Source organism: Amphiprion ocellaris, chromosome 4 (assembly GCF_022539595.1).
Source record: "Amphiprion ocellaris isolate individual 3 ecotype Okinawa chromosome 4, ASM2253959v1, whole genome shotgun sequence".
Classification (NCBI taxonomy): Eukaryota; Metazoa; Chordata; class Actinopteri; family Pomacentridae; genus Amphiprion; species Amphiprion ocellaris.
The window spans coordinates 8,475,263-8,535,290 of record NC_072769.1 but is presented as its reverse complement, the minus strand read 5'-3'; the positions used below and the strand labels follow the sequence as shown (position 1 = coordinate 8,535,290).

Here is a 60,028-nt window from a genome sequence, read left to right as displayed (position 1 = left end):
TCAGTCCTTCGTGTTTAATTCCAGTAAAAGAAATGATGAATAACTAACATTTTGCTCTATTGCATTTGAGGTAATTCAACATCTCATCCACAATAGCTTAGCATAACTGCCACTGTGTAATAAAACAAAAATGCAAATTTGTCACATCCTTGTAGGTTAAAACATAATAGTCCTTAAGCACAACAATAATGTGGACAAGTGCGATGGAGTGGGATGAGGGGTTTGTTTTTTTGATTTTTCACTTCAGGAGTGTGAATTAGTTGTGGATGGAGCTGGCAGAGGGTGGTGTGAAGCAGAAGGTCCTGAAATACAGCAAGTCTAAAGCAAAATATTGGATTGTTTTGCGCCCTCTTACAGAGGATGACAAAAATCAAAGTTTACTCTTGTTCGGTTTCTCTCACCTCCTACAAACTTCAGGCCAGAAATACACTTGTTTTAAATCACGACAGAAGCGGTGGCACGAAGAGGAGCACAATGTAAAAGCCAGTCGTGGGTGCTTTTAAAGGTTAAAAAACTCTGACGTGAGCTCCCATGTAAACCCTGGCAACTGCTGCGAGCTGAGATGCTCGGAAAGTCTGTGGTATTACAGCAGCGATCGAAGACTCATCCGAGGAGGCCACGACCTTTCAGATACACTGCCAGTGCAAGGTGATGCTACACTAGAATGAAAGTCTCGCATATGCGACATGTGGGCTCTTCCCCTGGCACTCCAATTCAGCATGATCATTGATATCAACAGCAAAATATAACACAGGTGTAAGAGCTGTGCAATGTGTGCCAGGCACCGACCTTGTCGCCGTCTGCTGTGCCCCGTGGCTGAATCTGAAGCCGCTGTGGATGAAGCTTTCTTCGCACCTTTGATTAATTTGGTGGTGACACTAAGGGATCACATACACAATAGGAAAGCTGGCCAACACAGATACATAAATTACAAACAACAACAAACAATAAATATGGCAGAGTAAAAATCACAGAATATCCCTTTAATGTTCTGCTCAACCATTTGGTAGAGCACATTTTGACTCACTGTATCTTATTGAAAAATGTTTTACTTAATTCCACCTGTTTCAGCCATCTCTACCACTCAGTTGAGGTACATTATACTAAAAAAACAGTCCAGTAGATGTCACTGTGTTTTGAAATAGCATGCAGAGCAAGTTAGTCTGCTCACAGGAAGTTAGCATGAGCTATATCACTCCTCACATGAGGCCTCTGTTTGCTGTGATTTTCAAAGGTAAAGTAATACTTTTGACATATTATGGTGCCTAAGGAGTTGCTGCACACAACTGTGTCATTTGAAATGTTAAAAAAAAAAGATTTAAAAGGGTAAAATAATTTTTCTCAACCGTTTGGTAGAGGTCAATATTTTAAAAACCGCTGGGTCTCTTCATAAAAAAAAAAAACAAAAAACATTGATCGTTGTTATTAGTGCCCCAAAGAGATAAGAAATATAAAGAAATAATTTTTTCATTGCCTTTTTCTTGGTGAGGATGTTAAAGGGATATGAGAACATACCAACATTTTTATCTTTCTGGTAAATACATGAATTACAATGTTTTTTATGCATCCAAAAATGTTTCCAAAAGATCTTTTCCAACTGGTGTATTTAAATAAAAGGAAACACAGGATAGATGTAATATATTTTCTGCGCATAACTTGACTAATAGTTCAACGTAACTATAATTCTACAGGTTATTTAGTTTAGTTATGTTTTGCTGTACTCTGGACTAAATGTAATTCATTCATATTTCCTTAAAAGTTCATCTTCTCTGTAGCTTTAACCATATAAACATGTCGGCTATCAGTAACTCAGCTCCACCTAGTGGTCATATCAAGTAGGATGGAAGATGGAAAAGTCATACAGCTTATGTTTAAACTTTTTATTTTTGTATGTTTTCTAATTACATAAAAAGAAACAAAAACATTTGAAAAGCAGACCTGAAACTAGGCGCAACATATGAGGAGTTTAATCCCAAACAATTTGTCCCCTAAGGAAATGAAAGACTAGAAACAACTTGGCCTTCTAGAAAAGAGCAACCTGACTTCTTGCTGTAGTTGTGTGAGTCATTTTTTCACCACTGAATCCAAATACGGAGGCTGTGTGGACTTTCAAAATGAATATCTGGTGTTTGGGAATTAAACAATCATATATTCAAATGACCTAAAGACAAGCAATTACACAGTACAGTAACAACCATAAAAAGGAACCACAACCTTTTGAACATTTTAAGCCATGAGGCTTTTATGACAGATAACATGTTAGCAATTTTTCAGAAGTACAAAGAGTATACATTACAGATACCTCAGAGTAAAAAGGAACTCTGATGAAGGTATTTTTCAAGAGTGGTAACAAAAACAAACATCTGGATCAGCTTAAGACTCCCCCAATCTCCTCAGAGCTTTCACTCTAACAATTGTCATCTAAGTCATATCAAAACACTGAACTGTACACAAGAGGATTTGCTTTCTGTTAAGATCCTGAATGTTTGTTGCCTCTGAGAGCATCTCTGGCACGTTTCATATCAGATGAAGGCTTATGAAAAACTCTAAATATCCTGTTAGAAAAATTCATCACAGTAACTCAAACTGGAAGTGCTGTCTTCAAGACCTTTTCAGATCAAATGAGTTTTTCAGTGTAAAGTAACTACACTTCACTTAGTTGTTAGGATCATGTGACAAACACTGAAGCCCCATGCTTGTAGTTTGTCAGCGAAACAAAATTATTTATATTTTACAAGCTTTAAATGACATAGAAAGTAAATGTCAGGGATTTTCTGCTGGGGTTTTCGGAGTGTTGTCTAAATAACATATCCCAACTTCAAAGATGCTCTGAGAAGCTTAGACTTGCTGCAGTGTTTAACAGAACTTTAAAAAAGGGTGGGAATTGAGTGAGATTTCTGTCTTTGGGCCTTGTGGAAGGCTACAGTGCACTGTCAAGGCGGCGGAGGAGGAAGAGGAGGAGGATGAAGAGCAGGAGAATGAAGAGCAGACTATTAACCATGGGTAGTGTCGTCCTCCACAAAGTCTTTAGCCTGCTCGGCTGTGATCACATCAATGTGACTCACCTAAAGACACACAAACACAGTTAATGACCAATCAATGCCTCCATTTTAGCTGCTCTGACTCAGCAATAACCACAACTGTTATGAAACCTCAGAAACTAGAAGACAAAATATTTGCTTTGCTTTTCACCAAGGCAGCTCAGCAGAAGACAAACCTATACGGGAGGGGAACTGCCAAGAGTGTCTGTTCGTGATCAACTGTACTTTACATTAAATAATGACTCTCCTGTAACATGCTGCTTTCTTTGACAGTAAATAGGGACAAGAGATCTGTGAAGGCATTAAAGGGACAGGAAAAGGCATATAAATTGTGAAACACTCGGTGGTCATGGTTGTGTTAATGCTGATCTGGGCTGTGTAATTTAAATCACATAGGAACATAGTAGAGAATATTTCAGCAAATGCAGCAGTATGATTCTAATTTCTGTGAAGTACACGTCTGGCTGTGGTTACACTTAGAAAACTAGAAACTTTTCTTAGAAATTGACTGAAATAGGTTGCCAGTGGGTTTGAAAGGTACGTTATTTTTTTAAATTCCCCAAATTACTCCATTTATCAAAGCCAGAAACTGTGAAAAAGTGTAAACTTTCAGATGATCATCCAACTTTCTCATACGTTGCTTTTTAGTGTAATTACCCAAATGTAAGCTTAAAATTGGGGTATTTCATCAAAATCACTTCATTGTGACTTGTTTCAAAAATAAATCAGCTGCGCTGACGAAATTTTGTAAAAATAAAAAACTAAAATTCTGTGCTCTTTGACACAACCATGAAGCCATTAGTGACTCAGCTGTGAACAACGTTCATGTAACAAAGTTTCAGGGAGTTTTAAGACCAACTGCAGGCTGTTTACACAGAGCAGACAGAAGTATGGAAACAAACTAAAGTTTAAAGCAGTAAAAATAGTAGTAAAGTATGTAAACACAGCACTTTTTTCAATTTTTGTAAAATAAATAGCCAAAGAAATTTACAAATCGATTTTTCTTTAATGAGTTATGGCAGGTTATACTGCACAAAATTCACTTTTGTATTCTCTCTCCTTCTAGGCATGTCTGTGCTGTTTCCATCAAGGTGCAGGACTTTATACTGCAGTGAAAAATGAGCCCACAGTCAGTAAAAACATGACAGGAAACACCCACAAACTGTTTGGGGTTTAAAAATAATCATAACAAGAAAAGATTTAACGCACCTATAAATGAAAAGAATGTCTTCCAGCAACATATTAAGAGCTCTTTGTATGAAGAATAAAAATCAGAGATTAACTGGAGAAATTTATTAACAAACTCTGCTGACCCAAAGGTAAAAGACTTTATATAGAGAATGCAAATATATATTTACATAATTTTTGACCAGCACTATTTTGGTCACTTGCCATTAAATGGTAGAGTTAAGAAAAGAGAATTTTCAATATGTTGAATTTGTCACTCAGCTGGATAGTTTGTGCTGCATATTTGTCTCAACTTATTTGGCCCATTAACTCAGCACAAGATGTGGAATAAAGCGAGACCGTTTGATTTTTTTAAGAATGTCACAGCAGCTCAACAGACGGCTGTGAGAAAACCTCGTCAGGGAAGATTACGCTTGTACGATCCCTGTGGATAATTCAGCAAATCCTGCCCCTCAGTAGAAATACAGAGATTTTAAGGGAAGGCCTCACCTTGTTTCTGAATTTGACACCGTAGAACTTGTCAGCGGACTCGAGCAGCTCAGGCCTGAAAGTGGTGGTGATGAACTGAGCATGACCTGCCAGTTCAACAATCATGTCTGCAACAAGACACAATGGAAAATCTTTTGATATTTATACAATATATATTTAATTTCTGTTGGGCGAGGAGGTGGGAAACAACACGAAATATATATAAAAGTATTTTGGGGACTACAGAGAGAAAAAAGTAACATCAGAACAAACAATACCTTAAAAAATCTGAATAACAACATCTCTGTGATACTGTCAATCAAACTAAGCTACACACATTTTTCTTGCTATTAGTTAATGTAGTAGATTCCTTAATTTTCTTTCAACTTAAACCAGTGCTTTACCTGAGACAGCCTTTCGGTGCTGAGCGTCCAGGGCCTGGTCGATCTCATCAAACAGGTAGAAAGGAGCGGGGTCACACTTCTGGATGGCGAATATCAGGGCCAGAGCCACCAAAGACTTCTGACCTCCAGACAGCTGCTGCATCTCTCTCATCTCACCCTGTTTCCCTGTGAACGACACCTACAGGACACATAGATGAAGTTAGATCGTCAAATTACACCCGAAGCAGAAACACAAAGACATTGATTTTCACTCAATGATTTCATTATTGTGAGACTCTGTTACTCAGAGGACAGATGAATCCTCTGCACCATTATGCCAGCTTTGATAACGATCAGAATAAATTTAGTGTGAAGACAATTGTGTCTTACTCAATGCATGACCAACTTCACCTTGGTCCTGCTTTGGATCTGATTTCCAATGACATTTTTTTTATAATTCAGAATGACACATTCACATGTGACCGGACAAAAACGCAAGGGAAGTCAGACAAACTATGGGCACTTAAGAAGCAGAATGTAATTCTAATGCTCCACCTAACGCACTGAATGTGTGAAAGGTTTAGTTTACTAGTTGCATTTTCTTAATATTTGCCAGTGTCGATACGAAAATAATTTCATGATGAATGCATAATTTATGATTCACAAATTACATTAAACCTTGTAAATAAAATGAATAACAGAAAAAGATGCTGACCCTGATGCCGACTCCAGTGAACTGGTCCACTGAGGGAACGCTGCTCTGTGATCCAGAGCCCCTCTCACTATCTGCACCACCTTCTCCCTCATCCTGTGACTGGCTTCCTTCAGCGTCACCCTTCTTCATCACCAGCGTAGCTTTGCCGCCTGGCACCAGTTTCTGGAAAACCTCACTGAAGTTCTTCGACACCTGAGAGGAGGAAAAACATGGCAAAACAGTCAGTGAATTTTAGTCACACCACTCTGTTTAATTGTGCATTCTAAAAGTAGAAATCGGATAATTTCAATGTACAAACAAGCACACAAAAAGAAAAGCATATCAATACAAAACAAATGTAATAAAATGTTGTATATTATGTAAGTAAACTATTCAGAGAAAAGGCCCTAAATTGGTACAATCTATTTCCATGAGTACCCGAACAGTTTCAGAAATAAAACTCATGCTGTCTTGTATTTTCATTGTTTTCAGGCCGCATACTCAGAATATCTGGTATCAGCCTAAAACAAACTTTCATGGCTTTTCTTTCCTGTTCAACCAGCAGCCTGCACTCACGGTCCTACAAAAGCAGGTTTGACTTATCTTGCCAAACGATGACTTTCATTATGGATGATAGCAACTGATGTCAAAACACGAGCACTGTACATCTGCCTGAAGGCTTTGATCAGAGTGTGAGGTTTACCTGTTTGAAGGTGAGTTGGATGGCCTCATATTTGCGCAGCTCCAGGACGTTCATGAGCTCCATGATGGATTTGTAGCCACGGTCCAGCTCATCCTGACGCTTGATCAGCTTTTCTTTCTGCTCAGAGAAGTTGACAAACTGGTCCAAAGCTTTCTTGTTGACATGACTGTACTTCTTCAGCTCCGTGTTGCACTGCTCCAGTTTTCTGAACAACTGTTGGAGACGGGACGAGAGGGAAGATTACATCATTAGCTGCAGGTGAGCTCAGACTGCCAGTCTGTCAGTGTCTTCAAAATGACTAAAAAAAATTTGTCTACAGAGCTTAGTCGATAATGCAGCTTTTACAGGCGTTAAGATTTATTCATTCCATGCTATTCCATATTAAGATGTTTTGTTTTTTTTGTTTTTTTTTAAAGTTACCAGTTACTACAGCTAATCTACAATACATTTTCTAACATGCAGGCCCGTCATAAATAATATAAAAAAACATAAGTAGAAAAAATTTATATTCAATTCTATTATCAGCAGCACTTAATTGACTGATGATTATTAACATCTCAATGTAAAACACACAGTGAGCATAAACAAAGACAGCCCCCATTCATGTTTATAGAGTGACAATTTTAATAAAGTTTTTCAAACAAGATGGCTGCTGTCAAAAAGAGAGCGAGGAAGTATTTAAAGCTGAAATTGCACTTGAAGGGGGGACACTAATTCAGATCCATTATACATTTCAGAAAACTGTTCTGCCTGATCCTATTCATATCTGAAGATGACATGGCCTGATTAGTTAAGAACCAGTTTGGTCCGGCTCAAAACACTCTTTCCAAAGTCTCAAACTATAAATTCATCCATTTGAATCACTAATGACCAAGGGAACATGAGCAAGTGCCATTATTACTTGGCCCACTCATCCACTTCTGCAATCAATGGCACCATCTTGCCCCCTAAGCAGTGTCCGTGGAGAAACATTAATTACATGAAGTGTATATGAGAAAGTGTGAGGCTATTTTCAGCATTGTCAAGGAAGGGGGCTGACACACACATACATAGACACACACCGCGCACACTCAGACGCTTATGAAAGGTGCAGCCAAGTCCACTCAACTCACAGTCTTTGCTCCCAGAGGCAGCTGGCTGAGAAAAAAAGAAGTCAGACAGAGCACTAACTAGTGTCTGAGTCACCGCTGAGTGGGTGGGATGTGATAGCCTCGGGCTCGATTCCTAAAGAGACCTGGGTCTAGCTGAATGTGTATGTGTGCATATCCCTAAATGTGACTCAGGTGGTACAACAGGATGCACAAAAAGAGTGCCCTCAGTGAACTTACTTAATTACTGGTAATGCTGCTGTTGTTTTGTCTTCAGTGTCAACACAGAATGCAAATCTAGTTCTACTGATCTGCTGACCGCATTGTCAGCCACAGAACATAGTCACTTTTAGTAAAAAGCCTCTCGGCCCAGCACCGGGCAACTGAATGACAAAGTTATTTGCTAGCAAGTGAACATAAAGGGGCATTTAGAAGCTAAACAGATATTTCCCTTAGGGTTTGGTGGACACAAGACCAGAGAACACCAACAAGTTTGGATCTAAATACATCAAGCAGAGATAATTTGGTGCATGTATGGATACGTAACTGCTTGCATCCATTCTCACATTCACCCTATCAAATTTATAAGGCAGTGATATGCAAGTGCTGTGTTTACAGTTAAAGACCTCGATTGGTTCAGTGAAGTAAAATAGTGACTTATTACTGCTTTAAAATTTTGCAAAACTACAGTAGGACAGATTTTAATTGAGATAAAAGACAATGTCTATTGTAATATACACACTCTCACTAAATGAGAACGCTGTTCATTTCATGTCTAAATGATGCTGCCTGTTGACCAGTAGAACAAGGACACTTAAAAGCCAGAAGCAGACATGTAACATCATTAAGTACTGTGTGTACCTGTTTAAGAGTGAGGGTCTGGTACTTCTCAAAGGCCTCCTGAGGCAGTGAACCGAGCTCTCTGATTTTCTTCATGCACTCCTCTTTCTTCTTAAGCAGCATGCCCTGTCTGTTGGTCATTTTCTCCAGCTCCTTTGTGTCATGGTTGATGGCGTCATTCTGCTCCTTCTCGATGTTCTTCCATCGCTCCATGCTCTTTATGTGGTCCTTGATCTCAGCCTCTGTCTTGTCAATCAGAGTATCCAGATCTGGGGAAGGTATTGGAGGAGGTGATAAGTGAGATATGATGAGTTTCAGTGCATCCTTGCATGCATATAATGGCTAAATAAATGGCCACAAAAAACATAAGGAATTGTATGGTTTTCAAAGCTATATAACTTGAACAAAACCAGACAGTAAAAACATCCATGACTTCATCTTTGTTGGACAGCTAGAGTTACTCTACTAGTCTTCACACCCTTCGTCAACAATTACTAATACAGAGACTGTATCTCCAACTTTGTTATGACAAAAAGACAAAAGAAAATCACATTTTTGCACTGAATCACAAATGGCAAACTGCCAATAGTTTAGAACAAGAGATTGAGTATAATGCCTACTAAAGAATAAAATCATGCTGTGATAATGTCTTTAATTAGTTTGTGACAGTGATGAAATATGAATCCATGCAGATGAATTCTATTAAGGAACAAGTGCTTTCTGATTACTGCATTCTATCAGCCTCATCTGAGTCACAGAACCACGAGAACATTCAGACAACTGTGCGACCAGGCCGTCTGTGCAACTACATATCCAACTATGAGTCAAATACATCACAGCAATTCTAACCATCTGTTAGTAGAACCAACGCCATGAGAGCACTCTGCAGTTTCTGCATTTATACTCTCAACTGGAAACAAATTGATCCCAATAGATAATGTATGAGCAAAGATCACAGATACCAGATTAGAAAGATAAGCTGTGTTATATTAAATGCCTGTAAGGTGTCTAACCCAACAATATGGTTCTTAAGTAGCAATAAGTACGACGTTAAAAGTTGCTATAAGTTTCAAAATCATTGCGTTTACAAAAACCCTTTGAATCTCTAGCAGTTTCTGAGTTTTATTGCTGCTCAGTTTCTTAGAATTTCTTTCCATTCAGCACAGCTCATCCAAAAATTCTCAGAATTTTTGTCACGTTGCTGTTGGTTACAGGTGAGTCACCAATGGCTTTACAGTTCTCCCAAGAAGTGCAGACATTATTGTGTTTTAACCTGGTTAGTGTAAAGTATTTTTTTTAGTGGTGGGATGCGATTTAAAAATGTAATTTAATTAATTACAGACGTTGTAATTAATTAATCGCAATAATTGCAGTTTTGTCAAATAGCAATATTTGACACAATAAGTGAAGTTTTTCAATTCAAATAAAATTGTGGTTGACAGTTGAATCAATGAATAGACATATACGTGTTTATAATTTAAAATTTATTTTAAAAAAAAAAGGAAAATGGGACATATAGAAAAAAGTGATTTTGATGACTTAAAGCCTGAATTTAGTTGTTTTTTCCACTGTATGGCAAATAAAATCAGCATAAGTAGTTCAAGGAGCTTCAGAAAGTTGAAAATCCAGAGATTCATTCTGTTTTCATCTTTTCTGGGTCTGATAAATGGTGTCATTTTGATGGTTCTTTTTATAGGAATATCAATTTTTATTTATGTAAATTTTTTATAAACAAAAATTTTATAATTAAGTTATTAAAATAGATATTTTTGTTGTTTAGTTTATTCCTCCTCCAAGGAGGCAGAGCCTCCACGGAGTAAAAACTTAAACCACAAAAATGTTTCATTTCTATTTATCTGCATTTTTCATCTGTCTGCTACATTCACAGATTATTGCAAATCTAAGTGCAATCATAGCGATTTTATTCAACATTTTAAGACTTTCTGTAAACTCAAGCACTGTCTAGAAAAGTGGTCTATTATGGGATGGCTACACCATTAGCCGTTAGGATGACTCGTAGCTAACGTTAGCTCTGGTGCTAACAGCAACATGTTTTACATTGAGGTGAAGCCGTCAGCTTGAAGTGCTGCAGTGATCAGAAAACTCTTTGTTGTACAATTTGCACACAACCAGGATTTATCCAAGCTGCCATCGGGAAGATTTTTAAAAGCAAACCTTCTGCCCAACAAGCTCAATCTCATCTTCCTTCACAGTTCACCAGTGCCTGACTTCACTCAGTGCTTCCTGTGCTTCTTCTTCATGGCTACAAACAGACTTTAGGTTCATTACCGCCACCTACTGGGCTGGAGTGTTCATCAGAGTTACCGGTGTGGAAGAAATGAGGGAACTGAGGAGGGTGCAATTAATCGCTCTATTATTTTTAACGCGTTATTTTCGCTGTTATTAATTAATTGAAATTAACTCGTTAAAGTCCCAGCCCTAATATTTTTTAATAAGACACATAGAATTTTGACTAAATATTAAAATTTTTAGCTTAGATTTGGTGAAAATTTGCTATAAGACAGAATGTTGTAAATCAGATTATTCTGTTTGTTTCTCTGACAAATTGTGCAACTTTAAAGATAATATACATTTCAAACCTGGTTAGCTTTGTTGTTCAGAAAATTTACTTTTTTTTCCTTTCTTAAAATCACAGTAAAGCTGTATTGCATTGTGCAGTCTGTTAATTCTAAAAGGCAACTAAGTAATCAACACAACAGTACTAGCAAGAGCTGTGAGAAAACTGTAATGCCGTTTTTCCATTCTTTTTTATGTGTTTACCTCATGCAGTGATTTTCTGACCAACCAAAAAACCTGAAAGTGTGATTGTTCCAGAAAGTAAGTAATATTCAAAACATACTATACCACTATATTATTTTCTATGACTTTATCTCTAGAACAGTTGAGACATACACTTACAATTAATTACAACTAACCTGCGGGACTGTGGGGTAAGTGTGTTTTTAAAGACTACCAGAACCATCCTGTTGTGTCTTAAGCACAAAACGTACCTTCTGATCGAGCCAAAGTCTCTTTGACACGTTTGTTGATCCCGTCAAGCTCAGATGTTGTGGCTGTGAGCACTGTACCTCCTTCAGTCTCTCGCAACTCATTTAGCTCCTGTGTTAATGCATATAAAGAAACATCAAAACAGAGGGTCTTGCAAATTCAAAAACCCTTATTCTGACTTGCATGAATGAAAGCAGTGAATCAAAGATCCAAAAGCTCACACATTTCACTGGATTATATTAATTGATTAATACAGCATCAAAATGATTCTGAACTTGCCGATTTTGTGCAAGCAATTATTATATTAAGAATAACAAAAAAGAACAGACATAAGTCCTTCAATTATGTGACATAAAAACTATTCTACAATATGAAACATACAACATGTTTCCCAGTTGTTTTACCTGCTCCACTTGGTCAAGACGCTTCCGCAAGTTCTCATTGAGATATGTTTCCACTCTGGTCATAATGCCCTCGAGCTTGATTCTCTCATTCAACAACTGTCTGTTGTCCTGTGAGAGGAAAAAGAAATCAACACACAATGCTTACTCATGTGATGCCTTAGGCGTGTGTAAAGAGGGCATAATCGCGTTCCAAGCAATTCAACATTTATGAGGTTTTTTTTCCTCGTTTTGTGTCACTAGGAAGAGATCTGCTGCATAAAATGAAACTGTCAGACAGCCAGAACACAGCAATTTATCCATAAGCAGATTTGAATAGTTTCTGCATTCAGCAACATCTTGCCTGTCCTAATGTGACAGCAATCATCACTGTTCAGTCAACAGGGCCTAAAATTGATGTTAACAATTACGTATAGCTTTTGTTATCTGTAAACCACATATAAACGATGTTTGTTGCGGTAAAATCTTAGCAGAAAATGGCACACAAACATCCTTGTGTGTGCAATAACTTATGTCCAGACTTTTACAATAACTCATAAATAGAAAAACAAGTATTATGTCACAGGTAATGTAATTCAACAACTGCCAACACTGCAGAACTATACATGAAAGGCTACATGTGGCATGGGTGTTGTTGCACAACGACTGCAGGAATGGCTGAGAGTTCATTGAGGTGAGAGCTGAGAGCAGCTGGCAGTGAAAGAGAAAAAGGGTTCAATGCTGGAACACAGAAACATCTCCCACACACAGTTGTTGTCAGCTACTCACACCTTAGTCAGATCATTTGAATACAGAAACAAGAGGCGGAGAACGAAGAGAAAAAACAAAATGTAGGTAACAGGCCTATTCTTTGAACTACATGTAAGTGTGTGTGGGTGCACCCACTATTTCAGCTTCAACAGTGCACTGCTAAAAAAGGTTTCTAACGTCAGCAGCAGGGCTCTAATAAAAACAACAAACGTAAAAGGTTAGCTCCACCCATGGGACAATGTAATTCATTGTTTACATCATCCCATTTATTTCAGTTTCCAGATCTAAAGCAATTAATAAAATTTATCAAATTATGGGAGAGTTGGGACCTTATCTACATAAAGTAATACAACAGACTATGTTAAGTGATTAAACATGAGTTTTACATTAAGAATCAATTGTCTCAAAACTATGTTAGTACTACACTTGAATTATCAGTAAAACAATGATTATTTCATACTCTATAATTAATGCTGTCCTTATAAGACCTTTAGAAAGTTTGCAGTTAAAGTTTGGAATAATTATTGCTTTTTGTGTTGTAAATTAACTGTCCTTGGTCTTAAGTTGCCACTGATTCAGGGCACCAGACTGTCTCACTTGAACAAAAAAAATTAAGTGTAATCAACTATACAGACAAAGATAAAATTTTTCTGTCCCTAATATTCTCCTGACCTGTTGCAACTGACGAATCTCGTCGTTGAGGTCATCGACACGCCTCTGATCCTCCAGGCTGAGCTGAGAAAGCAGGTCTGTACCAAGCTCAGCCTTCAGCGACTCCCTGGTGGACTCCATGGCATGAAGGCTGGCCTCCAAACTCTGGAGACTGCGTTGCTGGAGAGGAATAAGAGGAAGAATGAGTTTTACATCAGTGGAAAGCACAAAAGGAGAATGCTGGGAACAGTCAGAGGTCAAGCAAAACAATAAAAATATTTACAGATTGAAAAATACAGTCTGATCTTAGTGATCTTCAACTCCGGGCTTACATAAAAGGTTAACTCATGATATTGAAACAATAACATTATAGAATCACCTTGGGCATGAACGTCTTCTCTGATTGCTGCCTTTTCTCTTTCAACATCTTCATTTCCGACAGAATACTGTCTCTGGATGCCTTAAACTTTCTCTGTTGTGTCTCGATCTGCTGCATCTGGTTCATCAGTTGGTCAATCTCATTGTTGATACGTGGAGGCAGCGATTAAGGAAACATACTTCACTTCACTCTTTTTTTTTTTTTTTTTAAATATTTTTCATTCCTCAAATTGATGTGACAGTGTCTATACAGCTGGATTTATTTTATGCACATTCACACTGTTGAAACGACAAACTACTCTTTGTATCATCTATAGAGCACTACAGACAAATTAATAAAAAAAAATTCTGACATCGGGTTCCATTCTGACAAATACGCAGGCTATCCAGGATATGCAGCAAACAGCATATCACATGTTTAATTGGCATTCTCCTTTGACTCCCTCTGATACTACTATTGGCTCTGCTGGCATCAGTAAAGAAATTGCTTGCAGTATGCAAAATTTGCCAGGATAAACACTAAATTCAAAACTACAGCAGTTGCCAGAATAACCTCAACAGTTCTATGATCTGTAGCAGTGCAGCAATCAATTTGTTTTTAGGTTATGTACAGTGAAACCTCCATTCATAACATCAACGATTTGTGAAACTGAGTCACTAAATAACAACTTGCAAATATGTGATAAAAGAACAACCCTTAAGCACACAAGTCTATGTTTTAGATACTATCCTGAATTAGTCTAGCTTCTATTAGTGTCAATGTCATCAATGTCTGCTAATTGGTCTGTAATTTATAATTAAAATGATCAATTGTGTAATTACTATGATTAAAAGAAGTTAGATTTTTAAACAGTTAGCTCTACTCCATCCCTAAGCATCACTGAGCTTGTAGAAGCTGTTCTCATTGGAAATAAAGTCAAGGGCCAGCTTGTAGGCTTTTTAGTGCAACACAGAACACTTTAATAATCTAATTGGGCTTCAAAGGGAAGATAGTGTCATCATGGATATCAAGGCAGAGGATTAAGAAGGGCTGCACATACTCATCATTAAGCCAATTTAACAGACAGCCTTATTGATCCTCCAGGACTGCAACACTCCTTTGGATCGCTTTGGCTTACCAGGACTCAATGAACACTAAGGCCAATCGATCTGCTGAAGGGCCACTGACAGTCAGAGGACTCGTCTGTCCACCAAAGCAGACAGAAAAAAATAGATCACGTAAGACCATCTAATACTTTCATGAATGTTAACAGTTGATATCAGTTGCTAACTGCTCTATATTAAATGATTTAAAAAAAGAGAGAAACCCGCATGTATCTACAAAGACGGTCACAACGCATGTAATCTTAGTACTTATGTTGCAACATGGTGGCAAAATGAAGATGGCACTTTAAAACAGAAAGGATGGGTGAGGTGCATCACTGTAATCTCATGCTTATCAGCAGGGCAGTGGTGGAGAGGGAACAACAAGAGGCTTTTAAATAACTGATCTGTTCTCTGACTCACTGCTGCAGGACTGGAGGATGAACACCATGTCATAAGCACAGCTTCCTCGCATATATACAAAATCACCCGTTAACCAGCGCACACACACATTACTGGCTGTGAGTGAGAAGCTATAGCCCATCACACAGGTGTGAAAATACGCATATAATCATACCTGTGCGGAAGTGACCATATTTATAAACTCACTGTACATGCAAACACAAATCCCCTCTGATCCACTTGTTTGCGCTCATAGATTTTCCAGCAGTGAGTCATGGCTCTGACTGATATAACCCAACATACACTAATCTTTCTTGACCTGCCTAAACCCTGTCACTGCACTCGAGTCATTTTCCTGCTGGCTTTGAGGTAGCGACATAATGCAGATAGAGTTAATCCACAATTAAAAGACAGGCTTAGCTGTATGACTTGACCCTATAACTGAGAGAGGGTGTTATAACCTTCAATAGAGCTCCTGGACAGAGGAAAGGCTCCTATACACTGCACACCGAAAAGGAATTAAAATATTTCCTCATCAACAAAAGATGATAGTGCAACGTTTAATTTAGAGACTAATATTTTCTAACACAGTAGCAAAAGAGACTGCTCAAGACTGTTTTCTGCACCTCCATTTCACTAATAGTAGCGCCTATAGTTGGTCAAAACTGCCCATTTATTTCAGTATACTCCAGACAACAGCAAGTTGAAGTTTACTTTGTAATGGCAACCATCCTTAAAATACATGCAAATAGTGAAGTGAAACACTTTCCTGGAACTAGCAGATAGGAGAAACTCATTTCCGACTAACTGTGTTTATAGAATTCACAACAATATTTCAAAGTGACAGAAGCCTGTTCAGTTTAGTTAATAATCACTTTTGAAATGCAGAAACATTTAGCTCAAAGTCATAAATTCCTGTTTTCTTGGTATTCCTCTGTGACTCAGCCCATTTTGTGAAAATCAATAAATCTCAAAAAGGGAAAAAATTGTATCTCTGGTGAAGGGGTCATTTGGTGGAGCTTTTACAAAGCTGCATGACTCACTTTCCAGTAAACTTATTCCAAACTCATCCAACAGAAAGAGAATGAATAAAACCTTTTTGATCTACTTTGAAACACTCATCCATTTCATCTTCACGAATAATTCAAAGATGTCTGCGGCACAACTAGCCATATGGGCACTTTCTAAAACTTCTAAATAATCCTAAAAAAGGTTACTTTAGCTTGTCCTCCAACTTCAAAACAGAGAACACATGGAGCCCACATTTTCCTGTGAGCATTAGTGTTGTACAGTGATGAACAAACTTATTACATGTTTTAATTGAAAGGATATGTTCAATGTTCCTGCGCAGGTTCTCATTAAGCTTGGCCTCCAGCTCGCCCAGCTCCTCCTCAGCCTTCCTCATGTCTTTCTGCAACTCCAGGCGAGACTTTCTGGTATCGTAGTAGCCTCCTGTAAGAGCTCCACGGTGGCTCACTTGGTCACCTAGAAGATTACAACATAATATATACTGAATGTAAGGTTACTATAGTATTACCCTGTGTTACAGAGGCAAGTCAAAACTCCTGCTTTAGCATGTTATCAGAAGACACTTCTAAGTCTTTTCACATGTGTGACGGATAGTGTGAATCTAAGCATGATTCACACGGGGTGGAGAACTAAAATAATTACATTGCAATACTCATACTCAACATTTTCCACAGTCTGCAGTTGTGTGGACACTCTTCACAAGAGGTTTAGAACATAGAACAAACAATTAAACACCTTTATGCAACTAAAAGAGATGAAATGACAAGAGATGGATCACAACATCCTGCAAATATTGCAGATTCAGTCAGTAGTGGATGTAAGTTACCCAAAGTCATCAGTTTGAAAATGAACAATGCGACTGGTACTAATCTCTCTAGTAATAAACTGACTTAGTGTAGCTGATGCCAACAATAATAATAATAAAAAGAGGGTATATTTTTGTTCATTTTCAACAGATATTTGCTGACTTCCTTTTGGTTTTAATCTCTATGTCTGGTCATTGTTGGAGCTTCCGCCTCCCTTTCATGTTACTACTTCCAGTATTCCATTAGCGGAAGCAGTACGATATCACAGGTCAGCTTACCCTCCAGAGTTATACAGTCCATTGTGAAAGCTCTAGCCAGTTGCGTGGAAACCTCCATGCTACGACAAATCAGGGTCTTCCCAAACACATGCTTGAAGGCCTTGTCAAAGTTGGGGCTGTAGCGCAGCTTGCTGATCATTGGGATGGCATCCTTAGGAGGCAAAAATACGTTGGTTTAAACACAGTGGCAAATGCTACACACTTCAAATAAAATCTGTCTCTAGAATGGGTAACAATAGTTTGATAAATGGTGAAAAAATTAATGAAGCCATTATGATCTTGCGGCCCATGAAATGATTAAGTCAGAGTGATGCAATTCATGGATGGTCCTTACATTGGTCTCTGGGTAGGCGGTGTCTCTGACATCCAGCTTGCTCAGTGGCAGGAATGTGACTTCTCCAGGTAAGTTCATTTTGTTGAACTCCATGAGGATTTTGGTGCTGACTTCGTCAGTCTCCACAATGTGGTAAAACAGTCTAAAAAACAGAAGTTGTCAGTTTTACTACAAATCATGGCTGTAAACAACAAATCAGTTTGTGTGAAAAGCAACATACATTTAATATCCCTGATCCTACAAGTAGACATCGAGCTCTTTTATGATTTCTATTAGAGTTGACACAGGACAGTCCTAAAGCACCGTCCAGTGGCAGCTATTTATATTTTCGTCATGTCCCCATGTATGATGATAATAAAGTTATTGTAATCTATTCTATTCTAAAGACACAGATGAAATTGCTTATAAACCCCAAGTCATGTGGTCTGCTGACACTACAAACACAGCAACAACCCAATGCTACATGTTTGTAGCCAATCTGCTAACTTCCTATTCAGCACCTTGCTGCTTATACCCACAGGACATATTTGTACAAGTTTGTAGAATGGGGTCACTGTTGTTTTAAATCAGCCTGTGTGTTTCTGTAGATAACTTTCACACTCATGTCATTTGTTTGGGAGTAATATATTTGCTAAAGAGAAAACAGAAGGGGCTAGCAGTGAAAATAAAAAAAAAAGCAATCCATACCTGGTCCCAGCAGTCACCTCTACACAGGTGTAAAAGGCGGGCTCACACTCAAAATTATTCATGACGATGCCATGGTAACCATTGATAACATGTTGGTTGATGCCCTTCCGGCGGAAATGTTCCAGGACTTTGTTAATGCTGTCAATACCATTAAGAATGGCCTGGAGGACCACAAAAGAGAAGAGGAGTAATGAAAACATTGATAATATACAACAAATATTAAGTAACAGAATTCAATCATGAAATAATTATACTGAAAGACTAGAAAATGACAGATACTATATATTAATGTAACAAAGTGAACTATAATCAAATTAACTGAATAAAATACTCTTCATCACAAACAGCATAACAGACATGAACACAAAAAGATAACAAAAAAACATTGTGAGGGATAGACAGAAACAGAAAACAAAATGTGCAATATCTGGACATTGTTCAATACTAAACCTTACTTTATACTGAAAATATAAAATGTGAAAGAGGACAGATAGAGTCCATCTGGAGGACTGGAGGCTGGAAACGAGAGGACTCAGCCAGGACCAATGTAAGAAGAGTAAATGCAGGACCTTTGTCCACAGAGCTACAAACAGCCTCCTTTCATCTCAGCAGACATTATTTAGAAGTGATATTTGATTGATGTAAATGCCCAGAGGAAATGACTTGATGAGGCAGAGAGGAGTGAGTCATATGTAAATTTAGCTAGCTATCACAAGGTGCCAGCAGCGAGGGAGATGAATGATTCCATTTGATATACCTAACCTGACAACTGCCTGAGTCACAAAGTGGCTCGCAGTATTCAGGTGGGCTCACTTCAAGAGTGAGGCACTCTTTTACTTGGGATTTGATTTATCTTTACTCGTCCATTTCCACTTCCACATTTCGTCTGCAAGTTAGGTTTAATTAATGTGCAGCATGGCAGGTCTACCTCTGGGTTACAAGTGTCATCCCAAGCAAAAGGGAGATAAGTGCAGGTATGTCTGTTTGTAAAATGATTAGTGTGGTGCCATAAATTTGTGTTTCCAGTCCTTCATTTCTGTGCTCCTTTATACACAAACATATCTTTAACTTGTGACCAGACGGAAGCATTCTGTATTCCGTAGTTCGATTATGCAAGTCAATAATTACGCAGTCATGCACAGTGACACAGACCTTGCCGGTTGCTGCTCTAAGGAGCTGCTGCTTCTTCTCCAGGTCCTCTCGTTTGGCTGCCAGGGCCTGCTGTTCTGCGTTCTCCTCACGCCACAGGTAGCTGGACAGATACAGACAGTTACACACTGTTAGACTTATGTCACTGAAAAGGCTGAAACCAAACTGCAGCCATGATACTCACAGAAAAACTGGTCATTCAGTGCTACAAACACCTAAATGTAACATTGTACCAAAATAGTAATCTACTTTAGAAATACTATTGATGACAATTTATTCCTAAATGCTTATAATAGCAAGAGCTTGTACGTTTGGCCTCGTTAAGACGTCATAAAACTACTCTGCGCTACACAATGGCAACTATTTATACTGGAGAAATTGGGCCATACATGGACAAGCCAGACGCTGATTCCAAAGAAAAATAACGATAAAAAAAGTCCAACCCTACAGGTTGACAAGATTGGTCATTGGAACTAGGGCTGGACCCAAATATCCGGCGTTGATTGCTTATTTTGCTTAAGATATGTCACAGGAAGATGCTAACGATGTAAAAAAAAAAAAAAAAAAATTGTAGTGGATGGGATTGTGTAAGTAACAAGACTCCCTGTTCATCTCAAATTAAAATATCAACAAATGCAATCGGTTTGCAATCTTATTTTCTCCTCAAGTAGAACATATACTGACTCAATTCTTATGAAATATGTGCATTTAAATAATTAAAACAATACCGCTTTGACCAGACAGTGGCCCACAGTCAACTAGAGGGTACAGGGTGGATTAAAAATCAACCTAAGTATCCATTAAATCTGTTTTACTTGATGATAGCAATACTGATCCTAGGAATAAGGGTCTTATTGTATTCAAGGGTATTCATATTTTTAAAAAGGATCCTGTGCTCTTAGACTTGAAGCAAAATACACATTAGTTTTGAGTATGCCAAATAAGAGTTGGAGAGGCTTGAATGTGAATACTGTCTTTGTTATTCAAGAAGCAGGAAGCTGTACACTATATTTTCACTACCTATTTGCCGCACAAAGAAAGACCTTTTAAACGCAAAAAAAAATTCTGGAAGCAGAGGCCTGAAGTATCATCCTCTGTGTTACATAAATAAACCTCATTGTTAAGGTAGACTGAGAAGACTCAGTGACATTCACAGCCAACAATACACTGATATGTAACTAAAGGTTGCCGAACAGAAACAGCATATTGACTTAAAAGCAGAACAATTCAACATTTCAACTTGATGCAAAATGCAGGTATGACTCATGATTCATCTAAATCATGTGGTTCTATACAATGCAAAACTACACACAACAAAAACAAAAATTAGTTCAACCTGAGACTGGATTTTAAAATTGAACTGATGCAAGGTCAAACAGAAGTTTCTTACTTTCTTTCACTCTGGAGTTCATCCTTTTTGTTCTTCACTTCATAATACTTTTTGTCCAGCTCCTCCACACGGGTCTTGACCTCATTTAGATCCTGATCGAGTTTCTGAAGAAACAAGTTGAAAGTGGGTCAGACAAACTCCCCTGACAGGAGGCCACATCAAAACTGCAGAAGGTTTTTAGAAGCCAAATACAATATACCACAGAATTTCTGAAATACAAACAATCTGAAATAAATTACAAAACATTTTACAGGCTCTTCCAGTTACATGCACAGGATTACAAACCACTACAGCAACCAGACATAGGTTTGAAGCGAAAAAAAAAAGTGAAGAGCTTACATATTCAGGAAATAATACTAAATGGTCATTTTGGCCAGTAACAAAAGGTGGTAAAACGAAACTGTGTGCTAACTGCAAATTTTCTTCACTGAAAAGGTTGTCTTACATTGTACTGCTCGAGGTTCTTCTCCTTGTTTGTCTCTGTGTCCTCAAGGTCTTTGTGGATGGCTGCAATCTGCCTCTTTTTATCATTAATGGCCTGGTCCAGAGACTTCAGCTCTTTCTTGATCCACTTGTCCCTCTCCTCCTTGGAGGTGAACTGGCTACCACGGCCTTGCTTGGCATACAGATCTGTCCTCTCCTGAGTAGCTTGGGCTAGTCTGAAAAGAGATGGAACAACACAGGAGGTTACAGATCTGTGAACAAAACCACAAGATCAAACAGGAAACCCCATTAATCATTCATCTTAACCCTATTCATCTTACAACAAATTATGCATGTGGATATGTGGAAAAGTTCACAACCTTGTCAGCCATCAATTCCTCATTTCTTTACCCTTCTCTGCTGCTTCTGCTTTGATGAGTTACAGTCACATAAGACAGTGCATAAAAATATAATGTATGATTAGAATTTCCTTGTTATCCAGTGACACAAGTATGACAGATTTGAAAGGCCACAGGAGTGATTTATCTAGAGTCTTTCAAGGGAACACTAGGAAAAAAATATGTTTTTTTCTAGTTGTCCTTCCTGCAATTAATGTATCCAAATGTTTACGTTGTGTACTTTGTAAGAGAATTCACAAACCTCTCATATGTGTATCCACCTCTTGATCCCTTGCTATCAAAATGTATTCAATATGTGATGACTGACTCATCGAGTTATGGCTGGTCACCAGCTGCTCAAGGAACCGCAGCGGAGGATGAGTCATCCCTACCTGGAGATGCCTCGCTCCTCCTTTTCTTTCACCATGTTGAATTTGGGTTCGGTCTCCTGCAGCTCTTTTTGCTTCTCCTCAATTTTTTCCAGCAACTTCTGACGTTCCTTCAGCAGGCGTTTCTGGAAGAGCATGCACATGTTATTTTTCAACAAATCTTAAAAAATTAGAGCTCTCTAAAGTACAGAAGAAATACCTAAATTTGGAAAATAGTGCTGAGCAGTTAGCAATTTTCAATAAATATAAAAAAAAAATCCCTCTAAAACAATGATTACCTAATAAGTGATTTAGGATAAATGTATCTATTCTTGGGACATCCCTCAACTGTTAAATCACCTTATTAGGCTACAGAAACAAAGTTGTCCAGCTGACAAATGAAAGGCCAAAACAGAGGACACACATGCATTGTTGAAAAAGTAAAAACAAGCCACCATGAGGAGAGTCACATGTCCCGAAGATGAGAATACTGCAGTGAACAGGGATCACACATTTGTCATTTACAAATGGGTCAGATTTCAAAAGATGGATGTACATTACCAAAATATGCAAAAGATCTGTGCAAATAAAACAGCAAACTTCTTCCGATATTAAAAAGGGAGTGTAACTACCGAATCGAGTATACAGAAAATGTGTGGTGTCAAGCTTCTATCACTCACACTCCAGCTCACAAGAAAGTCTCTTGTCGTAAAGGTAATTTAAACCATAGCAGAAATCAATCATATCTGTTGTTTTAGCAATTACCGAGTCTTTTTTGTAACTAGAATCAAACTAGTTTTTGGCACTTAGAAATATATGAAAAAAGTGATTTATTATTTATTATGTGGCACATAACAGCCAGTAAAACCCCAATTTTCTTTAGTAAAGTGCCTTTTCAGCATCATATCTTTCACCTGGATCTCCCCAACAGCAGACTTGCACAGACTACTAATCTGGACCGATACATTTTTTGTTGGTTGGCTGTCCTCCCACAGGTATGGAAAGCAAATCTCTCCTTTTTCCCCTGGTTTGATCAGCCACCTCAAAGCTGATCAAACCAGGCCCACCCACAGCTAGTGAGGCTTTTCATTTTGCTCCAATAACTTTTGGCTGGTATTACGCCAGCCATAGCCAGGTGGGCTTAATCCAACCAACAGCCAGCATGCTGCCTGGGACTCATCATGGTTCACACACAGACTGAGCCAATAAAGCCGTTATGTATGATTATCCTCTTCAAACTCACACGTGCACTCAAATACACACTCAACACGAGGCCATATGGAGAGTGATCCATGCCAACCCTGTACACAAAACTCCATGCCAGGAACGATGTATAGTGGAGCTGATGGCAGAGAGGCTAGTGCTTACTGTGTTTGGATTCTCAATTCATTTCACAGGACATCTGCACAAATGGGCTGGGTGACATGCTTCAAATTGACGATGATATGGATCGTATACATATTTCATGTCAGCAATATATAATAATTGAAATGTTTCAAGCAAAAACCTCTGTGCTACATTAAGTAAAACAAAAAATGATGACACATCCTAAACAAAACCATAATTAACCAATTTTGGCAGCTATTATTGACAATTTTCTGCCCATTATTAGTGTACACAAATACTGACATGGCTAACATGACAACCTGAGACTAAATCCAAGTAAAGACTGACACACAAGGTCAAGGCAAAAGAAAAATCCCTATTCCAAAAGTAAGCACAACACAATTTTGATATATCAGAATTAGTTTGATATAACCTTAACAACTGGTCAGAGCAAACAAAAAAATGGATTAGAATTCATCAGTGGTGTAGCCTTTTCTGAAATGCTGTAGACAGAATTGCACCAAATTTTTTGATAATGCAACTCTACTTGTAAAGTCTTCCTCAAAATTCAGATGACCAAGTGGTGCACTCCTAATACAAAAAGCTGTCTTGCAAAGTTACTAAACAACTGAAGCAAATGAGGACATGGACCAACCTTTCCAGCTAATAACGGGGTTAAGTGGAGCGGGGTGAAAAAGTAAAGAAAGCCATCCTTCTCTTCATACAGTGATGAAGGGAAAGAGGCAGGGGGAGTGTTGTTGGGGCAGCATCACGTGTGCAGAGTGACGCAGATGGGAGGCTTCCGTACCCTCTGTTCGCTGTTGCCTGCCAGCTCGTCCTGCAGGTCCTTGGCCTTCAGCTCGAGTTTGGTCCTCTGCTTGATCTGCTCCTGGCGCTCCGCCGACAGCTGCTCTCTCTCCTCCTTCATGGCAGAGATCTTAGACTTCAGCTCTCGCACAACGCGCTCTGTCTCCTACAAAAGGGAGCCAAAATAAAGAAACAGGCTGTGAGATTAAGTTTAAATGTGAGTAAAAATAGGAATTTATTTGCTCTACATTGAGTAAATGACTATCTAAAGCCATGTGCTGTCCAAAATGTTGACTACGTAAGTCTTCTAAAAGTGTGTCCACATTCGCTCATTTATATTCTTTTTCACAGTCTAATTGACTGTGACACCTACGATAAACTGCTTGGTACAAAACAAACTAACAAAAGATACAAGATGACATCAGATGCAAAGCTGGTATACAAAAATCGCCTTCCATGTTCTATGTGCATGTTTATCATGTCTGAGGTTTTCAGCAAAGAAGGCTTGAAAGAAAATTCAGAGTTACAATTCATTTTATCTCCACACAGTCAAATCCTGACAACAGTATGGGGACATTAGGATTGACAAACTATGCTCGACCTAAATCTATCGATGTATAAAACTGTAAGTACAATAGTGTTTTAAAATGTCTACAATTCTGGACTCATGAAAACACTACATAATTGATTCAAACTCGAGAACACAAATATAACATTCAACAGTGTAATTTTGAATAAATCAATTATTTATAACAAATAAATGTTCTAACACTTTGAATAATTCACCAAACATTCTAATACCATGTCAACATGCCGTGACTATAATCACAATTTTTATTTTCAGGTACCCTTGATCCCAGATATGGATATTATTCTTTGTGATGACATTCTTTACCTCTACTTTGTCTCGGGCATCTTGCTGAGCATCCCGCAGCTGTCTGGATTTGTCTCCACAGGTCTCTCTTTTGCTGGACAACTGGATGAGACCAAAACACAATACAAAATCATTGTACCCAACATGAAGAAGAAACTATATTTAGTGTACAGGAACACTGACAACTTGATTCTTGTATTTGTTCATATTTAAACAAGGATCACACATTTTCTACCAATTTACTTTGAATTAGGTGTCACAGTAAAGTTCTGGATATTAGTATTACGGCACAATTGCACTGACCTGTATATACATGTAGTATAATTAGTAGTATTCAGTGTTACTTTCCCACACTAGCATCAAAATAGATCACCGAGCCTAACATGTTTAGTGTTTTACTCTGTGTAATTAATACATTTTCTTCTGAACTTCATTACCTCATCCAATTTGGCGCGGGTTTCATTAAGCTCCTGGTTGTAGATAGTGTACTCCAGAGCTCTTCTCATCTTGTCCCACTTCTGGTACTGAGCCAGCTCTTCCTTTTCATCCTCCAAGGTGTGCAGACGCTCCTCAATGTACTTCAGCAGCTCATTGATTTTCTCTCGTTTGCCCTCTGGAGAAAACACACATTAGGTTGTTTTGTGAAAACATGTAAACCATCCACTAATTGTACACATAATTTCATAGCATATTTTGACACGACACGATTTCAACATGTATATTGTTCACTGTCATGTACTACTGTCGTGCTAAACTGTAACAATAAAAACATAATAATAACAAGAGGAAATGGTATGTTATACTGCATATTCATCAGATTTTCAGGATATTTCACGACTACTAGAAGGCAATACACGTCATCTAGGGCTGGGCGATAAATCGATTTTATCGATTAATTCGACTTTGTACTTATTGTCGATTTGTTTTAATGAAAATCAATTTTCTCATCAACATCCGCCACCAACGCCTTCCTGCTGGGCTCCCGTAGTTCAGAGTGCGCCCCCCTCCCCCCCGCGCTTGATACACAAACAACATGGCGGCGAGCGGTGCAGATCTAAAGGCACGTGTCCACAAGATGCTATTTTCCCGCACGGCAACGCACCACATCTGAAAATCACACGGACGGCGGGTGGTCACTAGCGAACTATAACATGGTCACATGACAGCGCTGAGCAACAGCAGGCCGCTACGTGGTGACGTCACTGAGCTTTCAGCTGGACAGTCCTGCAGATGAGTTGGATAAACACAGCGGCTCGGCCGCAAATTTTCCCTTTTATTTCAAAAACACGTCAGCGAAAAGTATTTCTGAAAGTATCTGAGGCGAGAAATAATCTGTGCAGCAGCAGAATCTGTCCTCGTTTTAGGTCACCGACACCTAGTTTACAAGTTTGAGGACAGTTTCACGATGCGTGGAATCTCCGCACGCCGCATCCAATTTGCATAAAGTAGAAGTCCAGTCTACTTAATGCAAATGAGCTGCAGCCCTGTCCAGGTAAACACACCGGATCGCAGCTGGAAATGGCCCGCATGTGGCATGCTGGTCTGGTTGCGGTGCGTTTCCCGCTGCGATCCGGTGCGTTTACCTGGAGAGGGCTGCAGCTCATTTGCATAAAGTAGACTGGACTTCAGCGTGCAGAGATTAGGTAGGGGGTTAAAAAAAATAAATCGGATAAATCGTGAATCGGGATTTTTTGTGAAAAAATCTGAGGTTTTTTTTGAGGCCATATCGCCAGCGCTAACGTCATCTTCCCAACTTTATTTTCCAAATTAACCACCACAGGTTTAAAAGTTACAATGAAGTGTGCACCATACACATTTTGGCTTCGGCTTATTAAGGTACGAAACTTACCAATTATACATTGATGAACAGTGTGAAACATCTTCAAACAGAAAATGAAGCATACCAGCAAAGTCACACGTATTCAAAAAATAATTCAAGGCAGTTTATGAAATCACATAAATAGAGTCAAGAAGTTCATACCGGTCTCCTTCATAAGAGAAATGCTCTCTTCTTTGCGTTCATCGTACACCCGTGTCCCTGCCACCTCTCTCAGCAGCTTCAGACGCTGGGAGTCAGGTGCTGTGGCCATTTGGTTGATCTGCATAAAACATTGAAATAATGCGTTTGCGTGAACACTGCAATTTATTACACAACACTGTTTCCTAGTATACAAGTGTGAGGTGGGCACCTATTTCTTGCTCACCTTTCCCTGCTTGACGATGTAGTAGGGGTTACTGCGGGAGAAACCAGCACTCTCCAGAAGGTTCATGACGTCATTCTTACTGCAATAAGAAAAGCACTTAGAATCACATGGAATCACAGAACTGTAGTTTCCTGTGATTACAGGGATATGCGCCGATTCACAGCAATACTTACGTCACCATCTTCTTGTCTAAGAAGTACTGGTCTTTCTTAGCACCAATGACGCGACGAAGGGAGACTTCCTCTTTGTCAATCTGGAGGGAGATTTATTTATCACTGCACAATTTGAAAATCACACGCAGCAGCAGAATTGGCTGACTGTGCCACAGTATTAGCAGGCTGCATGAGTACAGTTTCACACTCAGCAAATACAACTTTTGAATTTTTTTAGAGTGCTATAAACATCCGGTTGTCACCATCAGAATAATAAGCACTGCATGCACTGAAGGCTGCGTGGTACCATCAGTGGTCAGGATAGTTCAAGCAATTTAGGCAGAGAATTCTATATGAAATTAACAACATAATATAGTAAAAAAATGCATCACTTCCACTGTTAGCTTAAACTAAGGTTGCTGATTGTATAGATGTCCATTTTTTTAAATAGTTTTTTAGATTTGTGGTACAAACCCAGGTGTAAAATGGGCTAAAATAACCATCTCCAAAATGATTTAATAGCTAGTTTGGTTTCATTGTATATTACCATTTACTGTGTCATTCTGCAGTTAATTTGATACAAGCATTGTAAACAAATGAAACAAATCCACTGTCACACTACTATCAGCAGTAAAAATTAAACAGGACAGCCAGTCATATCCACATTTTGGCTTAAAATGACCAATACAATCAATGAACTATTTATAACAACACGGTATTATTTGAGAGGTTTATTGAAAGATCTGAATAGTATTAAGAGGAAAATGAGCAGTGTGTCAGCGATTACAGTAATAGGATCAATACAAAGTGTTTGCCATTCCTACCGGCAGCCGGTTGTCAGAGTTGTCAAATATAATCTCCACAAAAGCCGAAATAACACGTGGCCCAGTTCCTTCCTACAGTGACAGGAGGGGAAAAAAAGCACATTTTTTTTATTAGAGGAAAAGCTTTGACTTCTACAGTTTAGCCATTGCGCTTCAATCACAGACAGATATGCATGTTTAATAAGACATTTCTACACAGCCATTAAATCAGAAAATAATTTCTAAAACATGACCTGGGATCTCTATCGTCTCTCATATATGCTTGTACTTACGTGCAGCAGGGCCAGGCGCTGTTCAGGTCGCAGGTGGCTGAATTCATCACTGAGCACAAACTGGATGGCTACAAAGAGAGAGAAAGAGAGAGAGAGGAGCCACACATTTAGACAACAACACAGAAGGGTAAATGTTTGACTGTAATGTGGCAAAATTCATTGAGGCTCACATACCATAGAAAAAGTTACTTTTTCCTGACCCATTTCTTCCAACTGTAACAAGGGAGGAGAAAAATGACAACATGATCAGTAAATCAATTTGGTCTGTCCACTATGTAGATGCATTCATCTAAGTCACATTGTAAACGTACCTTTTAACTGAAAGATGCAATACATTAGAAAACCATTAGTATAAGCTTGAGCTGAACTCACCAATGACATTGTGCTTCGGACTAAAGGGGTCCACTACAGTTTGATCCCTGTAACTTCGAAACCCCTGAATGATAACCTGCAAGAAAACCCAGAGACCACCATTAGCACACAACCACTAGCATTAGAACACCATCGACAAAATACAATTGGCAAATCAAATCAAATGTATACATGCAGCACGTTTTAAAACAACCCGAGTTAACCTGTTACAATGACAGGCAACAACAAAAATGTGTGCAACATAGCAAAATGGATACGCACACGGGGCGAATACATTGTCAAGCCACGTACTGTTTCTAACTGTAGGAATGCTACTAGATTTAACATGTGCAACTTGCGTGTGAAACGCAGCAACAAACGTAGTTATCATAAGCCGGGTATGAATTCCAACAGGGCCTTGACTGACGGTCACTCTACGGGCTAATGTTAGTTTTCATTTAGGACCCGAACACGTATATATGCATAACAGCAACATGAAGCAAACTAAGTTTGACAACCATTGTATTAACAAATCTCACATGTATATGCGGTGAAATCATATGATATTGTACTGCTTTACACAACAGAAACGTTAAAAACCCGCTCATTTACTGTTAGCCTTGGAGCGCTAGCTTAGCATCTCGAGTAGGGAACGGGCGATTCAATTAAAATTTAATTCAAAAAGCGCTAGCTAACTTTAGCAAGCTAGCTCCTGAAGTTGTGCAGTCCCTTGAGTCAGTTTACTTTGCTCTGCGATTCAATTGACGGCACAAAGCCTTGGTATCCACTCACCCATCACTCAGTGGAATAACGTTAAGCTAGCCACCTAAGTGTTAGGCCAGTGATAGTCGGCAACACGCACAAGTCTGGTGCTGCTAGCTTACCTGTTTGATGTACATGGCTGCCTAAGCGGGGCTTCTCTTCGGCAGAATTTGGAGATGAAGCTCCCCCTTCCCTAAACTGGAGAAGCCAGGAATTTAATAACCCAAATTTAACAATACAAATTGTTGCATTCAAATTTTGCAAAACACTGAGAGGCAAAAAGAGAATAACATGGAAAATGGCGGCGGGGGCGGGATGAAACGGAGCAAACCATTATGTGAAAACGGGGTTGCCGGAATAAATGTTTACTAAATACTGTTTCGTGCTGATATAAATGACACGAAAGCAGACTATTACAATATCAGAGTTTTAGAAAAGCATGTGCGTTTTCTCGCGGTGTGCTGTATGGTAACAACGCATTCGACAAAGTTGCTATTTATTCACCTACCTATTTGTAAAGTTGGTACAGTCAAACTGGGTCTCTCTGGGCGCCAAACGCAGTCGTTATCGTCTTCCTGTCTCACCGGTAGGATTAGTAGTTATGATAGTTAACTAAATTAGTTAAGCTAGACTAAACTTATTAACCGAATAAAGCAGCTGTTAATTCACAATTATAATATTGACAATTTATTGTATCTTAAGAAAACACAGAACTGATCTGTTTTGAATGTGGTTATTGATTTAAATTCTACTTCCGGGGGTTCCAAAATCAATGATACCATTAATTCAAGTGTTTGTGGTTTAAAGTTTCCGTAGTTTAAGATAATTGAATGGTCAAAACTTTGGGTATATGCAGTCTGACTTTTACTAAGCACATAAGCATAAGTTGTTCATAAGGGCCATGCTGAAGTCACTGCAGGTGTCACTGTTCCTCTTTAGTTGTATTCAGGCCAGTCCACACACACAGTTCATTCACTGAATGCAAGGATTTTAATTATTTTTTCCTAGAAAAAAGTGCTCTTGCAGTTTATTTCTCACTCATGTAACCTACACACCATTCATACCACATGCACAATGCTTACAGTGATGACATAACCAAGGTTTTTTTTTTCGTGGTGAAAACATTTATTAAACACATATTAATATCCACATTATTGAAAAAACAGACCAATATTTTCAAATAAATTAAGTTTAAATGCCTGACTGTCTTTGTGACTAGGCAAATAAATCACAATATCAACCTAAGGCATGTATATTGCAGTTTATCACCGTGCTGTGTTGTTTCATCACTGCAGTTCAGAAGCCGGGAAAACAGCATTAATATCTGCAGCCCACAGATTTCATAGGCTTCAAGTCCTATGAAGTGAAAACCATTATCTTGACTCTTTGCTGATCTCCGGTCTATCTGCTCTGCCGGTTTCAACACCAGGCACACAGAGAGCATTGATTTTTTAAATATTTTCAAGTAAGACTACGAGCAGTCACAGTTCATTTTAAGGCAGTGCAGTTATTGGGCTCAGTTTGAACTGGTGGTGGACCGGGGACTGCAGGCAAGAGGTAGGGAGGGTGAACACGGATGGCTCAAAGTTTTTGGTGTTAAAGGTGGTGGTGAAGTCATTGGCAAAAAAGGAGGCAGACTCCGGGGCACAAGGTGTGGCCGGTTCAGGTGTGGCAGCTAGAGCCGGGGCATTGGACAGGACCTCAGACTCAAACTGCAGCAGCTGACCCATAAAACTGAAGTTTGGTGAGATGACCGCCCGGCGCTGCTTGATGATGTCAAAGGCTGCGTCCAGCCTCAGCTGCTGGGTCCTCATGATGTAGGCCATGCAGATGGTAGGTGAGCGTGAGATGCCTGCTTCGCAGTGTACCAGGACCTTTCCCCCTGATTGCTTCACATGATCTGGAATGAGAAGAATTGGACAGATTGTGGTGAGATGGGAATATTTTTTCTTTCTTTGATCATCAGCAAAGATGTTGCACAGAAACTTTGTGTCAAATTATTCATTAAAATGGTAAAACATGGGCTATAGTGTTGTTTCAGGGTTTATTTTTCATTTTGTTAGCGTCTCTGTAATTGGTATTTTAAAAGTCAAGTTATATGGTGGAGAGGAGACAATAAATCAACAAGGAGTTTCAACTATGTAATAACAAATTTAAAATCACATTTTAACTGTAATTCCCTACTTCTTACACCCACTCACCAATTACTATGAACACCTATTTAGTTTCTTTCTCTCTCTCTCTCTCTCTCACACACACACACACACACACACACACACACACACACACACACACACACACACACACACACACACACACACACACACACACACACACACACACACACACACACACACACACACACAGCAGCAACAGGATATTTTGGACAAACAGGAACATCCACTCTGTCAGTACGTTTAATTTGTGACAATACAGAAATACACACACATCCTATACCAGTTTCAGTATGGTGCACCCAAAAAGACACTTGTGAAGCTTGGCTTAGTCACGGACCGCAGCTGTACACAAGATTTTTTCTGCACTGCTGTGGGGGCGCTGGGTATTGCTGCAGTTTTCACGGTGGCACAGAGATGTGTGTTCTAATTTAGAGCTGCCGCTCTCCTACACACTTATCTGTATGTTCTAATGCCCACACACAAATCTACTTTCACTCATCTGTCTAAATGCCCCTCACGACACGTTTCAAGATTTTGTTGATTCTTAGAATTACAGCAAACACCTACGTGTCTCCTTTTTCTGTCTGTCTCGCATGCGAGTCTGATCTACCTATGGACACTTAGTTCCACAAAGCCACTGCAGACACCTACACTCTCTCTCTCTATAAAATAGAAGCTTTGAGGGCTACTTCTGCTTGTTTCTGAGTGCCACTGCAGCTAGAATGGCTGATTTCTGACTGCTCTGATCCCCAATAAACCACATGAATGAATTATGAAGCTCTATCTAGAGAGTAAGATGTAATGAGAGAGGGGCGGCAGCAGCAGCAGCAGCAGTGGGTGTTTTAATGACCATCCTTTGGCTGGAGACGTCATGACATGCTTCAGTGGCTGTTTTCATCCCGCAAGTCAATAATATTTATTATCTCCTCTGTGGGGCTTACATCAGTCACTAGGTCAGAAGGGTTTCCGATTTGCTGATTGATCTATTTTGAGTAACAGCTGTGATCATTTGTGCATGTCAAATTGCTTGGCAAGGTTGATGAATTTTGGAGGCCCTATTTAAATGTGGGCTAAACCTGTCCCTGGAACAATGTGTGGCCTTATGTAATACACAGCATTACAGAAAGGCACCCTAAATGTAGGCTGCATCCCCAAACAATGCACAATACCAACAATAGCAGCCACCCAATACAGGTCAGCAAAGCTGCTTGTGGGTGAGCTTTGTCCTTGGTTAGGCCTGGCTATAAATAGCCACCAGCACATTGTGTACATCTTTTGTTGCTGCTGATATTATCCAGCACCTCTCTCCTCTCCCACACACTCTTTTTTCCTCCGTTTGCTGCCCTGCTGGTCTCGGGTCCATCAGTGATTCCCACCTCTTAGCAATAAACAAATATGCTCCATTATTGTGTCTCAGTCAGCCATAGCATTTTATCTTCCAGGCATCTATCATAAATATCTGTTTATGTGTCAGTCAGCCCCCAGCTTCCTCCTCCTCCACTGTGCCATTACTAAACTCGGACAGCTCACCCAGTTGTCACACTAACTGGCCACACCCGGCAGCGTGTGATTTGGTCTGAGAGGCAGTGACGGCATGAAAGCGTCTTTTTCAAGTTAAGACGAGGGGGAGGAATGTAATGAAGGGAAGGAGGGAGGGAGGTCGGAAAAGAACCGGGGGGAAGTGAGCAAATCCTGAATGAAAGCAGACAGGCTGGATAAGGTTGTTGGAGGATTGAAGGCAGGCGATCAAGTTAAACTGATTACAGCTTGGCTCCTTATAGCTCTCTATTTGTGAATGGCAGCAGGTGAGAGGCACCGATAAAGGGGGCTTACTCGAAGACAATGAGGCATTTCAGAAATAAACGCACCTATGTATAGGTGTCGCTTCTGACTCAGCTTGGGTATTTTTCTAGGCTCCTTGGGGGGTGATGTTACATTATAAATAGGCTAAAGTCGATCTTATTCCAGGCAATGCCTCCTTCTTGGTGGTGTATTTATTTCCCTTCCTGTCTGGTTTGAGTGAGTGAACTATTCTGAGTTTAAGCTTGGAGAGGCATCTGCTTTATATGATAACTCTATCCATGCAAATGATGTCAAAATAATAATATCCGCACCCTAATAAAAGAACAACATTCACTGAACTCACCTATAAACTCTATGGCCTCCTGGAAGTGGGAGCTGATGTCAGCCATGTGGCTGTCCTCCACTGGGATCCACTTGTAGTCGTAGTGGCCCTTGGCCGGCTGCAGGTCCCTGCGTGACACGTTGAGCAAGGCTGTGATGTGAAGGTCGCTGAGATAGTCCTGTCTGGAGGCATGGTAGGCACTACCGAGGTAGAGGAAAGGCAGGATCTCTACAGGTTTACCCTGAGGTTGGAAAAGAGAGGAGGGAGGAAAATAGAGATGTGAGCCAAATACATACGCACCACAACACATGGCCTTCTAACAAGACATAACACTAGACTGCCAGCCTTGATGCATCTGCTTTTACCCACACACCCCTGAGAAAATGCACCAATTTTTCAAGCCACAACATCCAAGCACCTGCCAACAGCACATCATCTGCAGAATGAATGCACAGAAATGCATGAAGCTTATAGAGTGCTGGATTCCCCCTTTAATTTAAACCAGTGAGCCAAATTCCCTCACAGAGTGTCGACAACAGACACAATAGAGTGTTTTTCTGATACCCATGTTTTCTGTTTGGCCAGTGGACAAGATGGAAGAAAGGTCAGAGATTAAAGAGTGTTTTTTTTGTTTTGTTTTGTTTTTTTTTGATTCTGTGGGGAGTCCTGACATCAGCTGAGCTTCAATGAGCTCTCCTTTGGAGCCAAATATAAAAAGGCTGCTGAAGTGAAGTGAAGGTCAGAGAATATCATACATAAGTTGAGAACATGTTTTGATGGGCTGATGCCAAATATAAGTTTCTCTGATGTCAGCATGGTTTGGATGTGTGTCTGTGTGTGTTTTATTTTTCTTTCTTTCTTTTTCTGGATAAGTCTAAAAATAAAACCTGACAGTAGCTGTGCGCCCTGTGGCTGCGTGTGGGAGTCAGAGAGAGGAAGGGAAGTTCTGTATTGTAAAAGGGTGTTTCCATACCTGATCGTAATCTGGTTTGTGGTGAGAAAGCTTCTCGCTGTGGTTGTTGACTCTTTTCTCGGTTTCAGTTCCGCTCTGGTCAATGGTTTTCACCTCAGTGCAAAGTTCAGGGTATTGAGAGTGGAAATTCTCGTATCCTCCTGAGAGGGAGAGAAGAAAAAACATGAACACACACTTTAAAAAATAAGCTTACAATAATACGACCTCCCCTACTCCCCCTGACACATACATCTTGTGAAATGGCATCATTTATGAAACAGTCTTAACACCGGATTATAACCTTTATAACCTGATTATAGGCGCGTAATTAATTACAGGAGCCCGCACTAAAAGGACCGGTAATCCGTTTAGGCCAACATCCTGAGAACGCTGAAGTGACAGACGGAGACGGATGTGTTTTAACACATTATCACAATCCCAATTTAACTAAAGTAGATTCTTCGGAGGGCAATGAATTTTCGTTTTTATGTTTCATCAACGAAAGTCACTGCGCCGCCAATTTGCTTGCGCTTCTCACGCACTGACTCATCCGCTCCATTGACGCACGCAGGACATTTGTGTCTCCAAGAAGTGAGAGAAAAATGTCGGTTGCTTTCAATAAAGGCAAAAAGGACAGTAAGAGAAAGATGGCTTGGCTTTGACACTGACACTGTTGAGGTTATTAGAAAAGTATCACATCATTGTTCTTTAATAAAAAAAAAAGGGGGGGGGGGGTTAGTTGTCCACAGTTGAAAAAAATGTAGCCTTAAAATCATCTCTTTACGCACGAGTTTCAAGTATATTAAGATTATTTTTGGTATATTCTGAACAGAACATGAGGTATAAACTAATTGAAGTTTGACTCTAAAGTAAGATTTCCATCATTAAAAGTGAATAAATAACAAAACACTCATAAAAAGTTGGATTAAATATGAAAAAGTTAAGCTCAATGTCACCTGAAAGCCCAAATTATCCTACTTAAAAAAAAAAAAAAAACAACTAAGCAAACTGACAATATCTTGACTTTTCTAGATTAAAAGAGTTTAATTTCCCAAAGTTCTCACCTTTCAGGAAACAGATGTTTGCCCCGCTCGCTAGATGTGAGAGCGTGTTTATTACTATTTGTGCTACACTGTCCTTTTTCAGTTTTTGCCAGTGGGACGTCCGGTCATCCAGAGCTACGATAGTCGATATGCTCCCCTCCCGAAGCCGAAACAGGGCTCTCTCGTCCGGGATGACGAACTGCAGAGGCACCGGTCCTCCCCGGGATCTCCGGACCACCACGGAGTTGAGATTGACATTGACAGAGCCTTTGATATTGGAGTTCGTGAATGAGAAATAAGGTCGGCAATCCACAATAAGGCAGCTTCCACACTCCTTCCTGATGATCTTCCTCAGACGCCGGCAGTCTATGCTGGAGACTTTCATTTTTGACGTTCAGTAGTTTGTTATTATTGCCTAAAGAATTAAACTGGATTAGTCCTAAATACGGGCGAGCGAAGAGCCCCGTGTGCGTCTGTGCCTACATTTCCTCCAAGGGGATTCCGGCCGATCAGTTTTATGTGAATGGGACCTCCGGCGCGTGACGTCACGAACCATATATGGACACCGGCGAGGAGTGAACGTAGGAAAAACCCCGCCCACCACGATGAGTCGGCTGTGACTCCACCCGCAGGGCCTTGTAAATAAGAAACTACACTTCTGCGGTGCGTTTGATTCAACCATTACTCACAGCGTGTCTTCTGCCGGCTCCTACTCCTTCCCTTTCAGTTTCAGGCTCAGCGACCATTAAAAGGAAAAAAAACAAACAGAGTTCTTACAGATAATAGAAGAATTCAAACGATATTGTGACTCCTATTGACTCATAAAAAATGCAGTGCTTTGGATGGAGGTTATCACACATCCCAGCCAGAATTAACAACCTCTATAGGGCAAAAAGCCAGCAGCAACAGAGATGGATGGTGGTTGATCATTTCCATTATTAGTCTTGACACAGTGACATCTTTAAATATCTTATTTTGTCAACAGTCCAAAAATTAAAGAAAATGAAATTTATATTTATATTGGAAAGAAAAAAAGAGAAACGACACAAGACTGGAATGCTACGTAATTTTATTGAACAAAACTAGACATGTAATATTTTCTTAATTTTTGTCCATTCTTGTCAACATAGTGGAATAAGTGGGCAGTAATCCTGAGAGAGGGCTGCACAGTGGTGTAGTGGTTAGCACTTTCGCCTTGCAGCGAAAAGGTCCCTGGTTCGCGTCCCGGCTTTCCCGGGATCTTTCTGCATGGAGTTTGCATGTTCTCCCTGTGCATGCATGGGTTTTCTCCAGGTACTCTGGCTTCCTCCCACAGTCCAAAAATATGCTGAGGTTAATTGATTATTCTAAATTGCCCGTAGGTGTGAATGTGAGAGTGCTTGTTTGTCTATATATGTAGCCCTGCGACAGACTGGTGACCTGTCTAGGGTGTCCCCTGCCTTCACCTGAGTCAGCTGGGATAGACTCCAGCCCCCCCTGCGACCCTAGTGAGGATTAAGCGGTGTATAGATGATGGATGGATGGATAATCCTGAGAGACAAGCAATTCTTCTGCATGCTTTTTATTAATTTATTAATATTAATATTTTTATTGTTATACTGTATTTATCCTTTTAACACTTTTTTTTAATACCAGCACCATCTGTTTTCTCTTGCATCGTAATTTGGTTCTTCTATCAGCATGATTTTCACCTTATTTTCCTTTTACTTTTAAAATCTATCTACCGTTTGTACCTGTTGTTCCAACACACAGCATCTCTACAACAGAATATGAAACAAGAAATGCAAACTGAGAAGGGGGTCATAGACAAGAATTCACAAGTTAGTAATGAGTCATACACATCTGTGGTGCACAGAATTAATGAATTTGAGGATGCTGGCTTGTGGAATGTTACTCCTGAAAGACTGGGTGAAGTTGATGGATATTTTTGGCAACATAATTGCATTGTATGACACATCCTTTCAGAGCTGCATGTGGCAAATTGTCCTTCTTACCATGCTGTTTGAAAGCATTTCTTCGATGAAAAATGGTGGACAAGGGTCTGACTATGGCTCTAGCTGACATATCTGCATCCAGCATGACAGCAGCCTGCTCTCGTCTTTCTCTTGTCATTGGTAGCATCATGTCACTTGACTGCATCTGCGTTTTAAGGTGGACTTTTACAGGCTCTGGTGGAAGGGCTGTGTGTGTTCTGGTCATAGTATATGTTCATTGTCCTTTAAAGCCACACCTGACTAGAATGTGGATTAACTCAATGGTAAACAGTCACCAGAGAGACAGCTCAAAACCTATTTTTGTGCAAGTGGCTAAATTTAACTGTTTTCTATGCAGTTTTAGAGTCAGAAACGAAAACCTCTTGTATGCTGCATTCATATTTTCTTCCCTATATTTTAAATAGTGAATCTAATCAGACTATCAACTAATTGTTCCCATTCTAATATGACATTAGATTTGACTGTCAAATCAAATAGATAGATAGATAGATAGATAGATAGATAGATAGATAGATAGATAGATAGATAGATAGATAGATAGATAGATAGATAGATAGATAGATAGATAGATAGATAGATAGATAGATAGATAGATAGATAGATAGATAGATAGATAGATAGATAGATAGATAGATAGATAGATAGATAGACCTGCACAACACACTGCAAGAACATTTACAATGAGTGCAAATAAAAATCCTCAGTGAGCACCACACCCACGGTTCTGTAAATCCCCAAATGTGTTTTTTTTTCTTTGTGAAGTCTATATATGAATAATCTTCCATGTAGTACTCAGTACTGTGGGGACTTTCAGAGAGATCAGATGACAAGTAGCTGACAGAGGCAAACTTCTAACTTCCGCTTAGTCCATGTATAGCCCAGTGAACCAGCCTTATATCCCCATTAGCATCCCTCTGCATGCTAAGCCTAATGCCTCAAATGAATTAACAGGTTTATACGTCACACTGCCTGCACTCACATGACATGCAGTCAGTCAATCTTGACACACAGCTCAGAACTGTGTTTGGGTTTCGTTTGCCTGTGTTTGGATTTCAATATGCAAGACTGTAGCTAATAATCCAACTAAACCCAAGTAGGATTTACTGCACTTCATACCCGGAGTAAAGAATACTTCTCTAATGTGCAGTAAGGGTTGTGCGAAAAAGACCATATTTAACTATATGAGGTAGAATCAGTTTACTGTGGGCTTTTGTATTTTTAATTGGTTTGGCGAAGATAGGAAAAATATAGAAAATCATCACATTTATCCTTTAAAACTGAATTATTCAAATCAAAGCCACACACACATACAGAGAGACAGAAGCCTCTGGGCCAATGAACTCATCGGATTGATGTTATGTTATGTTGTGTCAGCTGCTTGGATGCGTGGGAATGATAACAAAAGCAAAACAGAAAAAAAGAGAGCAAAGGCGAACAACAGAAATGTGACGAACGGACAAACAGTGAGACAGACTCATTCACAGACACAGATGGACAGACACACACACACACACACACACACAAAATCAATAGTAAACAAAACAATAGATAGTCCTCTGTGCCCTGTTTCATTCAAAAGTAGAGAAAAGAGTCTGCATGTGGGATGGATGGATGGATGGATGGATGGATGGATGGATGGATGGATGGATGGATGGATGGATGGATGGATGGATGATGGATGGATGGATGGATGGATGGATGGATGGATGGATGGATGGATGGATGGATGGATGGATGGATGGATGGATGGATGGATAGATGGATAGATAGATAGATAGATAGATAGATAGATAGATAGATAGATAGATAGATAGATAGATAGATAGTGAATAGAGTTGGCTGGATAGAGAGATGCCTGGATAGGGGCAGAGGATTAGAGGTGACAGCAGGCAGCGTGCCATATGGTCCAGTCTAATCTGGGCTTGTGACATCATGGCTGATGAGCGGGGAGGCCCACCATCCATTTCCGAGCCCTCATTTTATTTTGGAGTTTGTTAGTGTCAGCTGTAAATAACAACACTGGACCCAGGAGAACCAGAAAAGCTAGATGTGTCTTCAAGTGGCTCCCTCCATACACATTACGTCTCATCCTTATCTCTGTTTTGTTATTCCCTTTGACCCTCTTTTGGTCTTTTTCTGAATGGTCTAACAGGATTGCTGCGGTGCATCAGCGGTATGGCTAATGCATTTAGGAAGCAGGCAGGTGGTTAGGCCTCAATCTCACTTGTGCAGAACGCTGCAGTCAGCTCGTCGGCTATTAGGACTCGACTGTGAGTGTGTCTGGCACAGTATTTTCACAGTGTGTAATCTGTGCTGTGATGTCACTGGGTCACGAGCGCAATGAGTCAATTTTTGGTCGTTTGGTGTTCAAGGTTCAATTCATCTAGAGCACGGGAAGTACCGTGCTTCCATCGCTGTCATCCCACTGGCCTTAGAATACAATGAATACGCTCAAATTAAAAGAAAATAACACATTATATTTGATCAAGATTGTGAAATAACTGCAGGGAAGCATATCATCTATACAATCCACTTGTTTTACCATCTAACTTTCCTTGGGATGAAAATGAGCAGAACTGCAAGCAATATGTTGATTTATTGGTTAGTAAATTGACAGAAACTGTTTTATGTATGAAAAAAAATTATATCCAGCTTTTTAAATGTGAATATCTTTAGGTTTGGGACTGCGAATAAGACAAAACAAGATATTTTAAGGCCTCTGCTCACTATAATGTGCAGATGTAGAGGATGATCAGCATTGTTTCAAATATCTCAGAAAATCATAGTAGTTTTCTGCATGCATACATGACAGTCATAAAAACCTTCTCCAGTGCTACATCAGTAAGACTGAACAATCTCATTTTTCTTGAGCAGTAATCATTTCAACTGTAATAGAAAATATGTTTTTAAATCAGCAAAAAATATATTCATTTTATATATTTTGAAAAATGGTGAATCATATTATTTTTTATGTTATGTTATTTTACAGATTTTCCCTTTTATGCAAAATTACAGAGAATCTCTAGTAAAATCAGAGAAAAGGGTATTAATTTACATGTTGATTGCAATAAAAATACAATCGGTAAATAATGTTCACATAAAAATCTGTACTTTTTACAAATTTGTGTGATCTGTGTGATCATAAAATGAAATTGTTTTACTCTATTTAAATCATCTAAAATATCATTATTTTACAGATATGTGTTGCTATTTTCTAAATTTTTCATTTTTTAATGTATTTTTTCTGGCACCTCTTACTGCAAGATTTGCACATTTTGGGGGGTATTGAATTTATTTCCATTGAATTCTGATCCAAAATATGTAGTTAGAAAGAATTTCTGTCTTTTATGCTTATTTACAATATTTGCTTTGGTCATTCTGCAGCTAGGTGTGTCTGTTTTTATGCTGCATGTGGCTCATGTCACAAGACTTTTTATGTACACCAGACAATTACTGTTGACAAGGCTGCATTTGTACAGTTTGCTACTATGTCAAATCTCTTCCTGTCCAGAATGTCCCTTTTTTCCACGTGATTTATAAAAAGATCGCATACACAATAGATTCCCTTTGCTGGAGCGCACATACCCCCCACTCAGCCTTCCTCCTGTCTCTGCTTTGCAGGTGCTTCCTGGTTTTGGTGGCTGAGGCTCCAGATGATGATGCCGTTTCCCAATAAGTCCCACATTACTCACCTCAGCTGACCACTGAGTACAGCACGTTGGAATTCCAGTTAGATTAAAAAAATAAAAAATGTTTCAAAGGAGAAGCAACAGTAAATAGCTTGGAGTTGCCTTATTGGAACAACAGCCATCATTTCTGGTAATGTCTCCCACACAATAAAAAAAAACCTAAAAACTAAAATAAACTAATAAACCAACATGTGAATTGTGTGAATGTAGGGGTGTTTTTAAATAGCACTGGCTTTAAATCAGAGATGTTAGGAGGTCTGAGTTATTGGTAAACCACTTCCACTTTGAATTACATTTTGCTTTTTAGCTTATACTTTAATATTCATGACATTTTATTTAAATTATGTTTTTAAAATTATGCTGGGCTAAATCTTGTCTTATCTATATTATGATCTCACTAAGTAAAGTTCAACACCTACCCTGTCATGGCAACTTAATCGAATAGAATCTGTTTGAAATGTATTCCAATTTCCTTTAACATGAAATTAATTTTAATGTAAGCTGGGACCTTCAGGCGGGAAAGTGATAGCAGTCATAGCAATGTTAGTGGAGAGTGGTGAGTTTTAATACAGGCATGTCAAGGAATAGCTACAGAGCAGTGTGAATTTGCTGTCAAATCCACTTAGGTTTTGTGGCCCAAAGTTATTTTCAGAGGGCTATACAGTCTTGATTTTTAGATCCTCACATTGAATAAGAGCAAATTTTACATATGGAGAAACCAGAAATACAATAGCGGAGGGTTCCCTCTTCCAGGACAGACAGTACATTAACATTTCACTTCGGTATCAACTTTCAGAACTTTTAAAAGTGTCTTTAAAAATTCTTATTAGTAAGGAAATACTGACCACGATGAGTTTCTCAGTAATGTTATTGGTATTTCAGGGATTGTTGATGGCAAGTTGTCGCCTGTCAGCAACAACAAACCTCAGTGTTGTGAGTAACCACACAGTCAAATCAAATCACATCCAGCTCCCCAGTAAACCTGCGGCTGCCAAATTCAATATGAAACAGGAATGTTTGGCATTCTTGTGTTCAAGTCATGATCTGATGGCTCAGATGACGCATGCTGAACACACACTCGGATCCACACACACACACACACACACACACACACACACACACACACACACACACACACGCTTCAAAGCCTTGACTCACCCACCATTTCCACCCACTGCTCTTTGTCATGTCATGACTTTTCGAGGCAAGCCAAACTCTTGGGCAAGACAAGGAGGAAGAAAGAGAGTGAGATTTGGCAGATTAAATACACAGTAAAGCACCCTTTTCCTGCTTACTGTTCCAAAGAAAAGTCAGTTCGGGTGAAATCTCCATTGCATAGAAATAGCCGCAGCCTCAGGTGTTGCCAAATTTGGCCTGTTTATGCTGCAGAGGTAAGGAAGCTGTGGGAATTAATCGTGGCATGAAACACTTTGCTGCGCTACTCTATGATGTGTGAAATAAAAAGAAAAAACAAAACCCAGCTATATATTTTGCCCATTTTGTGTCCAGATGTTCCACAAAACAGGCTGCATTTGCCGTTATCAGGATCACATAACTCAGAGTACAACAGAATCACATTGTGTACTGTACTGTGAATCACAGCATGACCTGCTTATTGAAGAGGAGGTTTAAAGCAGAGCCCACGTTTATCGCATCTCTTAAAATAACACAAGTCCACATGCAGATCTGTTAAAGCTGCCATGACAGATGATAATTACAGAAAGCCGACTCCATGCTCTTCACCTGCTTCGCATTAACATTTGAACTCATTCAGTGTGCCACATGCCATTAAAACCCAGCGAATGACTGTTACATACCCAGAAATGAGTGAGTTATTTTGCAAACATCCAGCAGTAACGTGGTGAAAAAGTAATACATCACCACTCAAAGTAGTGCAATCATTTTCTGTTTTGGCTTGTCAACAAGGATATCTGGCCTTTTGCACTGAACATGTGCTGCAATACTTCTATGCTGTTTTATATCCAGTTAAAATCAGGATTACAGTGGAAAAATGAAGTAGACTGGTCGACTTTGTTCCAGAGACTTTGTTAGAGTTGAAGTTAAATCTAAAGGGATCAGTACAAAAGAAAGTAATGTATAAAAGGCTAGTATAATAGACTAAGAGATCATTCTATACCTTTTTAGTTTTCAGCTTTTATGATTAAGTTTCTACTTACCATTTGCATACATACTTTCTTGGGTTGTATATGTTGAATATTACTGAACTGAACTAAACTAAACCAAAACATAAGGCTAGTGATAGTCTGCATATTTTGTCTTCTAAGCAAATCAAATTAAAGACCAATAATCTAAACAAGTATTGTCTACCATAAACCTTCACTGTCTTCCAGAAACAAAGACAAGCACATCACCTATCACTACTATAGGTGGTGTGTTTTAAGTTCCTATTCCCGGTTCAGTAGACATGTAATAGTGTATCACATGTTTATATGTGACTAAAAATAGTCTCTGACAAATGTTGTGTTCATGATGATGAAAAAAACTACAAAGCTCAGCCGTTTTAGGAAATTACTGGACACGTTAAAAAAGTAAAATGTTACTCTGTGACAAATTTAGATTTATTGTTCATTTTGTAGCAACTAAAGACCTCGTGACAGAGAAAAAAGTAGATAAGATGGAGATTTGTTTTTTAATGGAATTTCTTGGTGTGGAGAAGGATGCCGGCAAATCTCTGTAAGTCTTGCACTGTACAATACATTATTGCACATATTTCATGTTGTATAAGTAGAAAATAATAATAATCTTCTTTTTTTAGAGCAAAGGAAAACACATCTTTTCTGTATATTTCATATCTTTGTAATCTTGTGCCATATACATGTTATTTTGGTTGATAAATTAGTTAATATACTCTCTTCCTGGGACTTTTCTGTAGAGCATCCTAGCAGAAATATGACAGCAACGTCACCTCACTGCATGAGTAATTAATCAAGTTAAGATTATAAACGCAAGCTCATCACAGTTGCCCTTCTGTCTGCCTGCTCTGCATTATTCCAACACATCCTTCTTATATATATAACAATGCCCCTGCAAAGCCTTCCTCTACAGCACTGCTCTCTATGTCATTTTAGTGTCCATAAATACATGTTTATGTCACTATATTGTTATCCGTCTTCACTTCCGCCGAGTATAGTGGGTCACAGAAGAGCGCGAGGAAGGAAGCCAGAAGATAAATAAACACAAGGGCAGTACTGACAAGTAGCTGGTTATCCTGAGGGTATTACTTTGAGGAGGCAGTAAATATCACTCTGAGCCTCTGGCAGTGCATCAGCCAATGGCTCACCAACTTCAGAGCCCAGCAGAAAAACAACCCACCAAGCGTCGTGTTTGGTTGTGTACATCAGATTTATACGGAAAGAGAGGATATAATCTAGGTTGTATATTTGCAGGAGGACTGGGCACAAGAGCGTTTAATATCCCAACCTTTGTGAAAAAACTTATTCCAGTGGTTGTGCAAATGTCAGAGAATGCAATAAGTTCAGACTAGACATTCACTTAGCCACAAATTTGCAGAACTCGTTTTGAGGAGTTTGTTGTGCGGAACGAGTGAAAGTCATTGTTTCCTTCTTCCACATATTTTATGGCATTGCACCTGACATAACCTGTTTTGTCTGTAAATATAACCGATTTACAGGCAAAACAGCCCTAGAGCTTCTGCTGAGCGTTTCTGGATGCTTTGCAAACGGGACTTTGTTGTTTAAGGATTTATAATTTCTTGCAAAGCACATCAACATTCCTACAGAAAATGTGACGTTTGTATCTGCAATCGTGTGTGTTTTTCAAAAGCATAGTTTGTAAGCAGTGAAGCCTGAACCTGCACGATAAAATGAATGAAACATCATAGATGTAGTTGTAAAATCAATCTAAAATTGTAATTATTTGCAAGGTGATGAAATTAAATTACAATTACAAAGCATGTTGCGGCATTTGCTTTGAATGAAGCAGACACACTTGACTCAGCAATAATTGCACAATAAATTACACAGTTTACAGTAAACAGCGCTGATGTGTTTGTATTTCAGACATTAAAATAGCTCAGCATCTGAACAGGAACTGTTGTGACCACACTGAGATGAGGATAAAGAGAAGCATCGCTGCACCACACAGTGAAGAATACAATAGAGTATCGAAATCATGAACATTTTGACCTTGACGCAGAAAACTGATAAATATGCAACATTATAATAGAAAGAAAAATGTCCAGACATGCAAAGCAACATTGTGGCCTCAAACCAGCTGGTGTTCGACCTTTCATTGGGGGGTTTCTTTTACAATCAACACACAATCAGTTAGCATTAGAACTGCAGCTTATTGTAGAAACATAATATATGACCTTCATAGGAAGTCATGTCAGAAATCTTCCCCCGCTCAGATGCACGGATAAGAGATGTTATTTTTTTTTAATAAAGAAATGGAACTAAAGAGTCAGTTCTGCAGCCATCTATCCCTCCCTCTGTCTGTCGCCTCTCTGCTCCTCCCCCCTCTCTTTCTTTCTCTGTTTTACTTCCGCCCTCTTCTCTTATCCCCCATTGTCCTGCCTGTTTCCCATTCTCCTCTTCCTTCCCATCCTCCCCTCTCTCATCACCTGTGTGGGAGGCACAAAGCCAAATCCACTCAGCTGGAATTAAACTCACTGGGATCCTGCAGACTGCACTGCTCCTCTTTAATCATGCACAACGCACATATACACACACCTGCACACTCAGCGGATGGAAAGACCGAGGCAGGGATGGAAAGATGTAATAGATAGGAGCATTGGGAGTGGGTGGCGACTGGGGAGTGTCCACGTCATAGGAAGTAGGTATAGACATGACTGTCGCACACACACGCAGCACATAAAGCATCAGTACAAACACAAATTGTTATCATTGGGAGCAGCTGCCAGTGTTTCAGAGAAATAGGGACAAACACGTGCACGGAGGGCTGTAGTGATTCTGGATATGCAGAGATGATAGCCCAGAAACATGCACACCATTACTGCCCTGCTGATGATAGCTGCGGCTTAGCACCTCCACTGTTTAAAGTGAAATAACACAGTATGAGATTGTGTCCAAAATCACCGCATATTTACTAGACAGACATCTATAGCCCAATACTCCTCTCTGCTTGAGGCCACTGGCTTGAGGCTGCATGAGTCACTACCAAGCGGCAACCTCCGGGTCTTATAAATGAGGCCAACATGGAAGTGCCAAAAACTGCAGTTCCTCAAATTACCATTTGAGGCTGACTACAGAGGCGGGTCAATCCCCACAATCCTCCGTGTTATAATGCACATCTTTACAGCAGAAATAAACAAGTTTATAGCCTGGTACAAGACACAAGTTTGGTCTCTATAGCTAATTCCTCCATTGATGACCACTGTAAGGGGGTAAATCTTTATATACATCACCATTTGAATTGCATTAAGGCTTGGAGTTGTCCATATTAAATTGTTAGGCTGCTTTGACTAACAGGTGTTTGTCATCCCAAGACAGTCCACAACCGAAAGATGCTTCATGGCCCACCTCAGCTCCACTCACTCTCAACATCTTTGCTTATTTTTAGATATGCAGGGACTTGGAAGTAGTCAGGCACTGATGAGATAATGATGGCTGGAGCCACCACACCGAGGGCTGTGTTTCAAATCACATCATTTTTCCCTTTGGTTTAAGTACTGTGTAATGCAGTATGCAAACAGCTGGGGCATATTACTTTAACATGTCATTGCCTATTGAACTTGGACCATTGCAGTCGTAGGGCGAAATTAGTTGTCATCTGTCTGTGCAATCTCGCCGACTCAAGCTTGATTATATTTGCACGAGGCATCATGGCATACTGTGTGTGAATTAACTACACGGAAGATTGTGGATCAGAATGACCACAAAAGCATGCAGGCTTACATACTGAAAAATCTAATAGGATAACCCTAACCCTAACCCTACAATGTATTGGGACATACTAAATCTTTTCGATGTGGTATATAATGTGATACAAGTGATATTGAAACACATCCTGAGTTTCAAAACTGCTGTTTAGGAAATCTACTGTGTTAGTGACGAAGGCTTTGTCCTTCTTTATATACAGTCACTTCTCACTACAAGTGCAACATACTGGCATTGAGGATAATAGGCACCAGATTCTGAGAAGAATGGACAGAGTGTGGCAATATCTCTGATTCTGCTGCATCTGTTTTTAGAGTTTTGTCAAAAAAGCTTCCCATTGTGATTAAGTATTTCTGTGAAATTTGTGGAGTACTATTAAAGCAATCAGCGTGGCATTAGAATACATTTATTTACTCTGAAGATATTTGCTTTTGCAAAAATATTTAGATCATGCATATTTTTTAAACGTTTTTAGACAAAGAGTTGGTAAAATTGCTGCTTAAGTGAAAAAAATTTAAAATTTTCAGTGCTGATGTATATTGTTGTAAAGAATCCCAAGAAAGAAAGATGTCTAGTGTATTAAAGCGTCATTCAGAAGTATGTTTTAGGGGGAGTTATTACATTAAGATCGATGTTTAGTCAGTAGCATTGAATTGTGTATTTATTTATTTTTTGAATGCACAGGTAAAGACCCACACAAAGATGTAATAAAAGTAGCACCATGAAAGCAATCGAAATCTCAAAGCGAACACAGACTAGCGGACGTTCTGTCAGTTAAAAGGGTAATGGTAAAATCATCAATAGCAATAAGCCAAACTTTTGTGTCTGTGAAAAGGAGCTGGCTTCAAATGCTGTCAACAAACTGCATCTAAGGTATAAATTGAAATTGTTATTACATTCAAACAGAGAAGAAAATCTATGACAGGGCTTCATAATGCACCATGTCTGATGTGTGTGACTGCAGTTTCATTGTTAAGATGAACCACACTACCACACACACACAGACAAATCATGTATATTTACTACGTGGCTTTTGCTCTAGTTTGTAATCATGACGGTTACGTTTGCTCTGATGTCATGGAGGACGGTGAAGCTGGTAGTGGGAGTAGCAGGTACGTAGACAGACAGCTGGGTTGTGACATTTCCTCTTTCTATATCATTCTTTAACAATCTCTCAGAGGAGGGGAGCTGGGACCAGTGACTCATACGTTGTCTGTCTCCATCTAACTGCCCCCAATCAGTGACAGAGTGAGAGGGGGAGGGAGACTCTCAATTTCTTGTTTTTTTTTTTTTGTGTGTGTGTGTGTGTGTGTGTGTGTGTGTGTGTGTTTTTTTCCTTTCTTATATAGCCTGTAACTCCCCAGGCAGCCACCTCAACCAAATGACTCAGGGAGACGAGTTTCGGTTTGTTGAGAGGACACGAGGGTTACACTTCCCTTGCTGATGGAGGCATCCCCCGCCTCTCACTTGCTTCCCACAGAGCTATCAGATAGAAAAAAGGGACTAATTTTATCTGGATGAATACCCCTGCCTTAATTACGAGGATCTGTTGTGTCTAGATAAGGCTGGCCTATGGGTGGGGTAGTGGGTCAGAGTGATGTAAAAAGGGTAACGTACGGAAAGACACATAAGAGGAAAGAAACTACACGACAATCCCAGCGGTTGAGTTGCCACATCCTACTCAAAACGAGATTGTCAGTTCTGCTTAAACCAGATAGATTTCATGTGAATTTACTCATGCAATTGAATGTAAACAGGAAGGACGTCTTGGTCTGTTTTTCTCTGTTCTCACAAGACTTCCGCAATACTATCAGTTTGTGCTCTCAAGTGAGCGATTCCTTTGTTAGTTGAATTAAATTCCACTTGTGCTATTATGCTCTTTAAAGTAAAGTAAAATTGGGACGAGGCTTCAAAATCACTGGCTCAATCATCAGCTGCTTAGGGGGCAGACTGAACCCATTATGAACTGTAAACCTGAAGCTGAAAATTACTCTATCTTCATTCCCGTGCGATTTGCTGCTGCAACCATAATATTAAATCCAATGTCAACTGAAGTGAATAATATCGACTATCTCATTACAGGGAACAGTCAGTTCTTGAGTTGTGTTGGAAGCAGGAAAAAATGGGCAAGTGTAAGGATCTGAGCAACTATGAAGTGGGCCAAATTGTCAAGGTTTGAAGACTGGATCATAACATCTCCAAAATGATACTACTTCTGACGCTTCTTGGTAGACAGTGTTTAGTACATATCAAAGAAGGACAGCCAGAACCAGTGACAGAGTCCTAGTGCCCAAGGCTCACTGATCAGGAATTAATTCTTTCATGTGTGGCATAATTTACAGAACAGTTTTTTAGTACATATTGCTGAAAATCTTAAAGATTCATTTCATTGCAAAATTTTGTGGTGCCTACATGGATTTTTAGCAGTGAACTATGGTCAATATAATTATTTTTTTAAATTTTATTTTTTAGGAATTTACCATAAATAAAGAGACTCTTTCATATCAAAGTGAAAATAGATTTCTACAAAGTAATGTCAACTAATTAAAAATATAAAATGCAAAACAAATGATTGCATAAGTATTCACCCACTTCAAAGTGACTCACCTAATTCAACAGGTGCAACCAGTTGGTCAGTTGATCTGAGAGCAGCAAATGTGTCTCAAGTGATTGTATTAAAAAGACACTAGTCACCAGTGCATCAGTAATTCTGGCTATAATTACACAAAAGAAAGACAAAAGAACACTCCATGAGTTACATGTAAGTCATTTTAAGCCAAGAAGGGATTGTTTTCCTGGAAATAAACTTCTTAATATGTAACTTTGAGACACAGTGATGAGTTTTTCGAGGTTTAATCGTAAGGTTGTGTAACTGTAGACTCAATCACGCCGACTCCTGTCCACAATGGGCATATGAGATTCAGAATTGGATGGTGGAGCGATGGAAGAAGGTGGCCTGGTTTGATAAATCACATTTTCTTTACATCATGTGAACAGCTGAGTGCATGTCCGTCATTTACCTGAGAGGGCAACAGGTTGCACCAAGTGATGAAGCCAAGCTGGTGGAGACAATGTGATGCCTTGGGCTATGTTCTGCTGGGAAACCTTGGGTCATGGCATTTATGTGGATGTTACTTTGACATGTACCACCTACTTAAACATGTTTGCAATCTATGTACAGAACATCACGGTAGTGGCCTCTTTTATCGGGATAATGCTCCCTGTCACATGACGGAAAATGTTCAGAAATGGTTTACGGAACATGACCAAGAGTTCAAAGTGCTGACTTGGACTCCACGCTCCAATGGGTCAGAGCTGTTTTGGAAGCACAAGAACAACTTGTACAATATTAAAAAGGTGACCAATGTGTGTACAATTAGTTCAGTTGTCAATAAAATAAAGGCTTTACTGGGTTGTTCTACCAGGATATGAGGCAAAATGTGTACTGTGAACAAATATTAGTGCTAGCTGGCAGTTTCACGTGTGCTTAATTTATTTTACCAGAATGACTACACTAAATATTCAAGAAGATGTTAGAATGATGAAGATGTTCTCAACCTACATTAAAAAATGCATCAACACATTTATCTTCTTCATCCATGGCAAGGCTGTCTCCTTGGATCAACTGTTCCACTGAGAAATAATGAGAAATGACTACAGATTGTGGTTGTGTTAGTGTGTGTTACATATTAGGTTCAAGGTGCACAGATGTACAGACAATACATATAAAGAGAAAAAGGTTTTAAAGAAGTGGATGTAATTATAGTCATGACAGTTGATCCTTATCTTTAAATAATGTTACTTCCAAACTCAAACATATAATTGTGTTCCTGAGAAGATTTCTGTCAAATTTGAGTGGGAAGTTGTTAAAATGACCTTTTATGGTAAAGAAAACATGTTAATGTCAGTAAGTTCAAACTTTCCTTTCGTGAAATAGTTCATGACAGTTACTGAGATAGTGATCAAACCACCCCAGATGACTCAGCCAGGTGAAAGCTAATTCCAGAGTTACTGAGAACAAACTAAAAAAACTACATCACAGGGTGTAGATAATATCTTCAGGGAATACTCTTACACAGTCATTTCAGTTTCTACAAAAGGAGAGCGGACAGACGGCTGTGAAAGCAGACTGCAGGGACCAGCTGCACAAAGAGTTCAGACAAGAAAATAAAAACTCATTCTTAACACACAATGACACTGTTAAAATCTCTGTGATGCACGTCTCATCACCAGCGCTTGGTTTGGGATGAAGGTTTTGGATCAATACTGTAGAAGTAAATGAGAAATGAGACTCTTCAACTCCAGTTGAGGCCAAGATTAAATGCAGTGAAAACACACATTACGTTTAAATGTCACAGCTGGCTGTTCATAAAATCTCGCAGTTACTTTGCAGCTCACGTCTCCACCTACACTGTAAAAAAAATTGCTGAAAATTTGGCAGCAAAGAAGCCAGAAAAAAATACTTTTTTTTTTAAAGTTCAATGTTTTAAGATGACTTCAAAAAAGTAAAACATTGCAATTTTATGCTCACACATTGTAAAAGAAGGAGTTAATATACTTTTTTTTCTAAAATAACAGCAAATATCTCTAAAATAGTTACATTTTTTTGCTAATTCAATACAGTAAAAATAGTGTAATTTTACAGCCAAACATTGTAAAAGAACAAATTTGTACAAGTACAGATTTCTGGTTTAAACATTATCTAAAAGTTTGTCCTGGTTTTTATTTATATAGTAAACATTACATGTGATTTTAAAAAAACTACAAAAAAAATCTCTGAAATAACAGTAAATTGTCAATAAAAAAAATAAACTTGAATCTGTTTTAACAGTGTACAGAGTTGGGAATGTTTTCTGAGAGTTTCAGATTCTCATTCTGGGAAATGTATGGAATCCTTGATGGAAGTAGTAAAACATGAGGCAAGCTTATGTGGAAAAGACACACGATCAAAACTTCCAACCCTTTAATACAAAATAACTAAAGGAAAATGCCAGGAATAATGGTGACTAATGGTGTAGGAGACTCCAAAGATAAAGTTTCCCTTTAATTATTTCTGGGAACATTGCTTCCTTTTCCCAGGAACATCCGGCCATACTGGTTCATCTCCTTCTAATTCATCTACTTTCCTCCTTCTCTCTCATCTTATCTCCTCAGACACACATTGCCATGGCATCACATAAAGGTCTATGACAAAATTACTTGAATGTGTAATTCTGAGTCACTCACTGTCACTAGACACAGAGTATAGCATTTAAAAGGCTTTCTTGAGCTAGTTTGTCTTTCTGCTCTACTGGCCACTGGTGCAGGAGACAAGTCATCATCTTGTGTTTATTTTCATGCTGTAAAAATCAATGTGGCTCAAAAAAAGCTAAAAGAAAAGATCAAAAGGTAATCTCCCACCTCCTGAAAGTCAAACCACTGTCGCACGCTAATGGATATTTAATCTACAGCCACTGACGAAGCATTTTGCTTCCTGTCTTGATGTGAATGGAGGCAGATATAGTCTAAGCCAGGTTATCTCTATTGTTTGTTTGCCTGAGTTTTACCTCCATAAATGTAAAGCTGGGAGTCTGGACTTAAAAGGCTCCTTGGTGTCTGTTCATTAAGGAAGCGATCAATGCACTGGAAATGAGCCCTTCTACCTGAATTCAATCAGTGAGGGAGCTAAAGCCTGTTATCATGGAGTAACTCTGGCACTGATGTAAGGGGGCGAGGCAGGCAGACGTCTCCCAGCTGAGAGGAGTCGGGAGGGGTGGGACGCTGGGAAGGCAATTTCCCCTCTGAGTGAAATTCCTAGAGAGGATCTGGAAGCAGGAAGCAAGGAGCTCGTCAGCAGGAACCCAGTTTATTTCATAGATTTCAGACCAAATTAAATCTGACCCAAGCAATAAAAATTTGATGTAAAATTAATATCTATATGAATACTCCCTGAAAATTGTTATCTATAATTTGGTGACACCACAAAATCAGTGTGTGACAATGTGTGACAGCGACTGTCAGGATATTTTGCTATTTATGAGCAGAGACTAGAGAGCAGAACAGTTCTGCAACATTTGGGCTCAGAATAGAAATGGAAATTTTATAAAGACAGCCAACACCTGTCACCATCAAAGAGTCGTCCAGTTTTACAGTTTGTCACACAGAAGTTCCCACAAGTGTTCTTAGAGAGACTCAGAGGAGTACTAGTGACACATGATAGTACAGCACAACCTCCATCAAATGTAATAGTGGCAAGTTCACTCAAAATGATCATTTATCTCTATGTAGATAGTGAGTCGGTTCATGTGTGTTTGGTGTTGTTATTTACAGACAAAATGTTCCTATATATCTAAATGAAAATGCCAAAAAAAACAATTAAACATTTTACAACTGGGTGTTCCTACAATATTAACAATAGTTTGATGCGACTGCAACCAGTCCACAGTGTAAAAAATATGCCCATATACAGGCAATGTTGTGTTTATTTCAGATCAATTTAAATTAAATTGTTGTTGTTATTGTAAACAGTGACAAGCACCATTATATTTACAGTTAGTGAAGGTCTTTAAAGTTTCTGTCAGTAATTGATAATATTTTAAAAACATGCATGAGGTCAGCACTTGTGTTTTTCACACTGTTTTATTGGTAAAACACATCAACAAGTTCACTTTACTCTCCAACTGCATAGTAACAGAAGACTTTCTTTTATAAATACAGCTGTAAAAAACACAAAACAGGATTGTATATTTACCAGGGTGTGTTCGTAAAAATAATTTATTTATTATAGCAAGTGAATACTTTATTGTCACAAAAGTTAGAGGTCTTTCTCTCTGAAAAACTGAGGTCACAGTAGTACTAGTATGGTGTCAGTAGTTTTACAAGACTCAGATATTTGCACAAACAATGGAATTTTACTGCTAAATATTGTAATGACAAAAATTGTAAAACTTAAAAAAAAAAACTCTGTAAAATGATGGTGAAAATTCAAAATAGCTCTGATTTTCCCAGGTTCTGTTAGGACTATGATGGCACTTGTTTATTCCATACTACTTGGTGATGTTAATTCTGCAGTATTGCTGTATTTTGACAAGTTATAGATGCTAAACACACACAAACACATAAAAAACTGTAACTCACAAGTGTTTATGAGTTGTATAGTGTATGCAGGTGTAGGCCAACATTTCTTTAAATGGCTAAAATCACAAATGTGACATTGACCTTGTGGACCGCTGTTGGCATCACGTCTCCTAACAGCTGTCACCTCTGGCTGTTAGCATGGCTACAATCTTTTCTTGACTCCGTGGTTTGGAAATCTTTTACAGCTGAGACCCTTTTTATACGACACTTTTTCAATTTTCCTTCCACAAATGCTGATTTCTGATCAAGGAATTGCACTGGCTTTTCAGTTCAATTAATAAATATCAGACTGTTTGCTGCTCTGGCACTAAATGTTGCCATTGAATTAATTCACTAATGCAGCGGCATATGGACGACAAGATTGAAGAATACAATCAAGCCATTCAAAGATCACCCCCACATGCACCTTGAGACACTGATGTGACTCTCAGACTGACTAACATGTGAAGGAGGTGATTAGAAGGAAGCGACTCCACGCACAGAAGCTGGGATGAACGCCCTATATGAACAAAATGAATGAGTCAGAGGAGTGACCACCCCCTCCCCACCAACACTCTCACTCAGTGACAGCTGATGTCTTAAAAGCTTATTTTATCCCATTTGATGGCAGTTACCTTGCCTCTTGACTCATCCTCCCAACTTGCACTTTGTTTCACCCATCGCTCCTGCTTCAGACCTGATAAATGTCAACTCAAATAGCCTTCACTCTTCACCGGCGACACTCCCGTCTCTTATCTCCCAAAGTCAACTTCCCCTGCTGTGCGCTTCTTCTCCGCCTTTGAGCTCGCCAGTTCTACCAGACGTCACAACGCTTGGCTTAATTGGCTTTCTATCTTGCAAGCAGCCTTTGAACGTCCTCTCCACACACACATACAAAAACACACACACACACACACCAAGTTTTCCTTTCGCTACCATCCGTTTCCTCCAGTGGTTAAGCATCACCTGATGAGTCACCAGCGGCGGCCGCCCACCTGCATTCACACTCTTATTAGCAGCTGTCGTCGTGCTGGTGCTGGTGATGCAGCTGACCTCAGTGGTGATAACTGTCTAAAGGTCACGGTGAGACTCCACTGAGCTGATTGCTGTGTTTTTACTCTGATTTCACTGTTGACTAGGAGGGGCTGTGATAGCAATCAAATGTATGAGATGGGGAAGGTTGAAGTGGTCCATCTGGTGATGCTCTTTCATTTTAAGCATCTATAAAGAAGTTGAATGACTGGTGATAAGATTGATTTAGCTGAAGTCATTTTTTAACGGAACAAGGCCAGAAAACACAAGACTCCGTATTTCACCCAGAGACAATCAGTCAGTAGCTTTTACCAGTCCTGGTTTGCCTGGTAAATACTGGTTTTCTATATATTATTGTTCTATATGTACTGTTTATCCAGTGGTTGTCATCAGTTTACACCACAGACCTTCTAAAAAAATCTTCACGTGTCAAGAAACTCCAAGGCAACAGTGGAACAACATGCAGATCCCTCCAGAATAATAGAAACTCTTTTCTTCCCTTCAAATTTTAAATTATATTATTCTTTGTCTCACTGATACTATGTGTATATGTTATGTTTAAAAAAATCTCTTTCACAACTTTTACATTGCATTTAAGAAAGCATCTTGTATGTAATCTCAAAATCTTTATGAACGTGGATAATTCCTTGGAAAAACAAGAAAAGCACTCAGAGAGCGCAGTACTCAGCCAAGGCTGCTCAGTCGTATCATTTCCGATGCCTGAAATCTTGAAAAAAGTCGGGGCAGAAATCATGGCACCATCGAATGTGGCCATTAAATATAGATGTACCCACAAACAAAATGACCTTGCACTGAGTGTGCTTGTGTGTGTTATGCATGTGTAGGTTATGTACGGACACCGAATCGTAATCTGACTCACCGGTTATAAGTTGCAAGTAAAAGCTAGTGTTTATTTTAGTCTGCATTCTTGCCCCTTCTGCTATCTGTGTTACCATTTTCTTTGCTGGAAAACAACAACAAGCACCTCCATGCAGCAACCTACCACGCTGAAAATTTCAAGTTTTGTAGAGATTTGCAGTACTACATTACTAGGTACAAGGTAATGGAATACGTCAGAAAAAAATCTGCATTGTTTCTCAGTTTCTGTGCTTTAACTGTACCATACTGTACTTTCCCTGTCAAATGAGGTGTTTCTGTTTTGCTGGTGAATTCCCCTCAAGAGGAAACAGGTGTACTGTCTGCGTAATGTTTTTTTTTTAAATGAACACAATGACCAAGACCAGTGCATGATGAGCTTTATGAGCAAGAGAAGTATTAAACTCATTACGCTCTATTATGATGAATCTTTATTACAGGTTAACTTTTGCAAATATTTAGAAACTAGCAACCTTCTACCTTCATCTCTTTCTCTCTCTGTTTATTTATATATCATCATTACATGTCATTAACTTTGTCTTTTCTCTTCAGTAGTTTCCTTTTTTTCTCTCTGCAGGTTTCTGATTTGCGTTTACTGGCCTTACCAATCTCTGGAGTTTATATTGTTCTTTTATGCAATGTTTGTCTGATTAATGTCTGCTATCCTTCTCTTTCTCCAATTTACTCTCACCTCAACTTTGCAACGTCCCTCAGATTAAACTCTAAATCAATTTGAAGCTGTATAATGACTTGGATGGATGTTCTGCCTTGTGTTGGTAAAATTAGTCAAAATAAGTTTTGAAATAAACATGATCAGAATTCCTCAATGTGAGTTTGACCTTCCTGACAACCGTTTTTTTCTTGTTTGGAGTGTGAAAACAACCTGAATTGTGAGTATCATCATTTATCATCTACTTGTTCATTATATGTTCATTATATTTTTATTTATCTTTGTTTTTCAGGAAACTAATCCATGTTAGTGGAGTGACCTTCAACTAGCTCGGCACATTTGTGTAAAAGTTGCTCAAGGTTTTAAGAAAAGGGGTCGTGTAGAAAGGTTTGAGGTGCAAGCAAGTATGTTCACATCACTAGAAGGCTTCTTGTCTTTGGAAAGATCGACTCAACATTTCTTGATCACCAAGTCTAACTTACCAACTATGTTTGGTGAAAAAGAATTTCTGACTGTTACATCTGTGCTTCTCCTTTGAGAATCTGGGCAAAGTTTTGTTGTTACTCTCCATGTTGTGTACGACATTAAATCTGCCAACAACCCAGGAAAGGGTTTTTAAGTCCAGCAAAAAAAAGCAAATTTCCAGGATAGAAAGTCACTGTGAATTTTTTTATACATGCTCATTGTGGATCGACGAGATCAACAAGTTCAGGATCTACCAGGTGTAAAACAAAACTGTGGATTCAGCACTAACATAGTGCAGATTAGAAAGGTCGTCCAAACATTCCTGTGGACAATGCTTAACATGCTAAAGGGAACAGTTTCCTGTTGGCCAGTGTACTCTTCCTGTCCTCACTGCAAGTGACACTGAGCTTCCTTTACAGCAGGAAAACCATTTTTGTCAGCAGGTTGGAGGCTGGATGGTGAACCATGCAGACATTTTTGGATCCTGGGAAGGGATTTGCAGCTATTTTTCATTTTTTATTGCCAGATATTCTCACTTTGAAGTCCACCAGTGGAAACAACAATCTCCTATTTACCCTTTTCAAGTCTTTCTTGGAAAGTGTATATGTACACTGCCGTTCAAAAGTTTGGGGTCACCCAGACAATTTCATGTTTTGCATGAAAACTCCCACTTTTGTTCATGTGCTAACATAATTGCACAAGGGTTTTCTAGTCATCAATTAGCTTTTTAACACAATTAGCTTACACAATGTAGCATTAGAACACAGGAGTGATGGTTGCTGGAAATGTTCCTCTGTACCCCTATGGAGATATTCCATTAAAAATGAGCCATTTCGAGCACATTCCAATGTCTAGACTGTATTTCTGATTAATTTAATGTTATCTTCATTGAAAAAAAATTATTTTCTTTCAAAAAATCATGACATTTCTAAGTGATCCCAAACTTTTGAACAGTTGTGTATGTTTGAGTAAGCATGTGATGAAGTGTAAACTAACTCACAAATCAAGGCCAGACTCTATGACTTGACCTTGTTCAAATGTCTAAAAAGCTTCTTTGAAGAACTTCAAAAAATCAAGAAGAGAAGTCAACATTCGGAAGGCAGCAGGATTTATTTGTCGACAAAAAAAAAAAAATCAATCCATGAGTAGTTCTTAGCGGTGAGAATACCCCCAAGAAAAACCAGAGATACTGGGCTGTGCACCGTCTTTTATGCTGTGAGAGTTGGTCATTTTTTTACAGGCATAGGGCGTATGGTAGGAGTGGTATTTTGGCACCATTATACTCTTCTAAATCTATTGGTCAGATCATGATTCACCGCTAGATCTTACTTTACAGTGGACATGCGCAATGGGTTATCAGTAGGTCATGTTTCACAGAGAACATGCCCAGACATGTTCAAACTTTGCCCTATTATTCTGAGACAGATTTCATGCATATTATACCTTTATGTCTTGTTATGTTTCTGATACACCTCTTTTAAAAGTTACATTGCTTTAAGTTTACACCATTTCATACCTTTTCATATAATTTTCTACAAAGCATGTGATTTGTCTTCACTCCAGCAATACATGTTTTACTTTGATCTTCCAGCTGCTTGTGTGTCCTCCACAGACACACACACACAATACCATGAAAACATCAGTGATTACAAAAACCTTCATCATTACGTAGTTCATACACGTCTTGACTCTATTCTTCAGCTGTTATAGCATTTTCCATAATTATATCATCTCTTACTTTTATGTATATTTAAATATTACACTACACATGCCGTATTCAAGACGTCTCAGCGGGAAAGGGGTGTTTAACAGGAACTGATTTGTTCATATTGTGACAAACTGTGCAACAAAACTTCTGTCACTGACTTCACACGTGTGAGGTTTCTGTGTGTGCAGAAAAAAAACCTCATGTGTGAACAGGAAATTAAGTAAGCAATATGTGGGATTGTTGCACCATGTATCCAGTGTTTGTATCATACTGGGTTTCTTCTCAGGAATTATGTTCACATTTATTTCTCTGGTAGTAGAAAGACAAACATGTCATGGTTGTTTCATAAACAGGAAGGACTGTAGTTTCCTGAGGCAAACTCTGTTTCATTGTGAAGTGTCACTTCCTTGTCATATACTCAGTCAAAGTAGACCCTTGAAACAGCTTTAGTATTCTAACAGTATGGGTCTGAGTGGGAGTGAGTGTCTTGGTTGTCTGTCTCTCTGTACCATACCATGTACCATTTTACATATCCATAATTTTTTGGGGCAAATCTGAGTTGGTAGAAGCCTATGACGATTTTAGATGGAATAACTCTAACAATGATGTTTTGAACTATCTTTTTGTAGTTATTTTGTTGCTAAATTGCACTTTTTCACCTTCTGAGTTGACTCACATGTCTGTGTTTGGTAATAGCCATAGTTATTTTATTAATTATTTAAATAGTTAGATCACCAACAACTCTCTTTTTATGGCCACCAATTAATCCTCTGCCTCATTTGTTGATTTACATATAGTTCAGGTCATGTA

At 39.0% G+C, this 60,028-nt stretch overlaps 2 protein-coding genes across 2 annotated transcripts; both read right to left on the bottom strand.

Moving 5' to 3' along the window:
• Positions 1–1,865: 1,865 nt before the first annotated feature.
• Positions 1,866–29,823, bottom strand: smc3 (structural maintenance of chromosomes 3). The gene is made up of 29 exons (XM_055010023.1): positions 29,636–29,823; positions 28,773–28,848; positions 28,575–28,613; positions 28,401–28,468; positions 28,129–28,200; positions 27,326–27,405; positions 27,153–27,231; positions 26,930–27,047; positions 25,386–25,561; positions 24,970–25,050; positions 24,076–24,240; positions 21,966–22,087; positions 21,198–21,411; positions 20,753–20,856; positions 19,366–19,465; positions 18,214–18,374; positions 17,527–17,668; positions 17,193–17,343; positions 16,414–16,564; positions 13,596–13,749; positions 13,238–13,396; positions 11,819–11,926; positions 11,417–11,525; positions 8,427–8,674; positions 6,478–6,690; positions 5,796–5,987; positions 5,102–5,279; positions 4,719–4,825; positions 1,866–3,065 (listed from the first exon to the last, which is right to left on the bottom strand). The coding sequence occupies exons 1-29, from the start codon at positions 29,648–29,650 to the stop codon at positions 2,994–2,996; spliced, it is 3,654 nt and encodes a 1,217-aa protein (XP_054865998.1). The 5' UTR covers positions 29,651–29,823; the 3' UTR covers positions 1,866–2,993.
• A 791-nt stretch (positions 29,824–30,614) lies between these two features.
• On the bottom strand, positions 30,615–36,294 carry dusp5 (dual specificity phosphatase 5). Its single transcript, XM_023289935.3, has 4 exons — positions 35,832–36,294; positions 34,789–34,928; positions 33,837–34,056; positions 30,615–31,413 (listed from the first exon to the last, which is right to left on the bottom strand). The coding sequence occupies exons 1-4, from the start codon at positions 36,193–36,195 to the stop codon at positions 31,007–31,009; spliced, it is 1,131 nt and encodes a 376-aa protein (XP_023145703.2). The 5' UTR covers positions 36,196–36,294; the 3' UTR covers positions 30,615–31,006.
• Positions 36,295–60,028: the final 23,734 nt, after the last annotated feature.

Excerpts from the sequence above, each read along its gene's own strand:
- smc3 (XM_055010023.1), bottom strand. Across the intron at positions 28,614-28,772 it reads TCCGAAGCACAATGTCATTG|TTGGAAGAAATGGGTCAGGA; the intron begins GTGAGTTCAGCT and ends CCCTTGTTACAG. Across the intron at positions 13,397-13,595 it reads AGAAGACGTTCATGCCCAAG|CAACGCAGTCTCCAGAGTTT; the intron begins GTGATTCTATAA and ends ATTCCTCTCCAG.
- dusp5 (XM_023289935.3), bottom strand. The coding sequence starts at position 36,195 with ATGAAAGTCTCCAGCATAGACTGCCGGCGTCTGAGGAAGATCATCAGG. Across the intron at positions 34,929-35,831 it reads AAACATCTGTTTCCTGAAAG|GAGGATACGAGAATTTCCAC; the intron begins GTGAGAACTTTG and ends TCTCCCTCTCAG. Across the intron at positions 31,414-33,836 it reads GGAGGCCATAGAGTTTATAG|ATCATGTGAAGCAATCAGGG; the intron begins GTGAGTTCAGTG and ends TTCTCATTCCAG.